General features: G+C 45.8%; 2 protein-coding genes and 3 pseudogenes across 3 annotated transcripts; 3 read left to right on the top strand and 2 right to left on the bottom strand.

Moving 5' to 3' along the window:
* The first annotated feature begins 20,982 nt into the window (after positions 1-20,982).
* On the top strand, positions 20,983-23,284 carry LOC147970853 (uncharacterized; annotated as a pseudogene).
* Positions 23,285-23,731: 447 nt separating this feature from the next.
* LOC147970852 (uncharacterized) lies at positions 23,732-27,516 on the top strand. Its single transcript, XM_087523679.1, has 6 exons — positions 23,732-23,743; positions 23,908-24,693; positions 24,779-26,075; positions 26,154-26,564; positions 27,014-27,381; positions 27,484-27,516. Exons 1-6 carry the CDS (start codon positions 23,732-23,734, stop codon positions 27,514-27,516), a joined length of 2,907 nt encoding a protein of 968 aa, XP_087379805.1.
* A 2,492-nt stretch (positions 27,517-30,008) lies between these two features.
* On the bottom strand, positions 30,009-61,008 carry LOC125508232 (protein PGR). Of its 2 annotated transcripts, none has more exons than XM_087525788.1 (4): positions 60,569-61,008; positions 55,844-56,066; positions 44,872-44,979; positions 30,009-30,569 (listed from the first exon to the last, which is right to left on the bottom strand). In XM_087525788.1, exons 1-4 carry the CDS (start codon positions 60,832-60,834, stop codon positions 30,438-30,440), a joined length of 729 nt encoding a protein of 242 aa, XP_087381914.1. In that variant the 5' UTR covers positions 60,835-61,008; the 3' UTR covers positions 30,009-30,437. The 2 variants fall into 2 exon arrangements, with proteins under 2 accessions (XP_087381914.1, XP_048528814.1); XM_048672857.2 differs by having other exon boundaries at positions 44,872-45,120; positions 60,569-61,007.
* Positions 39,540-40,900, top strand: LOC147970851 (uncharacterized; annotated as a pseudogene).
* LOC147970850 (uncharacterized) lies at positions 51,416-55,837 on the bottom strand (annotated as a pseudogene).
* Positions 61,009-72,089: the final 11,081 nt, after the last annotated feature.

Genomic DNA, 72,089 nt, shown 5'->3' with positions numbered 1-72,089 from the left:
CCCAGGAAAGTGTGTCCAGCCAAATGGGATCGAGCGTGTTGGGGAATGTGGTGCACCCCTGCAGGGAAGTTAATCTATTCGAATAGCCGTGATCTTCGGTAACAGGACGATTTGGAGTTGTACCTTGACCTTATGACAACTAGAACCGGATACTTAATAAAACACACCCTTCCAAGTGCCAGATACAACCGATGATCGCTCTCTCACAGGGCGACGAGGGGAGGATCATCGGTTAGGATTATGCTATGCGATGATACTTGGAGGACTTCAGTTTACTCTCTTCTACATGCTGCAAGACGGAGGCTGCCAGAAGCGTAGTCTTCGAAAGGACTAGCTACCCCCCTCTTATTCTGGCTTTCTGCAGTTCAGTCCACCGATATGGCCCTTTACACATTTACCCATGCATATGTAGTGTAGCTCCTTGCTTGCGAGTACTTTGGATGAGTACTCACGGTTGCTTTCTCCCTCTTTTTCCCCTATCCCTTCTACCTGGTTGTCGCAACCAGATGTTGGAGCCCAGGATCCAGACGCCACCGTCGACGACGACTCCTACTACACCGGAGGTGCCTACTACTACGTGCTGCCCGCTGACGACGACCAGGAGTAGTTAGGAGGATCCCAGGCAGGAGGCCTGCGTCTCTTTCGATCTGTATCCCAGTTTGTGCTAGCCTTCTTAAGGCAAACTTCTTTAACTTATGTCTATACTCAGATATTGTTGCTTCCGCTGACTCGTCTATGATCGAGCTCTTGTATTCGAGCCTTCGAGGCCCCTGGCTTGTAATATGATGCTTGTATGACTTATTTTATTTGTAGAGTTGTGTTGTGATATCTTCCCGTGAGTCCCTGATCTTAATCGTACACGTTTGCGTGTATGATTAGTGTACGATTGAATCGGGGGCGTCACAAGTTGGTATCAGAGCCAACTGCCTGTAGGAATTCCCCTTCCACACTCCTTGGCCGAAGTTGAGTCTAGACATTACAAAACTTTTACTAACATGGCTGTGTGCCTTACGGGCCCACGTCGCCATTGGGTGGTATTAGGATCTTTTACTCCTCGATCTTTACTCTGGGACTCTAATCTCTCCCCTATTCGGGTTAAATGATTTTGCAAAAAAAGGACTAACTTTAGGTTCTCGAAAAACTTTCTCCCGGAGAGCCCCTCACTCCAGATGATCGCTTGCTGCACCAGAATATTCGGAAGATACTCTCCGAGGTTTTCCCGAGACCCTTGTGCCCACCGCCCTTGCAAATTCCCTACCACTGTTATATTATTATGGATAACTACATACACTTGTCCTTTCAATCCCATTGATCTTGTTATTACAAGATGCCCCGAAAATTCTCTCTATTGTTTCGAGAATACCTTGTGCCTACTGCCTTGCAGTTCATTACCCACATGGTCACCCCAGCGGATAATTCCTCGCACTTACCGAGTATCCGCCCATCCCCAGTTGTTTATGTGTTTCACTAAGGTCTTCGAAATACTATTCGATCCTCCAAAAAATATAATAATAATCCTTAGTAGCTTATTGCTCTACAATACTTGTCTGCTTGCATTATGGGTGCTTTCCATATGTCTGGCAATATTCGTTAGTATCCTTAGACACCGTCATTTTGATCCTATTGATTCAACATGAGTGCGAATGCACGCAATCATCAGTTGATCCTTTTAAATTGTCTTTCTGGCTTAGACGTCATTTTTGAACATGAGCTTGTTCTCGACCAATCTGTTTGCGTCAATTGTACCCTTAGGTCTATTGAACTTATCCACCCTTGATCAGAGCGTCTGCTTTTGATCCTTCTATTTGGAAATCATAATTCCTTTGATATCTAAGCATCGAATCATTCAGGTGTCCTATAGTCTGATGCCCTTGCATCCTTTCTTCAACTGACTGTGTGCCGATGCTCACTTCAGCTCCACTATGGACCGTCAGATCCTTTATTGGATTATTATTCGACAATGTCCTCCTTATTCAATAACCTTGTGAGCCTTTCCTCGGATACATAATGCTTTTGGTAAATTGTATCCTCTATTTTCTCAACCATGCTCTGTTTTCGAGCTGGTGGTATTTACGATTGAAGCTTGTGGTATATGTTTCCATGATACCCTGACGGGTTGAACTTATGCCTTTCTTAATCTGTGTGAACCCGAAAGTTTTCATGGGTCATACTCCTCTGGTAATTCACCAGGTAGGTTTTGACACTGAAATCATTCTTATCTAGAGCCGTGAATGAAAGGTTATGCATTGAAGAAGTGGGAGTCGACCTTGAACTTTGTGTTCATGCCCATGGACACGATGTAGATCTTATCATTAAAGCTTCTCTTAAATTAAATTATTCCTTTGGTATAAGTTCATCTTATATCCGGGATCTGGCCTTTTGCAATAGTGTTTCCGACCATGTTCTCCTTTAAATACCATTTCTCGGACAAGTTGAAGTAATTATCTTCTATAGATCATTGCACCTGACCAACCTTTACTTTGATCTACCGTCGTGTATTACACTCTGGTATCTCAAGAATATCATAGAACTGCATAACTTATGGGTTCTTCATCAACTATTATTTCTCACCGAATCCAATTTTCCCGGGTTCTGGGTTATCATCAACCGAGGACACCAATAAGTGAATCGATTCCGCACTCTGGTTCAATAACTCTTAAATAATGGTTGTTGCTTACGAGTTAATAATCACTTAAGTCATTCCTAACCTGATTGGCTATATCATCATGGTGCTAAATTTTAACTGTGCTACTTGGCCCTTCTTCACGGAGCACAATTCTTGATGATGAGCTAAGCTTACGTCGATTTTCCTCATCATATCATTTCGCCTTGAACCGCAAGCTTGATTTCAAGTTTGTGTCATAACCATGGTTCCAATAACCTTCCGTTTATCATTCGTTTGACTAGATGTCATCACCGATTGATTACATCTTCATGAAATCTCTCGACAAATGTGTCGTGATCATCATCAGCATTCCGAGCTCTTCCAAGATATCAATTGAGTTCATGATGATAAATACCAATCTTGCCCTCGATGATTTGTGTTACCATCGACCACTTTATTGACTCCCCTCCAGAACAAACTTGTTCGAGTTTTGTGTTATACCTTGAGTTCCTTGCTATCCCGCATTGTTCTTCTTTACCTTGGAGTATTACCATCTTTAATGTCAAGAAAGTCGTGAGGATTTCATCACCTCTTAAGGATTCTTGATACAGGTAATACTTCTCACCATCACCTTTCTTTCTTGGTCCCCGTGTTGGTTCTAACCGGGATTCCAACAAATGAACGGTACTGCGTGGATTTTGTACTTCTAACAACCCTATTGCTTTGAAGTTGATGGTCGATAGTTTGTTCTTAGACTATTGGTTGTTGAACCACCATTTTAACGTTGATCATGCTACCTAAGCCCATCTTTCGGGTGCACCTTTCAATCAATGTTCAATTGTGTATGCTTTCCTCGAGCATACATCATTATATTATATCATTTGATCTGACAAATGTTATCTCCTTGTTCACATAATTGTGGAAATCCATCTTTTGAAAATCTCAATGAATTGTTGTTGCGTTCATCAGCCACTCCTCGTCCTTTTCCTTGGTTAAATGATGAACTCTTGTTTCGAAACTTGCTTCCATAGTTCCATTCCCAGGAATCTTACAATGTCATCTCGACAAATTGTGTTGCACCTTTTCTTCTCTGGCATCCTAAGTCAAAGGTATCCTGACACCAAACGGATCTGAACCTCGGTCAGATATGATGGTTGGGGCATAATTCCAAGAGTTATAACATTGGTCCTTATATGACTCGGTAAGGTGATGTCATGCCTAGCACACCTGACCGGAGGACCTATTGTTATAATTTCCTTTTTGGCAAGGAGAACCCTTCTTCCATGAGGGAATTGGATGATTTGATTTATAAATTTTTCCTGATGGATTCTTTGTGTATCCAAAGTCCGACCATCGCTTGAAGACCTTGTCAATACTATCTCGAAGCATGTCTGTGGTACTCCAATTTTCCACAAAGAACATTTGAAGCCCAATGCTAAATGTTTCTCGCTCAATTATCCAAACACCATTGTATGGGTAATATCATGAAATTTCTCTCCCCTTACCTAAAGAGATTTCTACTTTAAATCCTGTCATGGATATCATGCCCTACTTGTCCGTGGGAAGGATTTACCCCGGGAATATGTGTTTTAACACATTTTCCTTTCCATTGTTTGGTTTAACCTTTCTTGTGATCCATATGATCCAAGAAGAAATATTCTCCTGCTTATGTAAACACCTCAGTGTACAATTCTGTCAGCAAGACCCTGTTACTATTGTTGATGACATTTCGGTAGCCACCGATGGACGAGAACTTTGCCTATTGGCCCGCCTCGTTCAACGAGCAGGAAAATGGTTCTCTTCATCCCTCGCCCTTGGTACCAACGTTGTTGCCAACATAACCGACAGTCTCTTCTCTGACATGCCTGGCTATCATGATGCCTTGCTATCATGACCGTGCAAGATGTTAGTGCCCCCCTACTTTACCCACATGGTGGGCCCATAACCCACAGTTCCACAAGATCGAAACCTGACTCTCCTATACACCCTGTTGTCGAAGTTATTCCTCGCGCTTGGCTTCGTATTTAATTCACGGGCCACCTTCCTAATGCTCTATTCTGGTATCAGACACAATACTTACTCTCGCTGCTCTGAAACCCTTTCTCACTCTGGTTCAGACTTCGAGCAACTATCTATCCACTTGGAACCTCTTATTGTACCTTCGTATCTTACTCTTGATGTATTCGATATGTTCAACTCGAGAGATAATCTTATGCTCATTCATGGGTTAACCCCCAGATTGTTTCCCTCATAAGCATTCTGTCGTAGCCGAGCTGCCCCTTACCTATTCGTAAGTACGTTGGAGTTCCCGAGAAAAGAACGACATCACCATGATGACCTGAAGCAGAGAAGTGAAGACAACAATGTAATGGATCGACCTCCTCGAGAAGAGTAACCAAGACCAACAAGACCTGTTAGAATTTCGCAACCTAATCCCTTCCCCGCACCTCCCCTCTTAAATCTCGGGACGAGATTTCTTGTAGTGGAGGAGAATTGTGACGCCCGGGTAATTAAGCTACAGTGCTCCTCTGCTGATGATGCCACGTCACCTCAATTATAGTTGCGAATCTCGAGTTAGTTCGAAACCGATTCAAATTCAAATTCAAAATCAGGCAAACGATAAAAGTTTTCAAATATAAAACTAAAATGTTCGGAGTGAACCAAATAATGCATAGATAATTATGATGGGAAAACCGCACCTTTATAAAATGTTTAAATACTATGAGATAAATAAAACAGTAGCAAAACGATTAATTAAATACCTTTTATAATTAATAAAATGTCAAACTAAGTTATTTGGGGTCTAGATTTTTTTGTGTGACTATGGACTAAGTTGAAATACTAAGTGTATATTTTACTAAATTAAAATGCAACTAAAATAAATAAAGAAAGAAATAATAAAAGAAAACAGAAAACAAACAAAAGAAAAAAAAGGGAAAGAGAGAAAGGCCCCCCCCCACTGGGCTTCGGCCCAGCAGGCCGGCCCGTTCGGCCACCGGCCCAACCGGCCACACCCCTCACTCCCATAACCCCCATCCCTGGTCAAACCCTAACCCAACCACCAGCACTCCCCCCACGTCGTTCCCACCCCCCTCCCGATCCAGATTGGATCGGGGACGAAACCCCCACTCCCCCCTCGCTCCTCGCCCTCCCTCTTCCCGATCTGGGCCGGGCACGACGCCCCGCCCCTGCCGATGCCGCCGGCGTTCCTCGCCGCCGCCTCATCCCACCTCCACCTCGCCGCTCGCCGAACGCCTCCCGCTGCGCCCCGACGACCACGCCTCGCCGCCTGGCGCTGCTCGACGTCGTCTTCGCCGCACCCGTCGCCGGATCGCCAAGCGCCGTGCCTCCTCATCACCACCTCGCCGGCGCTTCCCCGCCTCGTCGCCAGAAATGGATCTCCGCCCCCCCCCCCCCTCGAGCTTACCGTTGCACATCTACAAGGCCTCGTGAGCCCTCTTCCCCTCCCCCTCTCTCCCATCACCGGACCTGGCCATCGGCCCCGTGCGTCCTCGCCACCGCAGCCTGCCGCTGCCACTTCCCTGCAGCTACTCGCCGCTCCCGCGCGTGCTCCGGGCGCATCTCGCCCAGCACCCACAGCCGCCAGCCTCTCCCTGCCGGACCGGCCCCCGCCGCGCCCTCTACAGCTGCTCGCCGCGGCCTCCTCTCCCGCACGCGCTGCACCGCTCCGGCCGCGCCTCCACGCGCGTGCCCGCGCCCTGCCTGGCCACACCGTGGCCGCACCATGGCCCCCTTTCCTTCCCCGGCGGCTGCGGCCGCCCGTTGCGGTGGCCGGCGACGCCTCGCCGTTCCCCCCTGTTGGCCTGGGCGGGCGCTCATTCGGGTTGGCGCCCGTGCGCCCGCTGCCCGGCACCCGTGCACCCAGCGCCCGCTATGGCCCCAGGGGCCTATGACAGTCGGGCCCCGCCCCCTAAAACGTTTTATATAAAAAAAGAAGAGAAAATAAATAAATAAATAAAATAATAATTAAAATAACTAATTAATTTATTAATTAATTATGTTAATTAATCCTATTTAAATTAATCTAATTAACTAGTTAGTTAATTAAACAGTAATTAGATTAGCTAAGTCCTAATTAACTAAACAGTCAATGACAGCTAGGACCCACACGTCAGTTAACCAGTCAACGCCTCTGTTGACTGCTGACGTCATGCTGACGTCAGCGTGCACTGTTTTGGATAATGTTGGATTAAAATAATTAAATAAATGCTAAAAGTGATTTTAATCTTTTAAAATTAATATAAAATAAACCATAGCTCAGATGAAAAAACTTTGTACATGAAAGTTGCTCAGAAGGACGAGACGAATCCGGATACGCAGCCCGTTCGTCCGCCACGCATCCCTAGCATAGCAAACACGCAACTTTCCCCCTCCGGTTCATCTGTCCGAAAACGCGAAACACCGGGAATACTTTCCCGGATGTTTCCCCCTTCACTGGTACCACCTCGTACCGCGTTAGGACACACCTAGCACCACGCTTTGTCATGCCATGCATCGTCATGCATTTGTTTGCATTACATTTATTGTTTCTCCCCTCTCTTCTCTCGCTAGACACCGAGACCGACGCCGCTGCTACCCAGTACGACTACGGTGTTGACGACCCCTCTCTCTTGCCAGAGCAACCAGGCAAGCCCCCCCCCCCCGTTTGATCACCAGATACCGCCTACTCTCCTCTATACTGCTTGCATTAGAGTAGTGTAGCATGTTACTGTTTTCGTTATTCCTATCCTGATGCATAGCATGTCCTTGATACTATTGTTGATACCTTTACCTGCAATCCTACTTGCTTAGTATAGGATGCTAGTATTTCCATCTGTGGCCCTACATTCTTGTCCGTCTGCTTTGCTTTACTATCGGGCCGTGATCACTCGGGAGGTGATCGCGGGTTTATACTATGTACTTTATACTTGATACATGTGGTGATTAAAGACGGGTCGGCTCGTAGGAGCACCCGCGAGTGGATCTTTGAGGCGGAGCGACAGGGTAGGTTCAGACCACCTAGGAGAGAGGTGGGCCTGGCCCTGGTCGGCGTTCGCGGATACTTAACACGCTTAACGAGATCTGGGTATTTGATCTGAGTCTGGCCATTTGGTCTATACGCACTAACCATCTACGCAGGAGTAGTTATGGGTATCCCGACGTCGTGGTATCAGCCGAAGCCTTCGTGACGTCAGCGACTGAGTGGCGCGCGCCGGATTGGAACGTAAGCCTGCTCTTGTATTAAGGGGGCTAGTTCTGCTTTCGGCCGCGTTCGCAACGTGTAGGTGTGCTAAGGGCGATGGGCCCAGACCCCTGTGCGCTTAGGTTTAGACCGGCGTGCTGACCTCTCTGTTGTGCCTAGGTGGGGCTGCGACGTGTTGATCTTCCGAGGCCGGGCATGACCCAGGAAAGTGTGTCCGGCCAAATGGGATCGAGCGTGTTGGGGAATGTGGTGCACCCCTGCAGGGAAGTTAATCTATTCGAATAGCCGTGATCTTTGGTAACAGGACGATTTGGAGTTGTACCTTGACCTTATGACAACTAGAACCGGATACTTCATAAAACACACCCTTCCAAGTGCCAGATACAACCGATGATCGCTCTCTCACAGGGCGACGAGGGGAGGATCATCGGTTAGGATTATGCTATGCGATGATACTTGGAGGACTTCAGTCTACTCTCTTCTACATGCTGCAAGACGGAGGCTGCCAGAAGCGTAGTCTTCGAAAGGACTAGCTACCCCCCTCTTATTCTGGCTTTCTGCAGTTCAATCCACCGATATGGCCCTTTACACATTTACCCATGCATATGTAGTGTAGCTCCTTGCTTGCGAGTACTTTGGATGAGTACTCACGGTTGCTTTCTCCCTCTTTTTCCCCTATCCCTTCTACCTGGTTGTCGCAACCAGATGTTGGAGCCCAGGATCCAGACGCCACCGTCGACGACGACTCCTACTACACCGGAGGTGCCTACTACTACGTGCTGCCCGCTGACGACGACCAGGAGTAGTTAGGAGGATCCCAGGCAGGAGGCCTGCGTCTCTTTCGATCTGTATCCCAGTTTGTGCTAGCCTTCTTAAGGCAAACTTCTTTAACTTATGTCTGTACTCAGATATTGTTGCTTCCGCTGACTCGTCTATGATCGAGCTCTTGTATTCGAGCCTTCGAGGCCCCTGGCTTGTAATATGATGCTTGTATGACTTATTTTATTTGTAGAGTTGTGTTGTGATATCTTCCCGTGAGTCCCTGATCTTGATCGTACACGTTTGCGTGTATGATTAGTGTACGATTGAATCGGGGGCGTCACAAGTTGGTATCAGAGCCGACTGCCTGTAGGAATTCCCCTTCCACACTCCTTGGCCGAAGTTGAGTCTAGACATTACAAAACTTTTACTAACATGGCTGTGTGCCTTACGGGCCCATGTCGCCATTGGGTGGTATTAGGATCTTTTACTCCTCGATCTTTACTCTGGGACTCTAATCTCTCCCCTATTCTGGTTAAATGATTTTGCAAAAAAAGGACTAACTTTAGGTTCTCGAAAGACTTTCTCCCGGAGAGCCCCTCACTCCAGATGATCGCTTGCTGCACCAGAAGATTCGGAAGATACTCTCTGAGGTTTTCCCGAGACCCTTGTGCCCACCGCCCTTGCAAATTCCTACCACTGTTATATTATTATGGATAACTACATACACTTGTCCTTTCAATCCCATTGATCTTGTTATTACAAGATGCCCCGAAAATTCTCTCTATTGTTTCGAGAATACCTTCTGCCTACTGCCTTGCAGTTCATTACCCACATGGTCACCCCAGCGGATAATTCCTCGCACTTACCGAGTATCCGCCCATCCCCAGTTGTTTATGTGTTTCACTAAGGTCTTCGAAATACTATTCGATCCTCCAAAAAAATCCTTAGTAGCTTATTGCTCTGCAATACTTGTCTGCTTGCATTATGGGTGCTTTCCATATGTCTGGCAATATTCGTTAGTATCCTTAGACACCGTCATTTTGATCCTATTGATTCAACATGAGTGCGAATGCACGCAATCATCAGTTGATCCTTTTAAATTGTCTTTCTGGCTTAGACGTCATTTTTGAACATGAGCTTGTTCTCGACCAATCTGTTTGCGTCAATTGTACCCTTAGGTCTATTGAACTTATCCACCCTTGATCAGAGCGTCTGCTTTTGATCCTTCTATTTGGAAATCATAATTCCTTTGATATCTAAGCATCGAATCATTCAGGTGTCCTATAGTCTGATGCCCTTGCATCCTTTATTCAACTGACTGTGTGCCCATGCTCACTTCAGCTCCACTATGGACCGTCAGATCCTTTATTGGATTATTATTCGACAATGTCCTCCTTATTCAATAACCTTGTGAGCCTTTCCTCGGATACATAATGCTTTTGGTAAACTGTATCCTCTATTTTCTCAACCATGCTCTGTTTTCGAGCTGGTGGTATTTACGATTGAAGCTTGTGGTATATGTTTCCATGATACCCTGACGGGTTGAACTTATGCCTTTCTTAATCTGTGTGAACCCGAAAGTTTTCATGGGTCATACTCCTCTGGTAATTCACCAGGTAGGTTTTGACACTGAAATCATTCTTATCTAGAGCCGTGAATGAAAGGTTATACATTGAAGAAGTGGGAGTCGACCATGAACTTTGTGTTCATGCCCATGGACACGATGTAGATCTTATCATTTAAAGCTTCTCTTAAATTAAATTATTCCTTTGGTATAAGTTCATCTTATATCCAGGATCTGGCCTTTTGCAATAGTGTTTCCGACCATGTTCTCCTTTAAATACCATTTCTCGGACAAGTTGAAGTAATTATCTTCTACAGATCATTGCACCTGACCAACCTTTACTTTGATCTACCGTCGTGTATTACACTCTGGTATCTCAAGAATATCATAGAACTGCATAACTTATGGGTTCTTCATCAACTATTATTTCTCACCGACTCCAATTTTCCCGGGTTCTGGGTTGTCATCAACCGAGGACACCAATAAGTGAATCGATTCCGCACTCTGGTTCAATAACTCTTAAATAATGGTTGTTGCTTACGAGTTAATAATCACTTAAGTCATTCCTAGCCTGATCGGCTATATCATCATGGTGCTAAATTTTAACTGTGCTACTTGGCCCTTCGTCACGGAGCACAATTCTTGACGATGAGCTAAGCTTACATCGATTTTCCTCATCATATCATTTCGCCTTGAACCGCAAGCTTGATTTCGAGTTTGTGTCGTAACCATGGTTCCAATAACCTTCCGTTTATCATTCGTTTGACTAGATGTCATCACCGATTGATTACATCTTCATGAAATCTCTCGACAAATGTGTCGTGATCATCATCAGCATTCCGAGCTCTTCCAAGATATCAATTGAGTTCATGATGATAAATACCATCCTTGCCCTCGATGATTTGTGTTACCATCGACCACTTTATTGACTCCCCTCCAGAACAAACTTGTTCGAGTTTTGTGTTATACCTTGAGTTCCTTGCTATCCCGCATTGTTCTTCTTTACCTTGGAGTATTACCATCTTTAATGTCAAGAAAGTCGTGAGGATTTCATCACCTCTTAAGGATTCTTGATACAGGTAATACTTCTCACCATCACCTTTCTTTCTTGGTCCCCGTGTTGGTTCTAAGCGGGATTCCAACAAGTGAACGGTACTGCGTGGATTTTGTACTTCTAACAACCCTATTGCTTTGAAGTTGATGGTCGATAGTTTGTTCTTAGACTATTGGTTGTTGAACCACCATTTTAACGTTGATCATGCTACCTAAGCCCATCTTTCGGGTGCACCTTTCAATCAATGTTCAATTGTGTATGCTTTCCTCGAGCATACATCATTATATTATATCATTTGATCTGACAAATGTTATCTCCTTGTTCACATAATTGTGGAAATCCATCTTTTGAAAATCTCAATGAATTGTTGCTGCGTTCATCAGCCACTCCTCGTCCTTTTCCTTGGTTAAATGATGAACTCTTGTTTCGAAACTTGTTTCCATAGTTCCATTCCCAGGAATCTTACAATGTCATCTCGACAAATTGTGTTGCACCTTTTCTTCTCTGGCATCCTAAGTCAGAGGTATCCTGACACCAATCGGATCTGAACCTCGGTCAGATATGATGGTTGGGGCATAATTCCAAGAGTTATAACATTGGTCCTTATATGACTCGGTAAGGTGATGTCATGCCTAGCACACCTGACCGGAGGACCTATTGTTATAATTTCCTTTTTGGCAAGGAGAACCCTTCTTCCATGAGGGAATTGGATGATTTGATTTATAAATTTTTCCTGATGGATTCTTTGTGTATCCAAAGTCCGACCATCACTTGAAGACCTTGTCAATACTATCTCGAAGCATGTCTGTGGTACTCCAATTTTCCACAAAGAACATTTGAAGCCCAATGCTAAATGTTTCTCGCTCAATTATCCAAACACCATTGTATGGGTAATATCATGAAATTTCTCTCCCCTTACCTAAAGAGATTTCTACTTTAAATCCTGTCATGGATATCATGCCCTACTTGTCCGTGGGAAGGATTTACCCCGGGAATATGTGTTTTAACACATTTTCCTTTCCATTGTTCTGTCAATGTGGTAATCATATTTTCCTTTCCATTGTTTGGTTTAACCTTTCTTGTGATCTATATGATCCAAGAAGAAATATTCTCCTGCTTATGTAAACACCTCAGTGTACAATTCTGTCAGCAAGACCCTGTTACTATTGTTGATGACATTTCGGTAGCCACCGATGGACGAGAACTTTGCCTATTGGCCCGCCTCGTTCAACGAGCAGGAAAATGGTTCTCTTCGTCCCTCGCCCTTGGTACCAACGTTGTTGCCAACATAACCGACAGTCTCTTCTCTGACATGCCTGGCTATCATGATGCCTTGCTATCATGACCGTGCAAGATGTTAGTGCCCCCCTACTTTACCCACATGGTGGGCCCATAACCCACAGTTCCACAAGATCGAAACCTGACTCTCCTATACACCCTGTTGTCGAAGTTATTCCTCGCGCTTGGCTTCGTATTTAATTCACGGGCCACCTTCCTAATGCTCTATTCTGGTATCAGACGCAATACTTACTCTCGCTGCTCTGAAACCCTTTCTCACTCTGGTTCAGACTTCGAGCAACTATCTATCCACTTGGAACCTCTTATTGTACCTTCGTATCTTACTCTTGATGTATTCGATATGTTCAACTCGAGAGATAATCTTATGCTCATTCATGGGTTAACCCCCAGATTGTTTCCCTCATAAGCATTCTGTCGTAGCCGAGCTGCCCCTTTCCTATTCGTAAGTACGTTGGAGTTCCCGAGAAAAGAACGACATCACCATGATGACCTGAAGCAGAGAAGTGAAGACAACAATGTAATGGATCGACCTCCTCGAGAAGAGTAACCAAGACCAACAAGACCCGTTAGAATTTCGCAACCTAATCCCTTCCCCGCACTTCCCCTCTTAAATCTCGGGACGAGATTTCTTGTAGTGGAGGAGAATTGTGACGCCCGGGTAATTAAGCTACAGTGCTCCTCTGCTGATGATGCCACGTCACCTCAATTATAGTTGCTAATCTCGAGTTAGTTCGAAACCAATTCAAATTCAAATTCAAAATCAGGCAAACGATAAAAGTTTTCAAATATTAAAACTAAAATGTTCGGGGTGAACCAAATAATGCATAGATAATTATGATGGGAAAACCGCACCTTTATAAAATGTTTAAATACTATGAGATAAATAAAACAGTAGCAAAACGATTAATTAAATACCTTTTATAATTAATAAAATGTCAAACTAAGTTATTTGGGGTCTAGATTTTTTTGTGTGACTATGGACTAAGTTGAAATACTAAGTGTATATTTTACTAAATTAAAATGCAACTAAAATAAAGAAAGAAAGAAATAATAAAAGAAAACAGAAAACAAACAAAAGAAAAAAAAGGGAAAGAGAGAAAGGCCCCCCCCACTGGGCTTCGGCCCAGCAGGCCGGCCCGTTCGGCCACCGGCCCAACCGGCCACACCCCTCACTCCCATAACCCCCACCCCTGGTCAAACCCTAACCCAACCACCAGCACTCCCCCCACGTCGTTCCCACCCCCCTCCCGATCCAGATTGGATCGGGGACGAAACCCCCACTCCCCCCTCGCTCCTCGCCCTCCCTCTGCCCAATCTGGGCCGGGCACGACGCCCCGCCCCTGCCGATGCCGCCGGCGTTCCTCGCCGCCACCTCATCCCACCTCCACCTCGCCGCTCGCCGAACGCCTCCCGCTGCGCCCCGACGACCACGCCTCGCCGCCTGGCACTGCTCGACGTCGTCTTCGCCGCACCCGTCGCCGGATCGCCAAGCGCCGTGCCTCCTCATCACCACCTCGCCGGCGCTGCCCTGCCTCGTCGCCGGAAATGGATCTCCGCCCCCCCCCCCCCCCCGAGCTTACCGTTGCACATCTACAGGGCCTCGTGAGCCCTCTTCCCCTCCCCCTCTCTCCCATCACCGGACCTGGCCATCCCCCCGTGCGTCCTCGCCACCGCAGCCTGCCGCTGCCACTTCCCTGCAGCTACTCGCCGCTCCCGCGCGTGCTCCGGGCGCATCCCGCCCAGCACCCATAGCCGCCAGCCTCTCCCTGCCGGACCGGCCCCCGCCGCGCCCTCTGCAGCTGCTCGCCGCGGCCTCCTCCCCCGCACGCGCTGCACCGCTCCGGCCGCGCCTCCACGCGCGTGCCCGCGCCCTGCCTGGCCACACCGTGGCCGCACCATGGCCCCCTTTCCTTCCCCGGTGGCTGCGGCCGCCCATTGCGGTGGCCGGCGATGCCTCGCCGTTCCCCCCTGTTGGCCTGGGCGGGCGCTCATTCGGGTTGGCGCCCGTGCGCCCGCTGCCCGGCACCCGTGCACCCAGCACCCGCTATGGCCCCAGGGGCCTATGACAGTCGGGCCCCGCCCCCTAAAACGTTTTATATAAAAAAAGAAGAGAAAATAAATAAATAAATAAAATAATAATTAAAATAACTAATTAATTTATTAATTAATTATGTTAATTAATCCTGTTTAAATTAATCTAATTAACTAGTTAGTTAATTAAACAGTAATTAGATTAGCTAAGTCCTAATTAACTAAACAGTCAATGACAGCTGGGACCCACACGTCAGTTGACCAGTCAACGCCTCTGTTGACTGCTGACGTCATGCTGACGTCAGCGTGCACTGTTTTGGATAATGTTGGATTAAAATAATTAAATAAATGCTAAAAGTGATTTTAATCTTTTAAAATTAATATAAAATAAACCATAGCTCAGATGAAAAAACTTTGTACATGAAAGTTGCTCAGAACGACGAGACGAATCCGGATACGCAGCCCGTTCGTCCGCCACGCATCCCTAGCATAGCAAACACGCAACTTTCCCCCTCCGGTTCATCTGTCCGAAAACGCGAAACACCGGGAATACTTTCCCGGATGTTTCCCCCCTTCACCGGTACCACCTCGTACCGCGTTAGGACACACCTAGCACCATGCTTTGTCATGTCATGCATCGTCATGCATTTGTTTGCATTACATTTCTTGTTTCTCCCCTCTCTTCTCTCACTAGACACCGAGACCGACGTCGCTGCTACCCAGTACGACTACGGTGTTGACGACCCCTCTCTCTTGCCAGAGCAACCAGGCAAGCCCCCCCCCCCTTTGATCACCAGATACCGCCTACTCTCCTCTATACTGCTTGCATTAGAGTAGTGTAGCATGTTACTGTTTTCGTTATTCCTATCCTGATGCATAGCCTGTCCTTGCTACTACTGTTGATACCTTTACCTGCAATCCTACTTGCTTAGTATAGGATGCTAGTATTTCCATCTGTGGCCCTACATTCTTGTCCGTCTGCTGTGCTATACTATCGGGCCGTGATCACTCGGGAGGTGATCGCGGGTTTATACTATGTACTTTATACTTGATACATGTGGTGATTAAAGACGGGTCGGCTCGTAGGAGCACCCGCGAGTGGATCTTTGAGGCGGAGCGACAGGGTAGGTTCAGACCACCTAGGAGAGAGGTGGGCCTGGCCCTGGTCGGCGTTCGCGGATACTTAACACGCTTAACGAGATCTGGGTATTTGATCTGAGTCTGGCCATTTGGTCTATACACACTAACCATCTACGCGGGAGTAGTTATGGGTATCCCGACGTCATGGTATCAGCCGAAGCCTTCGTGGCGTCAGTGACTGAGTGGCGCGCGCCGGATTGGAACGTAAGCCTGCTCTTGTATTAAGGGGGCTAGTTCTGCTTCCGGCCGCGTTCGCAACGTGCAGGTGTGCTAAGGGCGATGGGCCCAGACCCCTGTGCGCTTAGGTTTAGACCGGCATGCTGACCTCTCTGTTGTGCCTAGGTGGGGCTGCGACATGTTGATCTTCCGAGGCCGGGCATGACCCAGGAAAGTGTGTCCGGCCAAATGGGATCGAGCGTGTTGGGGAATGTGGTGCACCCCTGCAGGGAAGTTAATCTATTCGAATAGCCGTGATCTTCGGTAACAGGACGATTTGGAGTTGTACCTTGACCTTATGACAACTAGAACCGGATACTTAATAAAACACACCCTTCCAAGTGCCAGATACAACCGATGATCGCTCTCTCACAGGGCGACGAGGGGAGGATCATCGGTTAGGATTATGCTATGCGATGATACTTGGAGGACTTCAGTTTACTCTCTTCTACATGCTGCAAGACGGAGGCTGCCAGAAGCGTAGTCTTCGAAAGGACTAGCTACCCCCCTCTTATTCTGGCTTTCTGCAGTTCAGTCCACCGATATGGCCCTTTACACATTTACCCATGCATATGTAGTGTAGCTCCTTGCTTGCGAGTACTTTGGATGAGTACTCACGGTTGCTTTCTCCCTCTTTTTCCCCTATCCCTTCTACCTGGTTGTCGCAACCAGATGTTGGAGCCCAGGATCCAGACGCCACCGTCGACGACGACTCCTACTACACCGGAGGTGCCTACTACTACGTGCTGCCTGCTGACGACGACCAGGAGTAGTTAGGAGGATCCCAGGCAGGAGGCCTGCGTCTCTTTCGATCTGTATCCCAGTTTGTGCTAGCCTTCTTAAGGCAAACTTGTTTAACTTATGTCTGTACTCAGATATTGTTGCTTCCGCTGACTCGTCTATGATCGAGCTCTTGTATTCGAGCCTTCGAGGCCCCTGGCTTGTAATATGATGCTTGTATGACTTATTTTATTTGTAGAGTTGTGTTGTGATATCTTCCCGTGAGTCCCTGATCTTGATCGTACACGTTTGCGTGTATGATTAGTGTACGATTGAATCTGGGGTGTCACAGAAGTGATCCTAGAACAACCTACGATCAAGCATAACTCCAACACCGTGTTCACTTCTCGGACCCCGCCGGAAAGAGACCATCACGCGGTTGATGCATTTTAATTAAGATAAGTGTCAAGTTCTCTACAACCGGACATTAAAAAATTCCCATCTGCCCATAACCGCGGGCACGGCTTTTGAAAGTTCAAAACCCTGCAGGGGTGTCCCAACTTAGCCCATCACAAGCTCTCACGGTCAACGAAGGATATTCCTTCTCCCAGGAAGACCCGATCAGGCTCGGAATCCTGGTTACAAGACATTTCGATAATGGTAAAACAAGATCAGCAAAGCCGACCGAATGTGCCGACAAATCCCGATAGGAGCTGCACATATCTCGTTCTCAGGGCACACCGGATGAGCAGTCCGTACAACTAAAACCAACCCTCAAGTTTCCCCGAGGTGGCGCTGCAAGGGGCTCTAGTTTGGACCAACACTCAGAGGAGCACTGGCCCGGGGGGGTTAAAATAAAGATGACCCTCGGGAGCGCGACTCCCAAGGGAAAAGTAGGTGGTGGTGAGGCAAATGGTAAAACCAAGGTTGGGCCTTGCTGGAGGAGTTTTATTCAAAGAGAACTGTCAAGGGGTTCCCATTATAACCCAACCGCGTAAGGAACGCAAAATCAAGGAACATAACACCGGTATGACGGAAACTAGGGCGGCAAGAGTGGAACAGAACACCAGGCATAAGGCCGAGCCTTCCACCCTTTACCAAGTATATAGATGCATTAATTAAACAATGTATATATAGTGATATCCCAACAATATCCATGTTCCAAACATGGAACAAACTTCAATCTTCACCTGCAACTAGCAACGTTATAAGAGGGGTTGAGCAAAGCGGTAACAAAGCCAAACAACGGTTTGCTAGGACAAGGTGGGTTAGGGGTTTGGCATGGCAATATGGGAGGCATGATAAGCAAGTGGTAGGTATCGCGGCATAGGCATAGCAATAGATCGAGCAACTAGCAAGCAAAGATAGAAGTGATTTCGAGGGTATGGTCATCTTGCCTGAAATCCCGCAAGGAAGAAGAACGAGTCCATGAAGAAGACAAATGGACGTAGCCGACCGGATCCTCACAAACACGACGTTGTCGAAACTAACCCGAAGAGGCAACACCAGAAAGAAGCAAACAACATAGTAAACAACCACCACATAATCATGGCATGATGCAAAACAAGTATGATGCATGTCCGGTTTAATGAGGCATGGCATGGCAAAATGCATAAACAAACCTACAAATTAAGTGCAGCTCAATATGCAACTCCGTTGCGCTCAATGTGCAAAAGTTGCATATTGACGAAACACCAGGTCAAATATTTAGTTCCTCTCGTTCAGGTACCCATCAATATTAAATGTTGTTAAACATGGCAAGAGGTGAAGCATAGTAAAACTACCTATCTAGGCAAGTTTAAATGAGGCCGGAACAACAAGCAACAAGTCCGGAAAATCCTCATGTGCATATTTATGGACTTGGTATTGTTCTGCCCTAAACACAATTTTAGGGTTGTTAAACATGCAAAGAAAGTGAACCATGTTAAACTAGGCATTTTTCTACCCCCATTTACATATCAAGTTCATTAAAAACTGAGCTACGGTTATTTAGTTATGAATTAAATCATTTTAACATGACATAGGAGCAAATTTAACCAAGCCGCATTTTAAACATAGATGAAAGTGGCAAATTATTAATCTACACAAAATTCTAAGCAAGTTCCATATATTAAGTTTTTACATGTGATGCTTAGTTTGTGAGTTAAAATATGCATGAAGTTCAAGGGTGTTTGTGCAAAACCCTGGTTAAAATAGGAAAACGTTCTATGAAAAAAACATGATACGGGCCGGATCTGATAGCCCAGCAGAAAGGAAAAGGAGGCGCTGGGGTTTTTCACCATGGGCTTGGCCCATCTGGAGGGGAAGCAGGTCGGTCGGTGCGCTTGGATCTGGTGGCCATCGAGACGAAGCAGAGAAGGCCCACGCGCGTACGGGCGGTCGATGGGGCGCTGGGGCGAGCGGCGTCGATTGGTCAATGCCTCACGCGAGTGGAATGGGGCACTGGTCCTCGTGCAGAGGAGCAGGACCAGGCGGAAGCGAGGATTTGGCGCGGACGAATCATGGGTCTCCGGTGAGGTCTTGGGCGGCAGCAGGACAGATCCGGGAGGTCTCGAAGACGGGGAGCCGGTTCCCGGTAGTTGGAGCGTGGGGCGGCCTGATGAACAGCACCAGGTGGCGGCGACGAGCTCCTTCAGCGGCCATGGCGTGGGCGGAGCTCCTGCACGTTCCTGGTACAGAGACAGAAAAGTGAGAAAGGGAGAAACCAGGGGAGATGGATGAAAGCGCGAAGGCAAGGAGAGGGATGGCCTGGTGGTGCTATCGGGGAGGCGACATCGCGAGGAGGCGGGGTCCAGCATGTCTGGTGAGGTGAGGTGCGCTCGGGCTCTGCGCTGTTGCTGCGGGCTTGGGGAGAAAACAGAGGAGGAGCTCCTCTCTTGTGGCTGGATCGAGGCAAGGAGGAGGAGCTGGTTGAATCGGAAGGAGGGGATGGATTGGATAGAGATGATTGGTCGATGCTCTGTTCGGTGGTGGCTGAATGCGCGGTGGATCGGGCAGGGGAGATCCCGAGGGGGATTCGGTGGAGTGGCGGCGGCGAAGAGATGGATGGGACAGATCCCTAGGTTTTAGGGTTGCCCACTATTTATATTGCAAAAAGGATTTAGGGTAGAGGCTATCACGTCCCTACGATCGCAATCGAACGGTCACAGATAAAATAGTTAGGGAGTCCAAATAAGAAAACAGTGATGTTTTGTAGACGTTTGGGGATGATCCGGACCCAATGGTGATGACTGCCCGGGTCGGGTTCGGGACAACTTTCGGACGCGCGTGAGGGGTTCGATGCACTGATGCAAGGGGGGGCTCAGGAGGGGTTGGTTGTGACTGTGTAGAAGGGCTTGGACTGAGAGGAGAGAAGAGGAAACGGCCCGGCAACAGTTTTCGGAGACCGAAAACATCCGACGTTTTGACCGGCTATATTGCCGCTATAGTTATCCGTTGGGGCGTCAAACGAACTCCGAATGCGATAAAACTTGGTAGGCTGCCTACCTACAACATAACAACACCGCACGCCAACTTTCAACCCATTCCGAGAATATTTTTCGGCCACTATAAACTAATATTTCGGACGTGCTGTGGGCGCGTGCAAGTGTGTCTGGGCTCAGAACGGACAATGAAGAGAACTGGGAGACCCGGACGAATGCAAGTTTTGAAAACATGATGATGCAATGCACATGATGACATGGCAAAATGCAACACACAATCGAATGACATGGCAATGACGGTGACTAACTGGAAGACACCTGGCGCAACGGTCTCGGGGCGTCACAATTGGAGATGCCCTAAAGTACTGCATGTAAGTTTGACACCACTAGGCATCAGACTACAGACACATTGTATCTATCAGACTAGTGGAAGGCCATCCGATGAGAAGCGTGGAGATCGTCGGATCTGCTAGCCAGGACCCGCCGAGATTTGCTGCCTTGGTTTGTTATTAATTGTCTGCTTCCTTTCGTATAACTGCTCCCTGTTATCTCACGGAAATCCCCGCTAACCTCTCTCATCCGAGCAGACTTGTGTGCTCATGCTTCAACTTGAATGTGCATCTTACCCCCCTTTTTTGTGGGGGCTCTAGACTTTTCTAGACTGGCGCTATGCCGCTCTAGCCTTCTCTCCTCCTCTGCTTTTCCTCCTCCCTCTCTCCACATAATCTTGTTCTTGTTCTCTAATCTCCTACTATTTCTCCCATCTACTTTTCTGATTACTCCGCTTTCCCTCCTGCTATTTTGTTGCCTCTCCCTCGTTTTTCCCTTCGCTAGTTAGATGTGAATATGGACAGATCTTCTACTCGCATGGAAGATCCTGATGCTCTTCCGCAGAAGGCGGATCTGAGAAGAGATGGAGTAAATCAAGTCTCGCAGCTTTCCTCTCGGGTTGTGAGGTCAGATCCCGGGATTGAACTCAACATGCAAGCGTTGTCGATCAATGAGCCGAAGGTAGTTCATATTCAGGCTGAGCAGTACAGGCAAGAAGAGGGTCAGGATGCAGAGTTCAATATTCTAATGAAGCTTGCATCTACAGGAGGTCCTATCAGGGTTCTTTCCCTTCAGGCTGTGCGGCAATCTATGGCTAGAGCATGGAAGGAACTATTATGGTATATCACAATTATCAAGGTACATCTTTGTGGCTCATTTTCGTTCTTTGGATGCTGTTATGTTTGTCATTACTCGTCAGCCTTGGAGCATGGTTTCAGACAATTTCTTGCTTGAATGGATGGATCCAGAGGAGCAAAATAGGAATATTCAGGACTATAAGTTTGACACTGTCTACGTGACTATTCGGATTTATGGTATTCCCATGAGATTTAGAACTCAAGCTCTACTTGCAAACATCTTGCAAAGTGTTGGCCAGATCTCAGAATTTCATCCTATAAATCAGAGTATGATATTTTCTAGGGAGAATTACATTTGGGGTACCATTAAAGTTCAGGTTAGTAAAGCAGTCAGAGATAGAGTTTGGGTTTCTTTTGCCAAGGATTCTGCTGGTTGGGCTTACTTATTCTATGAGAAAATTGGCAGAATCTGCACTTTTTGTGGAGTTATGTTTCATAGTGTTCAGCATTGCAAGATCAAAAATAGTGTTCTCATTTCAAGAAACAGGCTGCAAGTTTCTTTGGAAGAAATCTCACCAAATAGATTTGGGCAGTGGATGACTAATGCAGAGTTGATTCCTACTCTTTCAGGAGGAAATGTTCAGGCAGAAGCAAATTCATTCTCATCTTTCATCAATCCTCAGCTAGCAAGGTTGCAGAAGTAGTTCATAGAGGATCCCAAAGGAAAGGGAAAGATGTCAGAAGAGGATTCTGCTGAAAAAGGAAATTAGAAGGTATTATCTTTAAGAAAAATTAATGAACAAAATAAAAGAATGGAAGGAGAGTTCATTCACAGTCAGCAGCAGAGTGAAAGTGGTGATTTAATGGATACAACGGTGTTACCAGATGCAGGTAATAAAGAGACAGATGTTGGGCAAAGCAATTATGTAGAAGGAGGGCAAGTTGAAGCTCTTCAGCATTCAGTACAGCAAAGTGGTGCTCTTGCTGACCTGGAGCAGATAGGGGGTGCAAAATAGTCGGGCCCATTATCTCAGCAGTTGCCAGGCTCTCGGTGCACGTCTGCTGAAGAGATGCATATTCAAGGACGGAGATATGAGCCAGATTTGGACCAGCAGACTGCCCAAAATAATCCTCTTCGCCTCGCAGATATTCCTAGTCGGTGTGTTGTCCCTTCATCTCACTTTGTGCAGACTTCCCCTACCTCTTCTATTCAAATGCATTTGGAGGACAAAGTTTCCGGTGCAAATGTCGCTATTTGTCCTTCCCCTTCCCCGGGCGCAGCGCTTTTCCCTTCTCCTACCCGCCATCCCATTCCCTCGCCTACTCGATCCAGTCCCAAACGTACATCCGCCTCACTTTTTGGTATCCCCTCTCCTCCGGCGAAGAAGGCTGCCAATCAATCAAGCTTACTCGGTGCTCCGCGAGACACGCAAGTTTTCATTGGACAATCTTATCCAGCTGGTGGTGTGGGAGCCGCCCCTGTTCTTAGTGACGGTGTTGCCAGCACTGTGGTAAAGAGTTCAGTCAGAGGATTTTTTTTGGGGGGCGTTGAGTTTCCTGGATCCACAACATCTCAACGGAGCTACCGTCGATCTAGGAATAGCAGATGGGACATTCCTCCGAACGGCGAATCTGGAAGTGTGCGTCCTAATTTCCATGGGTTTCTTCGCAATTGTGCTCGTTCTTCCACTTGGAAGCGCGACAGCGGATCGGCTCAACTGGACAGTAGCAATAATGTGTGCACAAGCCGATGCAAAAATTTGGGGAGCATGTCTTTTGAAGCTAGCACTGAACATTTATCAGTTATGGCATTTCGTCAGCACGAAGGAGGAAGCTATGATCCCTCGACCCTGAGCACACCTTCGCCGTCTGTCAGTGAGGGTACAGTTGGATCCCGTCAGGGGGCTTTCTCTCCTCCTGGCATTGATCGCCTCCATCACAAGGGTCTGCATGTTCATGGTAGCATTTGTAGCCCTACAGCTCAAGTCACAATGGAAAATCAAGATGACTCTAGTACACTGGATATCAACAAGAATCAGTCTGGACATAACATGGAGTTGGATGATGATGCAGATAGGAACTTAGCGCAATCCTTTTCTCGGGCAGCGGCGCATGGCCCTAACGCGCCTCGGGCGCCATGAAAGCCATAGCTTGGAATTGCCGAGGTATGGGCCGGGGCCTCGGTAGCGATCGAATGTTGTTCCTAACAAATCTGATCCGTTCTACGAAAGCTCAGGTAATATTTGTTTCAGAAATCAAATCTTCGAAGGTTCATTCGGTTGATCTTGTTAATAGGTTTGATGTGGCTAACAGTTTTGTTGTTCCTTCTAGAGGTGCTTCAGGAGGGCTCTGGCTTATGTGGAATGATGATCTTAAAATCTCTGTTCATAGTTCCTCCTTTCACTTTATCCTAGCCAATGTAGTTCATCTAGCCTCGGGGGTTCACTTTTGTTTGATATGTATATATGGTGATCCTTATCATAGGCAGACTAGTGCCATTTGGAATCAGGTTTCCACTTTTGTGTATGATAACCTCGGAAAACCCATGATCTGTATGGGAGACCTTAATGATATTTTGTATGATACAGATGGCTGTAATGGTAGTGTAAATTATTTTCGTATGTCTGCTTTTCGTTCTATTGTCAAAAACTGTGGTTTCTTTGACATCGGTTTTAGTGGTCCTGCTTACACTTGGCGCAATAGGCAGCACACTGTTAATCCTATTTACAAACGTTTGGATCGTTGTCTTGTTAATGCTGATTAGTGTGCTCATTACCCCAATACTAAGGTGCTTAATTTACCTATCATCGTTAGTGACCATGCTCCCATACTTATTTCTACTGATGGTAGTTTTGTTAAACCTAAGCAGACTTTCAAATTTGAAAATTGGTGGTTAATGGAGAAGGATTTCAGTAGTTTTGCTAAGTCTGCTTGGAACAATGCTAGAGCAGGCTCTTTTGTTGCAAAAACCTCTTCTTTGGCAGGGGCTTTGAAAACTTGGTGTAGGAAGAAGAAACCTTTTCAGCAAGAGCTTCAGGAACTAGAATCTAGTATCAAGCAGATTCAGGAGCTTCCAATCAATCAGCAAGATCATGCTTTAGAAAATTCGCTTATTCTCAGGTATGAGCAAACTCTCTCTAAACTGAATAGTTTTTATAAGCAAAGAAGTAAGAAGGGATGGGCTACTGATGGTGATCGTAATACGAAATTTTTTCATCAAGCTGTGCTTAAGAGAAGGAAAAGGAATACTATCTGCTCGGTTAAGGATGAAAATAATATTGTGCATTTTAAGCCTAGTCTCATTGCTAATACCTTTGTTAATTATTTCAGATATATCTTCTCTTCCACTCATATCAACTGTGGTAGACCTTTTCTTGTTTCTCAATTACCGGAGGGCTCTTTGGACCCTACTTATTTAATTCCGGATAAAAATGAGGTCTTGCAGATTTTGAAGGACATGAAGTTGAATGCTTCTCCAGGGCCAGATGGTTTTAATGTCGAGTTTTATTTGGCTACTTGGAATTGGATAGGAGACGATGTCACTCAATTGGTAGTCAATTTTTATAAAACAGGTATATTCCCTCTCACGTGAGTGATACAAACATTGCTCTCATTCCAAAAAACGTGTTCCTTAGGTTCCTATGGATTATCGTCCCATTAGTCTTTGCAATGTTATTTATAAAATCATTGCCAAATCTTTAGCTAATCGTCTTAAGCCTCATCTTCCAGATTATATTGACCCTGCTCAACAAGCTTTCATTGAAGGTAGAAGAATTAGTGACAATATCATTATTGCTCAAGAGATTTCTCACTCTTTTGCTCTTCGTTCTTGGAATCACCTTGCTTTCATGCTTAAAATTGATTTTGCTAAGGCTTTCGATCGTTTAGAATGGAGCTTCATTGTTTCAGCTCTTGCACGTAAAGGATTGCATGCTCATTTCATAAATTTGATTTATGAGTGCATTTCTTCTCCTACTTTTTCTGTGGTCATTAATGGTAGTCCTTCTCATAAATTCAAAAGTTCTAGGGGTATTCGTCAAGGTTGTCCTATGTCCCCTTATTTGTTTGTTATTGCCATTAATGAATTATCTCTTGCTCTTAACGAAGCTTTAGCTGCTCATAGTCTTCAGGGTATTTTGCTTGGACCAAATTGCCCCCCGATTCACTCTCTTTTGTTTGCAGATGATTTGTTGGTATGTGTTCAAGCTACTGTTCAGGAAGCTAATGCTATGGCCAACATTATCAATCATTTTTGTTCCATGTCAGGTCAAACTCCAAATTGGGCCAAGTCTGCTATTATGTTTAGTGCTCATGTTAGTCAGGCTGTTATTCAAGATATTAAGCAGATTTTTCCTGTTTCTAACATGGATGCTAATTTTTCTCATCTTGGCCATCCTCTTATTCTTCCTGCTAATAATAGATCTGCGGCCTACAATTTTGTTTTGGATAAATTCATGAATAAGCTTCCTGCTTATAAGGCCAACTTGCTCTCTCATGCAGCTAGGCTTGAATTGATTAGATCAGTTTTTTCTGGTATTCCTGTTTACTATATGGCTAATATTTTATTTCCTAAGAAGTTCATAGCCAAACTCACTGCTATTACTAGGAACTTTTGGTGGACAAGTATTAGAGAGCATAATTCGAGCAAAAGCTTGTGTCTTAGGGCTTGGAAGGATATTTGTTATTCTAAAAAAGAGGGTGGCCTTGGTATTAGGAACTTACAAGCCATTAATGAAGGCCTGATGCTTGCAGCTGCTTGGCGTATAGCGAAAGATTCTTCTTCCCATCTCCATCTTGTTCTTAAGTCCAAATACTTCCATGATTCTTCCATCTGGACTGCTAGCCCTTCTAATCCAAAATCAGCTTTTTGGTCCTCCATTCTCAAAATACCGCCCAAACTCAAAGCTCATTCTTTTTATCAGATTACTCAAGGTAATATTTCTATATGGAGCACCCCTTGGTGCTCGCGTTGGAATGCTATTTATGATCATCTGATTATTCAACCTTCAGGATATAGTTACCCTTCTCTTGTTAAAGATCTTTGGGTTCCTGATAGGAAAGAATGGAATTCTACCCTTATTTACTCTCTTTTCCAACAACCTCTTGCTTCTACTATTATGCAGACTGATATTATTCAAGAGGACGGTCCAGATATTCTGTGTTGGGACCTTACCCCTAATGGTATTTGTACTTCTAAATCTACTTATAAGCTGTGTTTGCAGGATATTCATGCCAATCCTAGATTTGCACCTTCTCAGGTTTCTTTGCAGGTCAAGAATCTTCTAAATGAGGTCTGGAAACAAAAGATGATGATTCCCAGGGTAAAAACTTTTGCTTGGAGGCTTCTTAGAAAAGCTCTTCCCACAGGTTTGAGAGCTGGCCGCTTCTCCGTGCACATATCTCAACTTTGTAGCAGATGCGGTAAGCCTGAGGATGAGATGCATTTATTTTTTCTTTGTGATTTTGCTAGAGCTGCTTGGTTTCTGAATCCTTGGTGCATTAGAATGGATATTTTAGTTCAAAGTAATCCTAATATTCACAGTATTTTCCTTGCTCTGATTAATATGAATCATCCTCATGCTTCTCTACCCAACATTCTCAACTTTATGTGGTGTCTTTGGAAAGCTAGGAATGATTATTTATTTAGTAGGAAAAAATCTCTTATCATATTAACACTGCTTCTATAGCCCTGTGTAATGAACTCGATGATTCTATACATATTTCTTCTCAGCTCAAATCCAATGAGATGGTCGGTGTTTTACCTCTTACTAATCAGATTCCTATGCAGGGGAAAACGATTAAGTCTGATCTTCAAGTTACAGGACCAAAAATATACTCTGATGCAGCATTTAGATGCAAAAAAATTCCAGGCTTGACTCAAGGATCTGTTGCTACTGGAATTGGAATTTACCTCTCTTTACCACAAGACCAATTGGAGGTCAATGTGCAGATCCAAGCTTCTACTGTTATCACAGATACACCTTTACAAGCTGAAGCTTTGGCGCTTATTTTGACGGCTAGAGTGGCCAAACAGCTATGCATTTCTCAGCCCACTTTCCTCACTGACAATCTGTCTTTGGCGTCATGGGCGGCTAGCAGAAAGATTAAGGAATCTACTACTCCTTGGACTATAAGGAAAATTCTGGCTGACTTCTTCTGCTACTTCTCAGATCTTCAGTCCCAGGTGTTTCACATCTTTAGGGAGATCAATGGTATTGCACACAATGTAGCTCATCAGGTTCTAACATCAGTGGTAGAACCTGATATATGTTGTTTCGCTTCAGCTCATCGGAATATGACTTGCCCTGTAGTTTCTCTTCTCTCTACTTTTCAATTTCAGGGCTTTGTAATTCATGTTGTACGGTGTTTCTGAGCTGAAATAAGAAAGTTTGGCGCCTAGTGCGCCTTTTGTTGTTCAAAAAAAAACCTCTTTTTTAGTGGAACGTGTATCCTCCTTGGTTGTGTGTTTCCTAACAAGACTCTGTACAATTAAGCTTGCTTCCTACTAATTGCTTCCAGTGACTCGGTTATTTAGCTTCCAGCGACTCAATTTTTTGCTTCCAGCGACTCAATAATTTGCTACAACCTCAACCCAATTTATTTGATCTAGTTGAAGTTTGTGTTATATCTAACAGATTATTTTGAACACCATCTAACAGAAATTTGGGTCCATTATAAATGTTTATTTTACGTCCAACCAGCTAAGTAATAACATGTTTCTGTCGACTGGAAAATGTGTTTCCATTGCAACGCGATTTTGCTTCTAATGATAACATATACATTTATTTCCGCTGAAACATGAATTTGATTGTACATTGCTTCCAACCCATGAAAGTTTGCTATGGAAGAGAAAGGAATTTGCTCCCATGCAACAAAAGCTTAATATAGTTACAACAACAAAAATTATTTACATTATAACAAAAATTGTTACATGGTCAACACCGAAGTCTGCTGGGAAGCAAGGGTAATGTCTTGGGTTGCAGTAGCATAATAGGGAACACTTAGGCGAAATATTGCCGAAGGAAAATTGGCATGATGGCAGCAAGCAACGGGGATGTTGTCGCCAGCTATTAACCACAACATGTCGACACACCACAACGACATTGTGGGGAGACGTTAGTGCAAGGCATCTGAGAAACTAAGGATGCATGGTTGTCGTCGTTTGGCGCAAAACATCTATAAAATAGAAGCACAATGAGAAATTAAGAGTATCAAAACATAAATAATACACATTGGAAACACAAGAAATGAAATAAGCATGGATTACACGAAGCAACAAATTAATCTATCAGAATATATATGATAGGTACTGGAAGCACAGAAAACTGGGATGAAAGAAAAGCATTGCTATACAAACATATGTGAAATGTTAAAGTAGGAACCATAGCTTAGATGGACCAGCTGTTTCAACGATCAAAACATATGTGATAGGCAATGGAAGCATATACAATTGAGACGAAGAGAAAAATTCAATACCATTGGAAACAAATGTGGCACAAAAGTATAAAACATGGCTTACATGAAGCAACAAATTGGTCTGTCACATCATACACTGTTTGTATTTTGATCAAAATGGTGTTCAAAAGAAGAACAATAGAACACAAAAAAATAGAAACCTGGCGAAGTATATATTTGGAAGCCCGATCAGTATGAAGCATGAAGAGGTGCTATGCCAATATAACTCATCTTACTTTGAAGCATAAAGAATTGCACATGGAAATTAATTAAAGATTGCCGCCAACATGAGGATGCTTGTTGTGTCACCTACATACAAAATTCACCTAAGAACTGGTTGAATTATGGCAGCAAACTTTGCAGGCCGAAGAAGCATATGTAGAACTCTCTTTGATCCAAAATAAGTGTCATAGCTTTGAACAAAGGTTCTAATAAACAAGCCTTTTAACAACAGTTCTAACAAACAAGCCTTTTAACATCAGTTCTAACAAACAACCCTCGATGCATAAATTTGGCATGGTCATGCTTCCATTTTTTTAGAGGTATGAAGCTGGAAATTTATGCAAATGGTGCATTATTAGTGTTGGGTGGAAGCATGAAATTTTAAAAATGAAACCAAAAAATTTGCGGCCAACTGTGGATGCTTATATTTGGAAGCTCTTTGTATAGGAAGCAATGAAACAATATTTTCTTAGCATCTCTCACCATCATTTGAAGCACTGAATATTGACACTAAGGAATAGACACGATTGTCTACCTACATAGCTATGGGTTATCAAATTGTCTACAAAGCATGACCTACAAAAAGTTTGATGACAAATGACCTAACACAAATCAGAACAATACTAGGCAGCCACTGAACATACAAACTTGATTACTGATGTCCACCAGCGTTGTCGCCCCGGGGGTCGCATCGGTGGATAAGGCGATGTGGTTTGGAGAAGCAGGGGCACAGCTAGCCGGTGGAGTGGCCGTGCTGCTCGGCGGCGAGGAGAGCAGGAGGCAGCTGCTCGCATGGCGGGGAGGAGGAGATCTGGGCGGTGCGTGCGAGGTGGAAGAGCTCAGGCCGGTGGAGCTGCGTTTGCAATCAGGAGAGATTAGTGGAGTTTTTTTAGGGAGAGATTAGGGGAGTGTTACGCACGGGGGTTGCGGCTGATTAGTTCCCTGCCGGTTGATTTTTTTTTTCAATAAGAAGCACAATGTTAGCCGTCAGATTTCAATTGCATCGACGGCGTTGGTCTGGTCTGTAGCTGGGGTTCGAACAGACTATAGATTAGAAGCGTTTCCCTGTAAGTTTTGTCATAAGTCAAGCTTTGACAAAGTTAACAATAAGTGTCAACATTTATAATACCAAATCAACACCGTTAAGACTTACCGTGAACTATATTTTCATATGGTATAGATTTCGTATTGTAAATGCTCATATATTTCTCTATAATATAAAATTGGTCAGAGTTCACAAAATTTGACTTCAGACAAAACTTAACTATAATTTGGCAAGGGGATAATTGTTGGATTGTGGTCTAAAACGGCGAACTAGATACTTTCTTCGACACAGATAGGTTTCAAAAAAACCATAATTGTCAATTCCGCATTACAGCACAGCTTTTTCTTGCTTAAAACAATTTGAAATTTCCCAACTTGCACTATTACCAAACTAGCTGCCTGGAGCAAACGTCATCAGGCTCGTCAATTGCGCCCAGCAAATAGCCAAAGATTTCCAATACTTCATTGTTCATCTTGCTTGAAGTAAACATCAGTCATTCTGTCCTTGGAATATTCACATTACACATCACTGCGCATTGGGGACAGGCGAAAAAGGCAACCAAACCCTTGCTTCTAGAAGAAGAAAATGCAGGCATAAGCTGTAATCACCGATGTTAGCAGCACAGACACTGCATTAACAGCATCATTATCCAGGATAGTCATTCCAGAAATCTTGGTGACAGTAGGTCCCCGTTTACTGACCACCTACATGTACAGGACAAACAAACTGTTCAATATGGTGAAACTGAAAATCCTGGATGATATCTGGTTCAAGATCATGTGAATCACACTTACACACTTATTCATGCTCGCCGAAGCAGCAAAGCAAAGCTTCCAGAATAGAATAACGCTATTATTACATGTGTGTAATTCATATATAAAGTCATCACATCAGAATAGCTAATGTGGATAAGAGAATTTACAGGCACATCCTACAAACCTTGTATACTCCCTCCGTTTCACATTAATTAAAAGTTCTAGCTCTGTCCTAAGTCAAACATGTTTACTTTTGTTCAAGTCCATAGAAAAATATAGAACATCATATTAGTTTCATTAGATAATTTATGAAATATGTTTCATATTATATATATTTGATGTTGTATATCTCAGCATATTTTTCTATAGACTTGGCCAAATTTAAACAAATTTGACTTAGGACAAACCTAAAACTTCAATGATTCGGAAAGAATGGAGTACTGGCTTAAGTACTAGATTGGTCCCTCAAGTTTGACAGAAAGGCCCGGTTTGGTCCCTGCAGTCTCAAAAGGGGCGAATAGCCAAATACCCCCCTGACATTTGTAATTTGGGTCAAGAAAATTCACTGGATGCCATGTGACACATAAGTATGTGGACACATCACATAATCTCGTTCGTATTTCTGTTCTAAGCAGCAATGGAGATGAAAAATTATTCTCGCGAATGTGCAGAGCCCAAGGGAATCACGTTGTTTGTCTCATATTGGGAGCATCTACATCTGGGCGCCCCAAACTCTCCTCAAACGCTCGGGCGGCCCGCCCGGTCACTGACTGATCACGATTTTTCGACCCACACGGACACCTTAAACGGGCTTCAAACACCCGGCCTGACCAGCACCCTTCATATCCAGCCCAAATATGAAGCGGATATGGGGGCGCCCGAGCACGCCCGTCACGTCAGACCCGGACCATGCCGACCCACCCGACCCCACATATATTCGCCCCATCCGCTCGTCGGATCAAACCCTAGCCACTTCACTCCACTCCCCTCCGCCACCCGAGCTCACCTCCGCGGTTTCCGGCCTTCTCTGGCATGGCAGGCAGCGGACCGGACTCCGACCAGTCCGGATCCGTCGACTGGGGTGTCATCCCCTGCGGGTTGGAGGAGGCAATGGCAGTCCACGTTGCACTCCACCACTCCCGGGAGGACAGCGCCCGACCGACAGATCTGTCCGCCGCGACTTCCACCACGCCAACTTAAACCAATTTTGTTTGTGTTGTGAGTTGTGTCTCCTAAGGTGTTTCGGCTACTTAGGGACCGTGCTTCCAACAACAACACCGTGTATAGTCCACCACCTTACCCTCCACTTCCGCATTGCGTCTCAAAACCCATCATTGCATTTCCGCAATCCCATTGAGCTTCCGCAACCACCACCGCTTTCCGCTACCACCATTTTGACATTTGACATTTGAGATTTTAAGTTCGCGGTTTTTCCGTTTCCTAAGGTGTTTCGGCTACTTAGGGATGAGTCTCCATCATCTTGGTATCTCTATCAAGACCAACGTCACTCATCATCGCCACGGACGGTAACCTCCATATCATCTTGGTATCGTGGTATCCCTCCATTGTATATTCCCTTGCCATTGCATTGTTAACCCCTGGCCCATTTTGCGTTACTTGCCTATCGAGACTAGCCATTTGAGTATTGCCGGCAACGTTACTTGTGCACATTAGTGATCAATGATCTACACCTTCCATTACATACATACCATATTATATTGGTATCATCATATCATCTCTTGTGCCTCAAGTTTGTTCCCGCATATACCCAATTGCTATCTTGGTTTGTGCATTGTGCAAAAGTGGCCATACACATAAAAAAAAGAATAAAGCTTTTAAGCAAAAGAGAAAGAGCAAAGAAGCTTGTAAGCAAGTGCCATAGCATCATACCACATTGCATATAAGATTGTCATATCCGATCATCTTGGATCATACCATTGAAACATCATACATATATAGCATACTTGGGATATTAGTCGTTGCATTTTTGTCTCCTATAGGTTATGCACAAGTGTCGTATCCGCCTATTGAGCAATCGTGCTAGCGTCTCTTTTGAGTTGTGCAACACGAGCGTTTTCCGTGGATTCCACATTTTGTGCTCATCCTTGGTTGCACGACCCCATTTATCTATCTGTGTGTGCGTTTCCGTGTGCCATTCATTGCTATTGGTCTACTTGTTTCACTTGCGAATTTATGAATATCTTTCAACATTATTGACTCTTGCTAACATTTTGCATTAAATTTTTGTGCCATTATCCTCACTGAGCTCCACCATAAGCCTTATTTGTGTAGGTGTGAGAAATTGACAACAATTGGTACCAACTGTGCTATTTCCTTGTTACATCATTGAGTGATCATTAATCCATCTTCAACATCGGTTAAGGTACATTTGGTATAGTTCTTCTCCTTTCTCCACTCATATTTGCTCGAGTATTGTGATGGATAGGCAAGGCATTTCATCTCTGGTCTTCCACAACAACGACGGCGTGAACAATTACATCACCAAAGCGTCAATCTTCGATCTACAACGACAAATGCAAGGCACACAATCAAGATTGCGAGAACGCATCGAGAACCTCTCCATCGACATTCGTCACTCCGAAGCAAGGAAAAGGGACTACATCGACAACAAGTTTTCCGCACAAAAGGAGGAGCAAGATGCAAGGATGGAGGAGATTCGGACCTTGTTGATCAACCGTTCTTCCCCTTCGTCATCCTCAAGGCGGCGACGTTCAAGTCACAAGTCTTCGGAGCGCAAAAATGATGCAAGCGCAAGTCGTCCACGTTCACATCTCCATGGCGACCACCATCACGTTCGTGATCCACATCGTCATGAAGGGCAAGTCACCTCCAAGCATCATGTGCACGACGACGACGAACGCCATCAAGCTCAAGCACGACGACGACGAACGCCATCGAGCTCAAGCACGACAACGACACCATCATCATGAAGATGCTTGCCAAGCGCAAATGCACAAGTCCCAACAAGCCCTACTTCACGTCAAGGTCAACCTTCATGAGCATAAGAGAAGGCCGCGAGACGAGCACCACCAAGACGGAGCTACGGCTGCACCAACCACTTCGGCATCTTCGCCAAGTGTTCTCAAGGCATCTTCGCCTTCGGACGTACGGCATCTTTGCCTACTTCCCATGAGTTCGCCTACATCGACATCTTCACAAATGAGGCAACCACCAACGAGCGAGGGCGACACTTCTATCTTCGGAAACCCCTCAAGGAAGATGCCCGAGCACGGGAATTTTCCTTCGGTCATGGAGACGAGCTACGAAGTGCCACATCATATGGGCCTCTAACAACAAGACAGCGACAAGACGGTCGAGCAAGGGCCATCCCCTTCGACCACGGCGACGAGCATGAACCTCTTCAACAACATGAAGACGACGCCCATATTGGACTCATACTCCGAGTCAAGCTACGAGACCGCACATGAGACCTTATCTTTGGTCTTAGAGGAGAGTGATGATGTGCCATCTTTGGCCTTCATCCACGGCTACGACTACAACATGATTGAGCATGGAGACATTTGCACCTATATCTCTCCGATACCCACATATGATGAGATGCCCCAATTCCCATGTGAGGAGCGCCACCACCACATGAGTGAGATGAGTGACTCCACCACATGAGTGAGATGAGTGACTCCACCATATATGACATTGAGTGCATTTCCTATGAGAGGATGAGTGTGACCACCACTAGCCCCACACTTAAGAGCATGCCACACATCTTATGTGAGGTTGAGAGCCATTTAAGTGACTCCACCAACCATATGAATGATAGCATCATACCGGGAGTGAATGAGCCACAACACTTAGTGAGTGAGGTAGTTGACACGGCACGTGAGGCCACTATGATTTCTAATGACTTACCCTCTACTCGAAGTGTATTTTCTTCTTTGGTGCTAGGTCTCCTACCCGATTAAGATAGGACTGCATCAGGGGTCAGCTTTGAGCCCTTATCTTTTTGCATTGGTGATGGATGAGGTCACAAGGGATATACAAGGAGATATCCCATGGTGTATGCTCTTTGCGGATGATGTGGTGCTAGTTGACGATAGTCGGACGGGGGTAAATAGGAAGTTAGAGTTATGGAGACAAACCTTAGAATCGAAAGGGTTTAGGCTTAGTAGAACTAAAACCGAGTACATGATGTGCGGTTTCAATACTACTAGGTGTGAGGAGGAGGTTAGCCTTGATGGCCAGGTGGTACCTTAGAAGGACACCTTTCGGTATTTGGGGTCAATGCTGCAGGAGGATGGGGGTATTGATGAAGATGTGAACCATCGAATCAAAGCCGGATGGATGAAGTGGCGCCAAGCTTCTGGCATTCTCTGTGACAAGAGAGTGCCACAAAAGCTAAAAGGCAAGTTCTACAGGACGGCGGTTCGACCCGCAATGTTGTATGGCGCTGAGTGTTGGCCGACTAAAAGGCGACATGTTCAACAGTTAGGTGTGGCGGAGATGCGTATGTTGAGATGGATGTGTGGCCACACGAGGAAGGATCGAGTCCGGAATGATAATATACGAGATAGAGTTGGGGTAGCACCAATTGAAGAGAAGCTTGTCCAACATCGTCTGAGATGGTTTGGGCATATTCAACGCAGGCCTCCAGAAGCTCCGGTGCATAGTGGACGGCTAAAGCGTGCGGAGAATGTCAAGAGAGGGCGGGGTAGACCGAATTTGACATGGGAGGAGTCCATTAAGAGAGACCTGAAGGATTGGAGTATCACCAAAGAGCTAGCTATGGACAGGGGTGCGTGGAAGCTTGCTATCCATGTGCCAGAGTCATGAGTTGGTTGCAAGATCTTATGGGTTTCACCTCTAGCCTACCCCAACTTGTTTGGGACTAAAGGCTTTGTTGTTGTTGTTTTGTTGTTGTTGTGGTGCTAGGTCTCCTACATGACGACATGCCTATCCTCGACGAGTACATACCCCCAAGGGAGACGACGATGGCCATGGTGGACGATGATGCACCCCCCACATGGTTCCATCAAGATGAAGATGACCACGACTTGGTCTTCGACACCTCACTTACAACACATGAGCGACGCTTCAAAGGTAACATAGGTGATGGTGCTTCTCTTGTCCCACCAGTGGACTATTTTACGAATGATTGCTTGCATGATGTTAACATACCTATTCCCATGCTTCATACTAGTGCAACTTCTTCATGTCATGACTTACCAATTTTTGATGAATATGATGATGAGCATGTTGAATTGCCTAGTTGTGATGCTATGCTCCATAGGATATCATGTGAAAATTCTTTTGGTCACGTCATGTTCGACAACTCTTTAAACTTGTCATATGCTATGAGTGAGATCTCCCATATTGCATCATTTGAACCTCAACATAGTAGCTATGCATGCCCCATTAAAATAAATCTCATTTGCACCCATGGCATAGATGACGAGATGATGGTCATTGGCTTTTGTTTTTCATGTGATGATATTGCCATGCTTCCTTTACATGATTTGCGCAATTCATCTACTATGCCATGTCATGATTACATTGTTCCAAATATGCTTTCTTTTGGATGTTGTCAATATTCTTCATGTGATGTTTATACAAATGCTCATGAGGAGACCTTTATAATTTCCTCATATATATTAAGAGATTTTGATACATCCTATCCTTTGAATGCTTCCATAATTGCTTGCACCATACGCATTCCATAAATAACAATGCTTTACATATTTCTCATGATGTATTACACAATTTGAGTCTCCATTATGCTATACATAACAACAAACCTCTCATGATGGATAACATGTTTCTATATCACGCATCTCATTTATTTGAGCGGATATTTTGTGCTAGCCAACACAAGCACGTGCGCATCATGATGGATGATGTGTACATCTACCACGCACACACAAATTTTCCTTTGTCTTTGTCTTTGTCTTGTGTAGATACTCATGTATACGCGTCAACCTCTCAATCCCAAGAGTTGACGAAACGAGCTCTTGAGAGCAACGATGCTTTGGGATCCCGTGGACTATTCTTACCACCGTCCTCTTCGCGCAACGACTTCGCGCATTCCTTTTACTTGGCTCTTACACGGCTATGGGCTATTTACCATTTGTCACGTTATGCCCATTTTCTCGTGTTCACTTTGCATGCTATGCCTCTTTATATGATTTTGCCATGCAATTGTGACCCTTGCATGCATTTACCCATGATTAACCATTATACTACTTCTATGTGTATTTGCATGCTTGGTGAAGATCCTTATTGCTATTGCCATGTCTATCATGTGCCTCGTGCTATTGATGCTTGTTGTGTTGGGAGAGTCATGATGTCCCATTGCTATTTACATATGGCCTCTCACCAATACATTGATGATATTTTGCTCATATCTTGCTTTCATGCTTGTGCTATGTCATGTGAATTATTCATGCACACTATTTGCACCCATTACATGCTTGCCATGATTCCTTCTAGTATGTTGCATCTTCGCACCACTAGCTTGCTTGACTTGATCACTATGATTACTTACTTTGTCGCATCACCCATGTTCCACTATTACTCGCTTTCTTGGGTTGATGACATATATGTTCGTGCCTCTCACATGATATATCTTGTTCATTGTCGCTTGCCTTCAATTGTTGCATCTATGCTCGTTGATATTGAAGACTTGGACATATACTTGTGATGCATGCTTGTTTACTTGAGCCTATTGTCTTTGGTTGTAGTCGCATCTTATGCTTTCATACCATGCCACATATTGTCCTTTCTCATGATAAGCATGATGAAAACACTTGTTGGGTATCTCACCATTCGAATGATAAGTGTTGTATTTGCACTAACTTCATTTGTTTTTCCGAGTGTTTGTCATGTTCTTTCATTTTGAAGGATTCACAAGGTGGCACCGTCATGAAACACCTTGGTCATGTGAAGGCGTACATGATGCACAACACCAACATTTTCGACATCCTCATAAAGGTGAACTCATTCCCTTTGAGCCATCCTCAAATACGCATATTGGATGGGTCACTCTTTCATTGTTGTCTCCTTCTTGTCTACATGATACATCTCGCGAACGGAGGAGCGACATTGGAGATTGGCTCGATGGACCTTCAAGTTGAGGAGCGCTCGGACTTATTGGATGCACCTTCGAACCTCCACTCATGCCACGACATTGAGCATTGGTACACCAACACCTCCATATTTGTTGATTGTGCTCACACATGTCATGCTCGATGGACATATCATACACATGACAAATTTGCATCTTATGCATGGATTGACTCATATTATGATTACCTTGTTGCATCTTGTCTTTCTATGAAATCCATGATATATGAGCTTGTGCATTTCCTTAGCAAATTTGTTGTGATATACCTTGATGGCATATTTATACATCATGATCTTATTGCCTATCATCAATTGCATGATCACATCACATTGAGCATCCATCACCATATTCATGCTATTGATAAACCGTCTCATTATGACATCATTTTGCACCGTGGTTGCATTGATCATATTCGCAACACATTTGTGTGCATAATGAATGTTTTTGCTCCCATGGATGCTTTGCATACCATTCCATATCTTTTGGATAAGCTTCATGCACCTTTTCATGATCAATCTTGTCGCACGGACTCATTCTTACATGATGGACACTTTGTGTGCGCTAACCATTGTATTTTCGAGTGTCGTTTGTATTTGCTCTTTTTGCATGTGTACCACTCCGGAGACACCTTGGAGTACTTGGATTGCACCATGTCTTCCACTTCGTCCAACTACAAGTCCGTCCAGGACAACCGTTTTCATGGTGATGAGGTTTTCGATCCGAGGTCGGATCTTTCCCAAGGAAGGGGAGATGATGCGAAGCATCCTATAATCATCCCCATGTACACTCAAGCATACGCCTTTGGACCTAAGGTGAACTCGCTCCTTTCCGAATCTTCCCTTTCCGCAGGTAAGACATGGATGCTACTTCAAGCGCGGACCATGTGCATACTCAGGTACACCCGAGGAGACCATGGAGAGCCCAAGGACCAAGGCCAAGCGTGCGCGGAAGCGAAGGAAGGAGAAGGAAGAAGAGCCAGCTGCTACAGCGGCCGAACATCCGGCCCCAGCCCGGACATCCGGCCCTTGCCCCGAAAATCCGGCATCGGCTATCCAGAGAACACCGAAAAGGACCAGCGCAGCCCGGACATCCGGCACCTTGCCCCGGACATCCGGCTCCTCCCGAAGCCCCGAACATCCGGCCCCTTCGCCCGGAAACCTGGCCCCTCCATCACTGAATGCATCGGGAACCGACCCCGCCAGCCGAACATCCGGCCCGTCGCGAAGCCCTGGACATCCGGCCCCAGCCCGGACATCCGGCGCCTGTCTGTGCACAGTGAACGGGCCAAGGGCCCATGTATCCCCCCTCTCACTTACCCCTTCGTGGGCTAACACTATATATAGACCCCCTCCTCCTCCTAGTTAGGGTTAGCATTGGTTTAGCTCATTTAGAGATAGAGCTTTGCTCATCCATACAGATCTACTCCTTGAGAGAGACCGCGGCCCCTCTTCGGAGAAGATCCACGTTGGATTCAAGACCTCCTCACGGAGAAGACCCCCCATCAAGACCTCCTCACGGAGAAGAACCGGTTACCCTTTGTATCGTCCCGTGTTGACTTTGGATCGTGTGACCTCTATGTGTACTCGGATCTAGCATATGTGTGATCGTTCTTATTGGTTTGAGTGATTCTCTCGTGTTTCCCCTCGTGTTTGTTAGAGTTATAATATAAGTCATGTACCCCTTTGTATTTATCTCGTTGTATGAGGGGTTTCCTGCATATGTTCCACACCTGTACATGTATATATATATCGGCCTATGGCCTCATGGTAATACAAGTTGCTTATTCCTAACATGGTATTAGAGCTAGGTCAATTTTTTGCATGCTGCAACTCGTGCTTTTGATCCGTCTGTTCAATCGAAGCAATCCGCTCGATCTCCTCTCCATCTCTCGATCGAAGCAGGGGGCTCGTCCGCAGGAGCCCCCGATTTCCTCTCCAGCCGGCCGCTAGCAGGGAGCTCGTCCCGCCGGCGCCCAGGGAGCTCGGCTGCCGGCCCGTCCCGCTCGGGCGTCACCCAGCTGGGCGTTTTCCAGCCGCCCGTCCCGCCGGCGCCCAGGGACTGGCCCGTCCCGCTCGGGCGTCACCCAGCCGCCCGTCCCGCAGGGCTCGTCCCGCAGGCGCCCAGGGCGTCAGATCGGCCCAGGGGGCTCGTCCTGCCGGCGCCCTTGATCTCCTCTCCAGCCGGCTTCCGCTGCTCCCGTAGCAGCGCCTGATTCCGATCCGGTCGTTCTCGTCGGATCTAAAAAAAAAATGTCTGCTGCATCGGGTTATGTTGCTGTCCCTCGCTGTCCGGTGATCTTTGATGGTACTAACTACACCGAGTTCACTGGCTTCATGCGCATTCACATGCATGGCATCCGTCTTTGGGGTGTTCTTTCTGGCGAGGTCTGCTGTCCGCCACGTCCAGTTCCTCCGGTGGCCCCTACCCCGCCAACTCCATCGGTTCTTCCTACGGATGCTAATCAGGCCGCCAAGGATGCGGCTAAGGTTGCTGATGAGGCTGCTGATCGTGCTTATGATGAGAGGGTTTTGGCTTATGAGGAGGCTCTTCAGTTGTATCATGGTGCTCTGTCTGCTTACACCCAGTGGCTTGATGATGATGCTCGTGCTGCAGCTGTTCTCACTGCTAGTGTTCTGCCTCAGTTTGCTTATGAATTTCTGGGTCTTTCTACTGTCTTTGAGATGTGGACCCGTCTTCGTGAGCGCTATCAGCCCTCTGGTGATGCCTTATACCTCTCTGTGATCCGTCAGGAGCATGCTCTTCAGCAGGGTGACTCTACTGTTGATGACTTCTATGCACAGAGTTCTGCTATCTGGCGTCAGCTTGATTCTCTCCGTAGTGCTGGGTGTCGTACCTGCCCCTGTTGCCAGGCTGTCCAGGCCAATTTGGAGTTTCATCGCGTCTATGAGTTCTTGTCTCGGCTCCGTAAGGAGTTTGAGCGCCGGCGTGCTCAGTTGTTTGCTCGTGGCCGTATTTCTCTCATGGAGGCGCTTTCTGAGATTCGTGCAGAGGAGACTCGCTTACGTGGTGCTGGTTTGCTGGAGGTTCCCTCTGTGCTTGCTACTCGTGCTCCTCCGCCACCTGCTCCATCGACCACTTCTCGCTCGAGTGCTCCGCCGCTCTTGCCCACTCTTTCTGGAGGCTCAGGTCGCCCCCGTCCACACTGCGCCTATTGCAACAATGATGGTCATCTTGAGTCTCAGTGCTACACGAAGAAGAAACATCTGCGCAAGGCTCGATCATCATCTTCAGGGACTTCGTCGTCTACCTCGACAGCTTCAGCCATTGCTTTGACTGAGCAGGATATTCTGAGACTTAAGCGTCTGCTCGCGGCTTCAGGTTCTTCCTCGACGGGTACTGCCGGTTCTATGACTGATGCTTCCCGCACTGAGCAATCACCCTCTACACAGTCAGGTACATCCCCATGGGTTCTGGACTCTGGAGCTTCTTTTCATATGTCTTCTCATTCCTCCACTTTGTCCTCTCTTCGATCACTGGATTCTCCTATTCATGTCTTCACTGCTGATGGTACTCCACTTTCTGTTGCTAGTAGAGGCAATCTTACTACTCCTTATTCTGTTCCTGATGTTGCTCATGTTCCTCGACTTACCATGAATTTGTTTTCTGCTGGTCAACTTACGGATTCTGGTTGTCGCGTCATCCTCGACGTTGACTCTTGTTCTGTCCAGGACTGTCACACGCACACTCTGGTTGGGGCTGGCCCTCGCCGCCGTGATTCTCAGGGTCTTTGGGAGTTGGACTGGCTTCATGTTCCTTCTGCTGCCACCACCATCGCCAGTTCTTCCGCTTCTGTTGCCTCCGTCACTGGTTCCTTCCAGCAGTGGCATCATCGACTTGGTCATCTGTGTGGTTCTCGGTTGTCTTCTTTAGTTCGTCGAGGCCTTCTGGGGTCTGTCTCAGGAGATGTCTCTTTAGAGTGTCAGGGTTGTCGTCTTGGCAAGCAGATTCAGTTACCATATTCACATAGTGAGTCAGTGTCTAAGCGTCCTTTCGATTTAGTCCATTCTGATGTATGGGGTCCGGCCCCTTTCGCTTCGAAAGGTGGTCATAAATACTATATTATTTTCATCGATGATTTCTCTCGTTACACATGGCTTTATTTCATGACTTCTCGTTCTGAGGTGTTGTCTATTTATAAGCGTTTTGCTGCCATGGTTTATACTCAGTTCTCTTCACCCATTCGTGTTTTTCGTGCTGACTCTGCTGGCGAGTATATCTCTAAGATGTTGCGTGGTGTTCTTGCTGAGCACGGGACTCTCTCTCAATTCTCTTGTCCTGGTGCTCATGCTCAGAATGGTGTGGCTGAGCGAAAGCATCGACATCTTCTTGAGACGGCTCGTGCATTGATGATTGCTGCCTCTCTCCCGCCTCATTTTTGGGCTGAGGCCGTCTCCACATCCACCTATCTTATCAATATACAGCCTTCCGCTGCTCTACAGGGTGGTATTCCTTTCGAGCGACTTTTTGATCGTTCTCCCGATTATTCGATGCTTCGCTTGTTTGGTTGTGTTTGCTATGTTCTTCTTGCCCCTCGCGAACGCACCAAACTGACTGCTCAGTCTGTTGAGTGTGTTTTCTTAGGCTACAGTGATGAGCATAAGGGCTATCGTTGTTGGGATCCTATTGGTCGTCGGATGCGTATCTCTCGAGATGTGACTTTTGAAGAGTCTCGTCCCTTCTACCCACGCCCATCTTCCTCGACTTTTTCAGTGCAGGATATCTCTTTCCTCACTTTTCCTGACTCACCTATCACCCCCGCCGACACTATACCTCTCCGTTCCACTTCCTCTCCTTCTCCACATCTCGTTGACTTGCAGCCACCATCCTCCCCGGTCTCCTCGCCTAGCATGTCACCAGGTTCTCCACCTTCATCTCCGGTGACTTCCTCTCCCAGTTTGTCACCGGATTCTACACCTTCATCTCCGGTGACTTCTTCGTCGTCACCCCCTGATTCTACCTTGCCGATTCCTCCTATTATTCCATCTCTTCCTCAACATTACACTCGTCGCCCACGACCAGTCGATGCCTCTGTGGATGGGTCGTCATCTTCCTCTCAGCCTACTTATGGCTTGCGTTCTCGTCCTCGTCCGCCTGTTGATCGCTTTGGATTTCCCACCGCTGGTGCTGCTGTTCTTGAGCCGACTTCTTACCGTCAGGCTGTTGTTCATCTTGAATGGCAGTTTGCGATGGCAGAGGAGATTGCTGCTCTTGAACGCACTGGTACTTGGGATCTTGTTTCTCTTCCTCCCGGAGTCCGTCCGATCACTTGTAAGTGGGTCTACAAGGTTAAGACTCGCTCCGATGGTTCTCTTGAGCGTCACAAAGCTCGTCTTGTGGCTCGTGGTTTTCAGCAGGAGCATGGTCGTGATTATGACGAGACTTTTGCTCCTGTGGCTCATATGACCACTGTTCGTACCCTTCTTGCCGTTGCCTCTGCACGCCACTGGTCTATATCTCAGCTTGATGTTAAGAATGCCTTTCTTAATGGTGAGCTGCGTGAGGAGGTGTACATGCAGCCACCACCTGGGTATTCTGTTCCTGATGGCATGGTATGTCGTCTTCGTCGCTCTCTTTATGGCCTTAAGCAAGCCCCCCGCGCCTGGTTTGAGCGCTTTGCCTCTGTGATCACTGCTGCTGGTTTTTTAGCAAGTGCTCATGATCCCGCATTGTTTATTCACCTTTCTCCTCGTGGTCGGACTCTTCTTCTTCTTTATGTTGATGACATGATCATCATGGGGGATGACCCCGAGTATATTGCCTTTGTAAAGGCCCGTCTTAGTGAGCAGTTTCTTATGTCTGATCTTGGACCTCTTCGCTACTTTCTTGGGATTGAAGTCTCTTCTACTTCTGATGGCTTTTTTATATCCCAGGAAAAGTATATCCAGGATCTTCTTGCTCGTGCTGCTCTTACTGACGAGCGCGTTGTTGAGACTCCTATGGAGCTCAATGTTCACCTCCGTGCTACTGATGGTGATCCTCTCCCTGATCCGACGCGTTATCGTCATCTTGTTGGCAGTCTTGTCTATCTAGCTGTCACTCGTCCGGACATCTCTTATCCGGTTCATATTCTGAGTCAGTTTGTCTCTGCCCCCACCTCGGTTCACTATAGTCATCTCCTTCGTGTTCTTCGATATCTTCGAGGCACGATCTCTCACCGTCTATTCTTTCCTCGCTCCAGTTCTTTACAGCTCCAGGCCTATTCGGATGCTACGTGGGCTAGTGATCCTTTCGATCGCTGTTCACTTTCTGCTTGCTGTGTTTTTCTTGGTGGTTCTCTCATTGCCTGGAAGACGAAGAAACAGCTTGCAGTTTCCCGTTCGAGTGCCGAGGCTGAGTTGCGAGCAATGGCTCTTTTGACGGCAGAGGTGACTTGGTTACGGTGGTTACTTCAGGATTTTGGTGTTTCTGTCACTACACCGACTCGGCATCTATCTGACAGTACAGGTGCTATCAGCATTGCACGCGATCCTGTGAAGCATGAGCTCACCAAGCATATTGGTGTTGATGCTTTCTATGTGCGCGCTGCTGTGCAGGATCAGGTTATTGCTCTTCAGTATGTGCCTTCCGAGTTACCGTTGGCGGATTTCCTGACAAAGGCTCAGACTAGAGCACAACATGGCTTTTATCTCTCCAAACTCAGTGTTGTTCATCCACCATGAGTTTGAGGGGGGGTGTTAGAGTTATAATATAAGTCATGTACCCCTTTGTATTTATCTCGTTGTATGAGGGGTTTCCTGCATATGTTCCACACCTGTACATGTATATATATATCGGCCTATGGCCTCATGGTAATACAAGTTGCTTATTCCTAACAGTGTTCTTCGTGTTCTTCGCGGGATCCGCTCCTTTCGTGAAAGATCGGCCATCTAGAGTTTCACCCTACATCACAGGGATTAGATCTTTACTAGTTTATTCTCATCTGTTTCATAATTCTTATGTAGTACATGGTGTCCCTTTTATAGCGAAGCCTCGACTTGATGCCTAAAAATAGAATCAAACTTTCCTAACAAACCATATCTTGATCTTTCTAACTGTACCGATCACTTCCTAACTAAATAATTATCTCTAATGAGCTAAGGTATGAGATCCCCGCCTCTGACAGATTCCAACCTAAGATGTCATGGAAATATTTACCTTGTTCCGAACACTGCAGTATCCGCTGAACTGAAGTGTGGCACCCAGCAATGAATCAATTAGACTCCCAAGCAAACCAGCAGCAGCAGAGATAGGTATTACTAGGAGCTGTTGAAACAACATATCAAAAGAACATTCAGCTGTCATCAGTCCAACAGCAACAAAAGTCAGACCAATGGTTAGACCACCTGCTGTGGCAGCAAGAAGTCCTTGTAAGGTCACTCCACCATTTGTACCTTTCCTGACAGGCTTATACATGATACAAGGAATTATCAGCTCACACATAAAAGCAGTAAAGCACACAAAAACTATCAACTTTTATAGGAAATATTCAAATGAAACAAAGATGAAACAGTAAATACTTTGGGATCTGCATGTATGAGATGATGCAAAAGATGATTGGTTGACCCACAATATGAACCTTCTAGATATTCGCAAACAACTTGTGCTTGTTTGTTTGTATGCGGGGAGGCCATCGTCTTAATGAATACAGCCCATGCGGGTATTCCATCTACAAGTTGTATTTCATATTGTTGACATACTACTGCACTTGTGGAGCTTCCACTCTTAACTCGTAAGTAAACGACGTCGATTGATTAGGTACATTGGTATCGTTGTTTGACTCTGCGACACCAAAGGCATGTCATACAGAAAATCTTGCGCAGCTGCTGCCTTTAGGTGTAGGCACACCTTGATTGTTGCGAGTGAACTGCCACTTCCATGCGAAGGGACGTTTTTCTTCCCAGTGATAATGCAGGCAGTAACTCCGCCTATGTTTTCTCAACATAGCCGGTCCCAAGCCCGGTAAAGGAGGAAGGTTGTGATAGGCTTGGCGAGCCAACGTAAAAACTCAGCCACTCTTATGGAGATGAAACCCAAAAGATTTTCATTGGGGCGTAACCCTCTCAGCAACGAGCCACACCGGAACCCGGGTGTGGTGTCAAATGGGCAAGGGACGGGCTGTCACCCCCTGGTGGCGTGTTGTATCTTGATCTGGATACGGTGGCAAGTGAGCGAGGATAGGGTCGTCGCTGTTAAGCTTCATTCACTAGCCAACGCAACCAAAAGTCCGAACTGATGGAAAGGGCTAGGCAATCCACATATACACTTCAACACCCCGTCTCACGTGTGACGCGGGAAGTCAACACGTGGATAGACTCAGAGGTATGGCTCAAGAGGCCTATACGCAGACACAAAGGGGGGAACAACAGTTTTTGGATAAATTGCGAAAGCCAGGACTTGAACTCAAGACCATGGGCTCTGATACCATGTTAAGCTTCATGCACAAACCAACGCAATCAGAAGTCCAAACTGATGGAAAGGGCTAGGCAATCCACATATACACTTCAACAGTCGCATCCTTAGTGGCGCGCTACATCGGCGCCCGGATGTAGTGGAAAATAAGCAAGGGTCTTCGCATTTGACTCGACGAGTGCGAAGGGTAAGGAAGCTAGCCGAGCCTAGGAGGATTCGATTAGGTAGCTGGAACGTAGGGTCTCTGACAGGGAAGCTTCAGGAGCTAGTTGATGCAACTGTGAGGAGAGGTGTTGATATCCTTTGCGTCCAAGAAACCAAATGGAGGGTCAGAAGGCGAAGGAGGTGGAGGATACCAGCTTCAAGCTGTGGTACACGGGGACGGCTGCAAACAGAAATGGCGTAGGCATCTTGATCAACAAGAGCCTCAAGTATGGAGTGGTAGACGTCAAGAGACGCGGGGACCGGATTATCCTGGTCAAACTGGTAGTTGGGGACTTAGTTCTCAATGTTATCAGCGTGTATGCCCCGCAAGTAGGCCATAATGAGAACACCAAGAGGGAGTTCTGGGACGGCCTGGAGGACATGGTTAGGAGTGTACCGATTGGCGAGAAACTCTTCATAGGAGGAGACCTCAATGGCCACGTGGGTACATCTAACACAGGTTTTGAAGGGGTGCATGGGGGCTTTGGCTATGGCATCAGGAATCAAGAAGGAGAAGATGCCTTAACCTTTGTTCTAGCCTACAACATGATTGTAGCTAACACCCTCTTTGGAAAGAGAGAATCGCATCTGGTGACTTTTAGTGGTGGCCAACACTCTAGCCAGATTGATTTCATCCTCTCGAGAAGAGAAGATAGGCGTGCGTGCCTGGATTGTATGGTGATACCTGGAGAGAGTGTTGTCCCTTAGCATAAGCTGGTGGTTGCTGACTTCCGCTTTCGGATTCGTGTCCAGTGGGATAAGCATGCCAAAGTCGCTAGAACGAAGTGGTGGAAGCTCAAGGGGGAGGTAGCTCAGGTGTTCAAGGAGAGGGTCATTAAGGAGGGGCCTTGGGAGGAAGGAGGGGTTGCGAACAATGTGTGGATGAAGATGGCGACTTGCATTCGTAAGGTGGCCTTGGAGGAGTTTGGAGTATCCAGGGGAAGGAGAAGCGGAGATAAAGATACCTGGTGGTGGAATGATGATGTCCAGAAGGTGATTAAAGAGAAGAAAGATTGTTTCAGACGCCTATGCCCGGATAGGAGTGCAGACAATATAGAGAAGTACAAGATGGCGAAGAAGACCGCAAAGCGAGCTGTCAGTGAAGGCCGCAAAGATTATTCAGTGCTTCGTTTGTTTGGTTGTGTTCGCTATGTCCTTCTTGCCCCCGGTGAATGCACCGAACCGACCGCTCAGTTTGTTGAGTGTGCCTTCTTAGGACACAGTGATGAGCATAAGGGATATCGTTGTTGGGATCCTATTGGTCATCAAATGCGTATTTATTAGGATGTGACTTTTGATGAGTCTCGCCCCTTTTACCTGCGCCCATCTTCCTCGAACTTTTCGATAGAGGATATCTCTTTCCTCACTTTTCCCAACACGTGTATCGCTCCTATCGAGCCCTGGTCCACTCGTCCACTGCTCCTGCTCCTCCGACGGTTGTAGATCTGACGCCGTCATCTCCTATGTATTTTCTCCGTTCTATAAGGGGTTTTTGGCATATTTTACCGCACATGTGCATATATATACTGGCCTATGACCACCTGAAAATACAAGTTGCATATTTCCTAACAAGTGGCATGTGCTTAAAAAGGCCAAGGAGACATTGGGGCCACTTTACACGAAGAAGAGTGAATTTAGGGCCGAGTTCCACGAGATGGTGAAACCACATGCTTACTATAGATGAGTTTGAGGAAGGTTGGCGGATATTGCTGGATAAGTATGTTACGGATATGCAACTTGTATTATTAGGAGGCCAAAGCCAATATATATATACATACATGAGGATGCCAAAAGGCTACAAGAGGATGCCAATAGACTAGAATGCAAAAGGCCAAAAGACAATATTAATATAACTCTAACACCCCCCCCCCCAAACTCATGGTGGATCCACAACATTGAGTTTGGAGAGGTGAATTGCGCTCTAGTCTGAGCCTTCGTGAAGAAGTCCGCGAGCTGTAACTCAGAAGGCACGTACTGAAGAGCAACAACATGATCCTGCACAGCGGCGCGCACATAAGAAGCATCAACACCAATGTGTTTGGTAAGCTCATGCTTCACAGGGTCCCGTGCAATACTGATAGCACCTGTGTTGTCCGACAGGAGGGTGGTAGGTGTAGTAACAGAAACACCAAAATCCTCCAGTAACCATCGTAACCAAGTCACCTCTGCTGTCAAAAGAGCCATAGCTCGTAACTTGGCCTCTGCACTCGAACAAGAAACTACAGTCTGTTTCTTCGTCTTCCAGGAAATGAGGGAACCACCAAGAAAGACACAGTAGGCAGAAAGTGAACGGCGATCCGTAGGATCACTAGCCCACGTAGCATCCGAATAGGCCTGGAGCTGGAACGAGCTGGAACGGGGGAAAAAGAGACGATGAGAGATCGTGCCATGAAGATATCGTAGAACACGAAGAAGGTGACTATAATGAACTGAAGTGGGAGCAGAACAAACTGACTCAGAATATGGACAGGATAGGAGATATCCGGACGAGTGACAGCAAGATACACAAGACTCCCAACAAGATGACGATAACGTGCCGGATCAGACAAGGGCACACCATCAGAAGCACGAAGGTGAACATTGAGCTCCATAGGAGTCTCGGTAGTGCGCTCATCACTAAGAACCGCACGAGTAAGAAGATCCTGAATATACTTTTCTTGGGAAATAAAAAAGCCATCAGAGGTGGAGGAAACCTCAATCCCAAGAAAGTAACGAAGAGGACCAAGATCAGACATAAGGAACTGATCATTAAGACGCGCCTTGACAAAGGCAATGTACTCAGAATCGTCGCCAGTGATGATCATGTCATCAACATATAGAAGAAGAAGAAGAGTGCGACCACGAGCAGAAAGGTGGACAAACAACGCTGGATCATGATCACTGGGTGAAAACCCAGTAGCGGTGATCACAGAGGCAAAACGCTCAAACCAAGCGCGAGGGGCTTGCTTAAGGCCATATAGAGAGCGACGAAGACGACAAACCATACCATCGGGAACTGAATACCCAGGTGGTGGCGGCATATAAACTTCCTCACGCAACTCACCATTAAGAAGGGCATTTTTAACATCAAGTTGTGACACACACCAGTGACGAACAGAGGCCACGGCGAGAAGTGTGCGGACAGTGGTCATATGGGCCACAGGAGCAAAAGTCTCATCATAATCACGACCATGCTCCTGCTGAAAGCCACGAGCCACAAGACGAGCTTTATAACGCTCAAGAGAACCATCAGAGCGAGTCTTAATCTTATAAACCCACTTACAAGTGATGGGACGAATACGGGAAGGAAGAGAAACCAGATCCCATGTGTTGTTGCGCTCAAGTGCGGCAATCTCCTCTGCCATCGCAAACTGCCATTCAGGATGAACAACAGCATCACGATAAGAGGTAGGCTCAAGTACAACCGAAAGGCCATATTTGCTAGGAGAATAGCGATCAGGAGGAGGGCAAGGTCGAGCCCGAAGACCATAAGTCGGCTGGGACGAGGAAGACAGTGCACCAGAAATAGATGGCACGTCAGTAGATTCATCCATAACACGTCGACGACGAGTATAATGAAAAGGAAAAGTGGGATGAGAAGGAACCACCGGAGGTGATGGAGATGGAGAAGACATCGGTGATGAAGGTGGGGTGTCATGCAATAAGGAGAAGGAACGATAGGAGAAGACGGTGTCGGATCCGCAATAGTGGGACGAGAAGGAGTAGGAATATGAGGCACGGAGGGAGGTGTATCAGGAAACGTGAGAAAAGAGATATCCTCTACTGAAAAGGTCAAAGAGGATGGTCGTGGATAGAATGGATGAGACTCATCAAAAGTCACATCCCTAGAAATACGCATCCGTTGACTGACAGGATCCCAACACCGATAACCCTTATGATCATTACTGTAGCCCAGAAAAACACACTCGACGGACTGAGCAGTTAGTTTGGTGCGTTCTCGAGGGGCAAGGAGAACATAACAAACACAACCAAACAATCGAAGAGCGGAATAATCAGGATGATGATCAAAAAGACGCTCTAGAGGAATACCTCCCTGTAGAGCAGATGAGGGTTGAATGTTTATGAGATATGTGGTAGTGGAGACAGCCTCAGCCCAGAAATGAGGCGGAAGAGAGGCGGCAATCATCATCGCACGAGCTGTCTCAAGAAGGTGGCAATGCTTGCGCTCAGCCACGCCATTCTGAGAGTGAGCACCGGGACAAGAGAACTGCGCAAGAGTACCCTGCTCAGCAAGAAAACCACGCAACATTTTGGAGATATACTCGCCAGTAGAATCAGCACGAAACACACGAATAGGTGTAGAGAACTGAGTGTGGACCGTGGCGGCAAAACGCTTATAAATAAAGAGAACCTCGCTACGAGAAGACATGAAGTAAAGCCAAGTGTAGCGAGAGAAATCATCTATAAAAATAATATAGTAGCGATGGCCCCCTTTGGAAGAGAAGGGAGCCGGTCCCCACACATCGGAATGAACTAAATCAATAGGGCGTTGAGACACTGACTCACTTGTAGGATAAGGTAACTGAACCTGTTTACCAAGCCTACAACCCTGACACTGCAAAGAGACATCTCCTGAGACAGGCCCCAGAAGACCACGACAAACTAAAGACGATAGCCGAGAACCACAAAGGTGACCAAGGCAATGATGCCACTGCTGGAAGGAGTTGGTAGCAGAAGCGGCAAAGGCAGATGTACTGGCGAGTGTAGTGGCAGCGGAAGGAACATGAAGCCAGTCTAACTCCCAAAGCCCCTGGGAGTCAAGGCGGCCAGGGCCAGCTCCAACCAAAGCCTTCGTGTGACGATCCTGGACAGTGCAAGAATCAACGTCAAGAATGACGCGGCAACCAAAATCAGTAAGCTGACTTGCAGAAAATAAGTTCATGGTAAGGTGAGGAACATAAGAAACATCTGGAACATGAAATGAAGAAGTGGAAAGAATGCCTCGACTAGCAACAGGTAGAGGAGTACCATCAGCAGTAAGAACATTAATAGGAAAATCGAGAGATCTAAGAGAGAACAAGACAGAGGAATCAGAAGACATATGGAATGAAGCTCCAGAATCCAGAACCCATGGGGATGTACCAGACTATGTAGATGGTGGTCGCTCAACACTAGAAGCACCAGTCACAGAGCCTGCAGTACCCGTCGAAGAACCTGAAGCAGCAAGTAGACGCTTAAGCTTCATAATATCATGCTCAGTCAAGGAGACAGTAGACGACGTCGAGGAAGAAGCGCGAGTCCTAGTAGAAGAATTGCGCTCCCTATTACGCATATCACGCTTCTTCTTGAAGCAATCAGATTCGGGGTGACCATCCCTGTTGCAGTACCCACAATGAGTATGAGGACGAGAGCGGCCCTCACGAGTGCGGCTCTCACTACCAGAAGGAGTGGGCAGTAGCGGCGGAGCACTGGAGCGAGAAGGTACTGGTGGAGCAGCAGCTTGAGCAGCAAGCACAGATGGAACTTGAAGCAGACCAGCACCACGGAGGCAAGTCTCCTCAGCACGAAGCTCAGAAAGCACCTCAGAAATAGGAACACGGCCACGAGCAAACAACTGAGCACGTAGAGGCTCAAACTCACCACGGAGCCGCGATAAGAACTCGTAGACGCGCTGAAACTCCAAGTTTGACCTCACAGTCTGGCAACATGGGCAAGTGCCACAAACAGCAGTGCGAAGAGAGTCAAGTTGTCGCCAGATAACAGAACTCTGAGTGTAGAACTCATCAATAGTGGAGTCTCCTTGCTGAAGAGCATGCTTCTGACGGACCACAGGCAAGTAGAGAGCGTCACCGGCTGATACCGCTGGCGAAAATGAGTCCACATCTCAAAGACAGTGCTGAGGCCCATAAACTCGGAAGCAAACTGAGGAAGAACACTGGAAGTGAGGACAGCCGCGGCACGAGCATCATCATCACACCACTGAGTGTAAGCAGCCAGATCATCACGATGGAAAGAGCATCCGAATAATCCAAGACATGCTGGTCATAAGCAGCAGCTGCATCATCAGCGGCAACCCTAGCTGCAGCCCTATCAGCATCAGAAACATCTGTCGCGAGAGCCGGTGGTGCCGGCGGTGGAGTAGGAGCCACGGGAGAGACTGGGCGAGGAGGACAGGGGATCTCACCGGAAAGAACACCCCACAGACTAAGGCCACGCATGTGAATGCGCATAAAGGCAACAAACTCAGCATAGTTAGCTCCATCAAAGATCACCGGGCAGCGAGGGATGGCGACATAGCCGCCCGATGAAGACATGGTGCTCCTTATCTCTTTGTCTCTTTTTTTATCTCTCTCTCTCTCTTTTAAGCAAAGACCACCCGAAGAGCCCACTTCAGGCAAATGAATCAAAACCGATCCAGACCAGGCAGAACCAACAACAGACCACACAGAGGCCACGAACGATGGGCAGCTCGATCCGGAATCACCAGACAGCGCCCGATCTAGAGCAGCGGCCGAAACAGGGCAAGAAAACGGCGAGTGCAGCGGCTAACAGGGCAAGGCAACGGCGAGTGCAGCGGCTGGGAGCGAGTGCAGCGGCTGGCGACCTACGCCAGGAGCCGGCGGCGGCGTCCTGCGACAGGAGCCGGCGGCGGATGAGCGCCGCGGACCCCCCGACCCTGCGTTCCGAGCCGGCGGCGGCGCCCCGCGTCAGAAGCCGGCGGGGGACGTTCCCCGCGACCCCGCGGCCCCGCGTCGCAGCCCAACGGCGGGCGTCCCGCGTCGCAGCCCGGCAGCAGGCGTTCCGCGTCCTCGATCCAGAGGACCAGATGGCGCGGCGCTATCCAGAGAGAAGGTGCGGCTGAGGCGAACTCGATCCAGAAGAGAGCAGCCGGACCAGCAAAGGGCCGGATGGATTGGGGCAGCGGCAGACAGCAGCCGGAGTAGAGAAGGAAATCACGGCGGCGGAGTAGCGGATCAAGCACGAGTTGCGCGTGCTAAAAAAACCTAGGCTCTAATACCATGTTACAGATATGCAACTTGTATCATTAGGAGGCCAAAGCCAACATATATACACATACATGAGGATGCCAAAAGGCTACAAGAGGATGCCAATAGACTAGAATGCAAAAGGCCAAAAGACAATATTAATATAACTCTAACAAAGTACAGGCTCCACGCGCACCCATACATGACACAGTTGTTCAAGATCAGGCACAAGTGGATACTACTGGATAAGTACAAGGCGAAGGATTGAGTAAGAGGACCATGCTCTACCTTCTGCCATCGCGGAAGGGCGCAAGAGAACTACTTGTCCGGATAGAGGTGATGTACTCAATCACCCTCACAAGCCTCAAGGTGTAAGAATTGTGCTGTCGAGGGGCACTGAAGGTAACATTGCACTAAGCCGATGGAACTGAAGTTAGCAGATGGGGTGTAGAGACTAATCCACAATCCCCAGTAGGGGTAGTCAAGAGAATTTGTTCCGTATGGAACTAGATCGCGCTGTTGAGAGCTAGATCAGTACTTGTGTGTTCAGAATTGACTACTTTGTTGCAAACCTTTTGTATTCTAATCTCATTCGACTTTTTTTGCAGGTGCAATTTCATTTGACTTATGTGATCTGTTACTGATGTGTTTTCTTTTAGAGCAGGCTCACATAATTATAAATTAAAACTCACTGTGGAGCATTATGCAGTTGGAGAGGTACAGGCAGTACTGGGTACAGGGTAGTGAAAATTAGTAATCTGTGAGATGATAACCTGATGATGAGGCGTGTGCATGAACTCTGATTGTGTTGGTAACTTCTTTTTGTGGAACGCTCAGGATTTTTTTAATTCAGCTGCCAACATATTACAATCGTTTTGGATGCCTTTCCACTGATGGGAGGCGGGGAGGCTCAAGTAAATGAGAGAACAGCATGTTTCATCAAACAGGTGGACAAATAGACTGAGCTGCATTCAAGTTTGGTTGTTTGCCATGTGTCTTACGGAGTCATGAAAGGTTCAAGCTGGTTTGAGTTTTTGAAATTCAAAATGCAAGAGCTGGAATGGGCTAGGCTTGTGTACATAAGCACAGAGATGTGGGGCTGTGTATTTCTAGACTACCAGTACTAGTGGTGATCTTCTCGGAGCTAAGGACGGGCATAAGCGGTTGTGGTGGTCGCTAGATGGAGCTCGTTGACACTGTAGGCAATGGCTGTGGGGTGACAGGCCTGAGAGTCAACACCGCTATTGTAAGTAGCATAAGTGAGATTAGTAGATTCATGATGGTTTCTGCTTCCATGTTGGTTGCACTTTGCATAACTTGTGCCAGTTTGTGTGCTAAACATCTTGAAAATTTGGGCGATGCAGGGCATGGCGTCTTCAGTAGCAGAGGTTGGCCTGGAGGATAGGGTTGCTGCTGCATCTGTTCTGTCTTCAGGATCACTTCAGGTCTGGGATAAATCAATTATCTCTTTGAGCTGTACTTTAGTGGAGATGAAATCATACACGATTCATGCTGTGTATGTTTCTTTGGCTGCAGGTCTCCTCTGAACGATTGTGCTGGGATAAAGCTGCAAATGGTGGGGACTTGTTTTAACCGGTGAGGAAGGAGATGAATCTTGAAGGGGAAGGCTGGTCGGTGCGGCTATGGCATGCAATAAATGGGCCGGGGTAACGATCACCGCTGGTACAGAATCGAGAGGGTGCTGGCCCATAACGTTAGAAGATATCAGAGCCGGTCGAGCTGTGCCTGACGACGTCACATTGATTACTGGACCGATGTGGGCCATGGTACCAAAAAATTGATAAAATACTAATCATTATACAGCGTCCTATACGTTGGCAAATGCGAATCTAGGAGCAACTGGGCGAGCGAGAAAAGTATCTGAGCTCGGGCTCATATTAGCACTTTCAGCCAGCTTGTACCTATTAGGGAGAGGTGGGAGCGCCACTTGGGAGCATTTTCCTCACACACTAATCGTTTGATTCTATATCTAGAGCAGGCTCACATAATTATAAATTAAAACTCAATCTACATTCACACATTGCACATAGTTTGCATATCAGTCTACGAGCATCTCTATGGTCATTCACAATGTTAAGCATATTTCAAGCTTGCTCAAACAGAATTCATCGTGGGATCCAATAGTTGCATGAATAATGCAAAAACAACCCTACACCACATGTAGTTTGGTCAAATCATTTTTTTTCCTGTTTCTTGGCTTGATGCCCAAAACAATTTGGTCATGAACAAGGCATTACCAAGAAGTACAACTTCAGTTTCATGGAAACCCAAAGGTGTTGTGTTTCTACAGTCAAATTTTATGTCAACAAATGGATGGCAGGTTTGACAAAGAAGAATTAAGACGGGCTGCAACAGGTAGCCTGGTCTATTAGGCTAACCAAATGTACCTGTAACAAATGGGCAGAGACCAGAGAGATGGAAAGAACTGTTCTGCTTCCTAGATTTCAATCTCTAGGTACTTTATCCCAGTAAACTCCATGCGAGGGGAACAAACCCCCACCACCCTAGTGATTGTATTAAGATGGAAGAAACTATAATAATATCTCAACCATGAAAGGGGCACATACCTTCAGGGTAGTGACAAGCCTTGGTTGTTCATCACTAAGCACACCGATTTCAGATGACCAAGTGTCTCCATTGCAGCAGCAATAATGGCCAATAATAGCACCTATTATACCAGTTATAACCTTTGAACCATTTGAGTCCAAGCATTGATCTTGACCCCCAGTCATTATCGCCAATAGGATAACCAAAACAGTTGCTATTGCACTATTTGCAAGAACTTGGATCCTTCAAGAATTAAGAAATAAACGAATAATAAGATGCGGGAAGAATATAAAGTATTGTGATGCTGTCGGCAAAGCAATGTGACCTATTTACAAAAGAGAAAAGCTGATTGCCAAAGAGAAATTCCACAAAATTCGTTAACTTCTACCAAATATAATATGACAAATTGATATGTATAATAAGTTAGGGTTTTTTCATCAAGCACATCTGATTCTCACAAAGAACATTGCCAAAACAAATTAACTAACTCATAATGTATTTTCACCGAAGCAATGGAAAGTCTAACAGTTTTGGGAACCATCCTCTAGTTTAAATTAGTGTATTTTCGTGGAATTGGGATTGTGCTTCTACTGCCATAGTGCATGCATGCTGACAAAAGTATATAATTGTGACTCTGAGCATAAACATTTAAACGATGGCCTCTTAGCCCCGCATTGGTACTTGGAAATTTTCAGTTTAATTAGGCCATTGACGTCTCAACTGTATCCAATGAAATTCATGTGTTCCAAACAGACCCTTATGAATTCGTTTACTAAATGACTTCTGAATCTTTGAAACTGGCTTCCAAACAGCCATAGACTTGGGCTAGCTATTGCCATTTCGTGCAAGTTTGACTACATTGCGTCAGTACTGTGTTCTGTACTTGTGTTATAACTGAAAGTGCAACCTTTTCTATATGACCTAGTTATATAGCTAACGAAGAATTCAATCTACATTTCTCGATCGATTCCTCTCTGCCTTGGTTACATCCAACAAATCACTTATTTCCCCCTTTAACTTATGAGAATTTTCAGGGATTGCCATGCCAACTCCCCCCTTGAATCGCTGAATTAATCCTGTAACCATTCCTCCTCAACAGCATTAACTGGACGCATATAACAAAACAGAGTGGGAGAGAAAATCATGGGGTAGTAACACCTTAATCGCATGTGCCCCTAAAATTGTACTCTTTGTGGCGAACTATCCATATTTAGCTTCCATTTTTATGCATCTTAGCCATTGAAATGAACTAGTGACGGAATGATAGTTGAATCTGTACCAACTTGACCCCGTTTTAAACATGACAGCATTGTAGGTGAAGAAAAGTGTAACACAATAAAATTTAAATTCTATTGATTTATTATTTTGGAGTGTTTCCCGTTTGTTTGTGAACTTGGTTTGGTGTTAATGCCTTGGTGACTACTGTTTCAACTCTTGAACTCATTCTCCTTTCCTTCCAAGGATTAAATCTTTCGATCTTTCCCTCGGGTTATCCACCTTTGGATGCAATCACCCTTGACTTTTCCGCAGAAGAACTTGTTATTCCAAAACCCTAGATCTACCATCCCAAAACAACCAATATCCATAATGTTTGAAAAATTCAACAAAATTCCCAAGAGACCCCTCTCCACCATACACCCCCATTCCACAAAAAATACGTCTTGCCCTAGTGCAATTATATGGAATGGAAATTATTGTTATAAAAATAACTTTTGACTAGGGGGCATCCTTAGTATGATTGTAAGTAAAGTTAGCGAGGGTTCATTCATACGATAACTTTATGGCGAAGGTCGTTGTACACGAACAAAAACAACACAACGGTGTTTTTTGAATAGGTTCAGTTGCCTTGACGGAGCGTGGCCTAGTCCTATGTTAGGAAAGCCTCTGGTGGTGTTGGACGGTTGCGGTCTTTGAGTCGTAACACGAGTACACGACTCCTCGAAACCCCCTCCCAAATTCCTGACCAAGGTCGGTTCAAGTCATAACACGACTCTCTTGGACTCGACTCTAAAGCGGCTTGGGACTATTGAAAGGTCTAAGAACAATAGTGCCCTCCCCTTGAGTAAAGTGAGCGTGAATGAGTACATGCCCATGGGGGGGCCTTATAATGGTAAGGGTGCTTTGACAAATGGCCAAGGTGGTGGTAGGTAGGAGGGGTAGGATGGTAAGTCTAGGTCCATGAGTCCAGGAAAACTAGTCAAAAGTGGGGGTGTCCATAGTCCATGATGCACAACTCCACTTTATCCAAGCATGAATGGGCCTTTGGCTAATTGGGCCTCATTTAGGCTTAGGATCCTTTGCTTGTTGCCTTCACTGTTGACTTTGGCCTTTTATTCTGCTTTCTCCTTTGACGTGTTGACCATGGCATTTTGCTTGGACTTTTGTTGACTAGCTTCGGCCTTGGTTGACTGAGTTGGACTTTTTTAAACCACCTTGGACCTTGTTGACTGTCTTGGACTTTTGTTGACTAGCCATGCAGGACTAGTGGGACCCTCGTGTAGGATTAATTATTGTCCATCTACAGAAACTAATTCCATCTCTATTCCATTTGGCCATTAACTTTAAACCCAATTTATTGGACTCTGAAAATGTGATGATCCGCGCTCTGGACTGAGAGGAAAACATTTTTTCCAATGCAGTCCAAGTTTCTGCCGCAGTGGGGATTGACGCCACTTGCGTGAGAATTTCCTTTGTGAGGGGAGTTGAGGAGGAATCCAAGGATCTGATGGGCTTGGGCACGGCATCGGGCATATTCAGGATTTATCATCTGGACCGTTCCTTGATCGGTCGACGAGATCGTCCTTGCCGGTGCCGGGAGGGAACCATCCCATCGGTCAGGGCGCCACGGATTGGGGGAAGCACTTGTGCTTTCCATAGCACGTAATTGTCGCTAGTAAGTTTTTCCGAGACTAAGGTTGAGGATGGGGAGGGTGGTGGAGGAGGAAGCAGCAGCCATGAAAGGAGCTTGATGTGCTATGGAAGGAAAGCTTTGATACCATGTGAAATACTCGAGGGAGCTGAATAGCGATAGTCTTTTGGCATAAAACGTATGTGATGCGGAGCATCCTATGGACATCACCATGTCAAGAGTTCGTTCGGCAAGTGACACGTGCGACATCTACTTCACATACATAAAGGTGAAGCATCTCCTTTACACGTGCTCACTTGACCCTTTCGAGGATGGTATACTTGACACTCCTCTCGTGTGCATACATAGGTATTGTCGAAACTTCGCTGATGACAAGGAGGAGTGCAGGCACCAAGGAACAACTACACCATCCGCTAGGGAAGCTTGGAAGCGGAGACGGAAGAAGACGGAGCTGCGAAGCTACAGCCACCAGATGTCCAACGCAACCACACTCAGCCACCAGGAAGCCAACAGCTGACGGACGCTACAGCGGCCGGACAACCGACGGCACGCCGAACGCCCGACAAGTTCCAGCGACCAGACATCCGGTCTCCACCAGAAATCCGGTACCACATGTCCAGAGGCAAATTGACGGAAGACCGACGCGCTCCAGACGTCCGGGCCCTCCTGAGCCACCGGACGTCTGACAACTACCGGAAATCCGGCGCCGCTACACCCGAGAAGGATCAGCGGACATCCGACGCGTGTCGGGCGTCCGAACCGTCCCGAGCCACCGGTCATCCGGCACCTCCCTGTGTGCAGCCGGAGGCCTTGGCCTTGTATCTCTCTCCCACTTAACCCTTCATGGCTTAGACTATAAATAGACCTTCCCCTCCTCATTTCTAGGGGTAGCTAAGAATAGAACTACACATTAGAGCTTAGCTCATGTATCTCCCCTTGTCGGATTCCTCCTAGGAGAAGATCCATGTGGATTCAAGACCTCTTCGGAGAAGATCCCTCAACTGGATATCAAGACCCCATCTAGGGAAGGATCTATCTAGATCATCAAGACCTCATCTCCTTTGGATTTGGGATGAACCCTACCTTGTATCTTGTCTCCCTTTGATTGTTCATGTACCTTGTGGATCTTGTGTGTTCGTTGTCTAGTGGATGTGTGATTGGATTTGTTCTTGAGTGTTCCTCTTGTGATCTCTCCCCGTTTTCCCCTCGTGCTCTTCGTGTTCCCCCTTGAACCCACCTCCAATTTGTGAACATCGGGACAAATCGGGGCAGTTTGGCCCGTGCCCTACAACAGTATGCCTTCCTGGTAGGGACATATTCGTGTTTACAGCAATAGATTGGAATACAAAATGGATGGATTACATTGATGAGGGGAAGAGATACTCCTAGAGGATTCTAAACTGTTCCAGTACAAACCCTTATAGATATTGGGTCGGTTACAGGTGAACACCAAAGGCCTGTGACATGCAAACCATGGCTTAGCCCCACTATAGCTTCAAATAGCTGCTAGCCGAGCCACCACTAAATGGCATAGCCCGCTATTTAAAACATTGGGAACAACTAACCACTTATTCAAGTAGGAGGAAGAGAACTTGAGAACTCAGATGCAAAGGTTGTGTCAACAGTTCAGGCAAATCCTAAGTCATTTCGTACTGTTAGGACACGATGTGTTAAGCTACTACGTTTATACAGAGAGAAAATACTGAATGCCTAACTCTATCAAGAACACTGAATACCTGTCTTGCTACATTGTTCACTATTGGTTTAGTTTGTGTAGCAATTTTTCAGCACAAAAAGTGCACCCGTGTAACATGTGAAAGCTAAAATGAGAATAACTCAGCTCAGAAACGTAACCAAACACGGAGATGCCCATTACCAGTTGCGCTGGCCACCCTCCTTGAAATCCTCCTCAACGCGCCGCTTGCGGTCCTCGCCGATCTTGGTCACCTTGGACGAGGTGAAGAAGAAAGCCAGCAGCAGCGCACCGTACCTATAGCCGCAGGCAAGGTGGAGCGCCATCACGGCGAACCCAGCAGCTCCGCCGGAGGCGTCCAGCGAACGCCGCCGGACGGCACGCGCCGCGATCAAGGCGGCCAGGGCGACACCGAAGGCCGAGCGGACGGCGAGCGAGGCGGTGGCCATGTCGGCCAGGCTCAGCAGCGGTCTGGGATGTGAGAGGCGCGCGGATTTGGGGGCTGTTTGGATGGCAGCAAGCAGGCGCCCCACCAAAAATATTGGCGTTGACCGGCGGGGTTGGAGTGCATTTGGAACTTTGGATGGCAGCCAATTTGTTTGGTTCCGTGGTCCGAGCCAACTTTTTGGTAGCCCCTTCGGCCTCTTTTAACAGGAAGGGATTGCGGAGGCTCCGGGAGGAGGGGATTTTAGGGATTTGATAAATTCTTCTCTTTCATCCAAAACCTCTCCAGCTACACATCTCTTCAAATAAAACGTTGTTTGACATGAAGGGATTGCCATATTGAATTAAAAGAAAATGATGTAGAACAGTCAAAAAAATATCTTGCAACAATTCTTCACATCAACAACATAATTTACTTGACTTGGAATCAATATATCATCACAGGATTGTGTAGTCACATCACAAAAAAATAATTATGCTTAAGTATACTGGATAACAAAATACATAAGCATACTGAGGTATTTGTGCAACAGAAAAACATCACTTCTATTCTGCAACGATTGCTGGAAGAGGATACATGACAAGAGCACAAATTCGAACCACAAGACAGCAGTAGGGCTGACACAAAAGCAACTTATGAGACTCTCAAACGGATGATTTAGAGGGGCTCTGCAAATGTCCCATTCTCCCTCTGCTCGTTCCACTTCTTAACCTGATTCAGTGAGACTAAAAAAAAGATGATGATACTGAAGAAAACAAAGTGATATAAAACTAGAAGTTCCATGAATTTGCAAAGGAGTTGCTTTTGAACTTTAGAGAGGTGATAGATATGGTCCGGCACGCAAACATCATTGAAATATTGAGGCATAGATGAACTGCTCGGCGTGAAGTGTAAATTCTTGCTACCCATACTAAAAAGAGATCATGGTGTTAGAGTTGTATTAGTGATGTCTTTTGACCTTTTGCATTCAGTCTCTTGACATTCTCTTGTAGCTTTTTGGCATTCTTACGTATATGTATATATGTTTGCTTTGACCTCATAATAATACAAGTTGTTGTTCCTAACATGGTATTAGAGCATTAGGGTTTTTTTTCGCACGTGTAACTCGTGCGTGATCCGATCCATCTCACATCTGACGGTACTCCCGGCCGTCGTTGTCTTCTTCCCTGCGGGCAGCCACTGCTCCTTCCCCATTGCTGTCCGTTGTTGCTTCACCGCACCCGCCCGTTGGACCTCCGTTGTCCACGCACCTCCAGTAGACGATACGCCCGCCCGCTGGATCTCCTATGCCGCCTGCCAAGGAGGCGCTCGAGCTGTCGTTGCTCTCCTCCTGTAGATCGAGTCCGCCTTGGTCGCACGTCTACTGGCCGCCGCCTCCTCCCGGCTCGCGGCCTCTGACTTCTCCGCCGGCCGCCGCCTCCTCCCGGCCGCGGCCCCGCGACTTCTCCGCCGCCCGCCGCCATGGATACCTTTCTCTGGTTGGAGTGAAGACCGGGGGAACTAGACCCGATCCGAAGTCCAGATCGGGATGCCCGTTGAAGGAAATATGCCCTAAAGGCAATAATAAAGTTATTATTTATTTCCTTATATCATGATAAATGTTTATTATTAATGCTAGAATTGTATTAACCGGAAACATGATACATGTGTGAATACATAGACAAACAGAGGGTCACTAGTATGCCTCTACTTGACTAGCTCGTTGATCAAAGATGGTTATGTTTCCTAGCCATAGACAAAGAGTTGTCATTTGATTAACGGGATCACATCATTAGGAGAATGATGTGATTGACTTGACCCATTCCGTTAGCTTAGCACTTGATCGTTTAGTATGTTGCTATTGCTTTCTTCATGACTTATACATGTTCCTATGACTATGAGATTATGCAACTCCCGTTTACCGGAGGAACACTTTGTGTGCTACCAAACGTCACAACATAACTGGATGATTATAAAGGTGCTCTACAGGTGTCTCCGAAGGCACTTGTTGGGTTGGCGTATTTTGAGATTAGGATTTGTCACTCCGATTTTCGGAGAGGTATCTCTAGGCCCACTCGGTAATACACATCACTTAAGCCTTGCAAGCATTGTAACTAATGAGTTACTTGCGGGATGATGTATTACGGAACAAGTAAAGAGACTTGCCGGTAACGATATTGAACTAGGTATTGAGATACCGACGATCGAATCTCGGGCAAGTAACATACCGATGACAAAGAGAACAACGTATGTTGCTATGCGGTTTGACCGATAAAGATCTTCGTAGAATATGTGGGAGCCAATATGAGCATCCAGGTTCCACTATTGGTTATTGACCGGAGACGTGTCTCGGTCATGTCTACATAGTTCTCGAACCCGTAGGGTTCGCACGCTTAAAGTTAGATGACGGTTATATTATGAGTTTATATGTTTTGATGTACCGAAGGTAGTTCGGAGTCCCGGATGTGATCACGGACATAACGAGGAGTCTCGAAATGGTCGAGACGTAAATATCGATATATTGGATGACTATGTTCGGACACCGGAATGGTTTCGGGGAGTTTCGGGCATATACCGGAGTACCGAGTGGTTACCGGAACCCCCGATGGAGACTAATGGGCCTATTGGGCCCTAGTGGAGAAGAGGAGGGGCGGCCAAGGGCAGTCGCGCGCCCCCTCCCCCCCCCCCCCCCAGTCCGAATTGGACAAGGAGGGGGCGGCGCCCCCCTTTCCTTTCCCCCTCTCTCTCCTTCCCTCTCCTCTCCTACTCCCACATGGAAGGGGGGAGTCCTACTCCCGGTGGGAGTAGGACTCCTCATGGGGCGCGCCTAGGGTGGCCGGCCCCCTCCCCCTCCTCCACTCCTTTATATACGGGGAGGGAGGCACACCTTGGAGACACAACAATTGATCTCTTGGATCTCTTAGCCGTGTGCGGTGCCCCCCTCCACCATAATCCACCTTGATAATATCGTAGTGGTGCTTAGGCGAAGCCCTGCGTCGGTAGAACATCATCATCGTCACCACGCCGTTGTACTGACGGAACTCTCCCTCAAAGCTCGGCTGGATCGGAGTTCGAGGGACGTCATCAAGTTGAACGTGTGCAGAACTCGGAGGTGTCGTGCGTTCGGTACTTGATCGGTCGAATCGTGAAGACGTACGACTACATCAACCGTGTTGTGCTAACGCTTCCGCTTTCGGTCTACGAGGGTACGTGGACACACTCTCCCCTCTCGTTGCTATGCATCACCATGATCTTGCGTGTGCGTAGGGAATTTTTTGAAATTACTACGTTCCCCAACAGTGGCATCCGAGCCTGGTTTTATGCGTTGATGTTATATGCACGAGTAGAACACAAGTGAGTTGTGGGCGGTACAAGTCATACTGCTTACCAGCATGTCATACTTTGGTTCGGCGGTATTGTTGGATGAAGCGACCCGGACCGACATTACGCGTACGCTTACGCGAGACTGGTTCTACCGGCGTGCTTTGCACACAGGTGGCTGGCGGGTGTCAGTTTCTCCAATTTTAGTTGAACCGAGTGTGGCTACGCCCGGTCCTTGATAATGTTAAAACAACACTAACTTGACGAACTATCATTGTGGTTTTGATGCGTAGGTAAGAACGGTTCTTGCTCAGCCCATAGCAGCCACGTAAAACTTGCAACAATAAAGTAGAGGACGTCTAACTTGTTTTGCAGGGCATGTTGTGATGTGATATGGACAAGACATGATGCTATATTTTATTGTATGAGATGATCATGTTTTGTAACCGAGTAATCGGCAACTGGCAGGAGCCATATGGTTGTCGCTTTATTGTATGCAATGCAATCGCCCTGTAATTGCTTTACTTTATCACTAAGCGGTAGCGATGGTCGTAGAAGCAATAGTTGGCGAGACAACAACGATGCTACGATGGAGATCAAGGTGTCGCGCCGGTGATGATGGTGATCATGACGGTGCTTCGGAGATGGAGATCACAAGCACAAGATGATGATGGCCATATCATATCACTTATATTGATTGCATGTGATGTTTATCTTTTATGCATCTTATTTTGCTTTGATTGACGGTAGCATTATAAGATGATCTCTCACTAAATTTCAAGATAAAAGTGTTCTCCCTGAGTATGCACTGTTGCCAAAGTTCGTCGTGCCCAGACACCACGTGATGATCGGGTGTGATAAGCTCTACATCCATCTACAATGGGTGCAAGCCAGTTTTGCACACGCAGAATACTCAGGTTAAACTTGACGAGCCTAGCATATGCAGATATGGCCTCGGAACACTGAGACCGAAAGGTCGAGCGTGAATCATATAGTAGATATGATCAACATAGTGATGTTCACCATTGAAAACTACTCCATTTCACGTGATGATCGGTTATGGTTTAGTTGATTTGGATCACGTGATCACTTAGATGATTAGAGGGATGTCTATCTAAGTGGGAGTTCTTAAGTAATATGATTAATTGAACTTAAATTTATCATGAACTTAGTACCTGATAGTATTCTGCATGTCTATGTTGTTGTAGATAGATGGCTCGTGTTGTTGTTCCGTTGAATTTTAATGCGTTCCTTGAGAAAGCAAAGTTGAAAGATGATGATAGCAATTACATGGACTGGGTCCGTAACTTGAGGATTATCCTCATTGCTGCACAAAAGAATTGCGTCCTGGAAGCACCGCTAGGTGCCAAACCTGCTGCAGGAGCAACACCAGATGTTATGAACGTCTGGCAGAGCAAAGCTGATGAGTACTCGATAGTTCAGTGCGCCATGCTTTACGGCTTAGAACCAGGACTTCAACGACGTTTTGAACGTCATGGAGCATATGAGATGTTCCAGGAGTTGAAGTTAATATTTCAAGCAAATGCCCGGATTGAGAGATATGAAGTCTCCAATAAGTTCTACAGCTGCAAGATGGAGGAGAATAGTTCTATCAGTGAGCATATACTCAGAATGTCTGGGTATAACAATCACTTGATTCAACTGGGAGTTAATCTTCCGGATGATAGCATCATTGACATAATTCTTCAATCACTGCCACCAAGCTACAAGAGCTTCATGATAAACTATAACATGCAAGGGATGGATAAGACAATTCCCGAGCTCTTCGCAATGCTAAAGGCTGCGGAGGTAGAAATCAAGAAGGAGCATCAAGTGTCGATGGTCAATAAGACCACCAGTTTCAAGAAAAAGGGCAAAGGGAAGAAGAAGGGGAATGTTAAGAAGAACAACAAACAAGTTGCTGCTCAAGAGAAGAAATCCAAGTCTGGACCTAAGCCTGAGACTGAGTGCTTCTACTACAAGCAGACTGATCACTGGAAGCGGAACTGCCCCAAGTATTTGGCGGATAATAAGGATGGCAAGGTGAACAAAGGTATATGTGATATACATGTTATTGATGTGTACATTACCAGAGCTCGCAGTAGCACCTGGGTATTTGATACTGGTTCTGTTGCTAATATTTGCAACTCAAAACAGGGACTACGGATTAAGCGAACACTGGCTAAGGACGAGGTGACGATGCGTGTGGGAAATGGTTCCAAAGTCGATGTGATCGCCGTTGGCACGCTACCTCTACATCTACCTTCGGGATTAGTTTTAGACCTAAATAATTGTTATTTGGTGCCAGCGTTGAGCATGAACATTATATCTAGATCTTGTTTGATGCGAGACGGTTATTCATTTAAATCTGAGAATAATGGTTGTTCTATTTATATGAGTAATATATTTTATGGTCATGCACCCTTGAAGAGTGGTCTATTTTTGATGAATCTCGATAGTAGTGATACACATATTCATAATGTTGAAGCCAAAAGATGCAGAGTTGATAATGATAGCGCAACTTATTTGTGGCACTGCCATTTGGGTCATATTGGTGTAAAACGCATGAAGAAACTCCATACTGATGGAATTTTGGAATCACTTGATTATGAATCACTTGGTACTTGCGAACCATGCCTTATGGGCAAGATGACTAAAACGTCATTCTCCGGAACTATGGAGCGAGCAACTGATTTGTTGGAGATCATACATACTGATGTATGTGGTCCAATGAATGTTGAGGCTCGCGGCGGGTATCATTATTTTCTCACCTTCACAGATGATTTAAGCAGATATGGGTATATCTACTTAATGAAACATAAGTCTGAAACATTTGAAAAGTTCAAAGAATTTGAGAGTGAAGTTGAAAATCATCGTAACAAGAAAATAAAGTTTCTACGATCTGATCGTGGAGGAGAATATTTGAGTTACGAGTTTGATCTACATTTGAAACAATGCGGAATAGTTTCGCAACTCACGCCACCAGGAACACCACAGCGTAATGGTGTGTCCGAATGTCGTAATCGTACTTTACTAGATATGGTGCGATCTATGATGTCTCTTACTGATTTACCACTATCATTTTGGGGTTATGCTTTAGAGACGGCCGCATTCACGTTAAATAGGGCACCATCAAAATCCGTTGAGACGACACCTTATGAACTATGGTTTGGCAAGAAACCAAAGTTGTCGTTTATTAAAGTTTGGGGCTGCGATACTTATGTGAAAAAGCTTCAACCTGATAAGCTCGAACCCAAATCGGAGAAATGTGTCTTCATAGGATATCCAAAGGAAACTGTTGGGTACACCTTCTATCATAGATCTGAAGGTAAGACATTCATTGCTAATAATGGATCCTTTCTAGAGAAGGAGTTTCTCTCAAAAGAAGTGAGTGGGAGGAAATTAGAACTTGATGAGGTAACAGTAATCTAGGAGTGGATCACTGGACATCAGTCAAGAACATCCTGAAATACCTGAAAAGGACGAAGGATATGTTTCTCGTTTATGGAGGTGACAAAGAGCTCGTCGTAAATGGTTATGTCGATGCAAGCTTTGACACTGATCCGGACGATTCTAAATCGCAAACTGGATATGTGTTTTTATTAAATGGTGGAGCTGTCAATTGGTGCAGTTCTAAACAAAGCGTCGTAGCGGGATCTACATGTGAAGCAGAGTACATAGCTGCTTCGGAAGCAACAAATGAAGGAGTCTGAATGAAGGAGTTCATATCCGGTCTAGGTGTCATACCTAGTGCATCGGGTCCAATGAAAATCTTTTGTGACAATACTGGTGCAATTGCTTTGGCAAAGGAATCCAGATTTCACAAGAGAACCAAGCACATCAAGAGACGCTTCAACTCCATTCGGGATCAAGTCCAGGTGGGAGATATAGAGATTTGCAAGATACATACGGATCTGAATGTTGCAGACCCATTGACTAAGCCTCTTCCACGAGCAAAACATGATCAACACCAAGGCTCCATGGGTGTTAGAATCATTACTGTGTAATCTAGATTATTGACTCTAGCGCAAGTGGGAGACTGGAGGAAATATGCCCTAGAGGCAATAATAAAGTTATTATTTATTTCCTTATATCATGATAAATGTTTATTATTCATGCTAGAATTGTATTAACCGGAAACATGATACATGTGTGAATACATAGACAAACAGAGGATCACTAGTATGCCTCTACTTGACTAGATCGTTGATCAAAGATGGTTATGTTTCCTAGCCATAGACAAAGAGTTGTCATTTGATTAACGGGATCACATCATTAGGAGAATGATGTGATTGACTTGACCCATTCCGTTAGCTTAGCACTTGATCGTTTAGTATGTTGCTATTGCTTTCTTGATGACTTATACATGATCCTATGACTATGAGATTATGCAACTCCCGTTTACCGGAGGAACACTTTGTGTGCTGCCAAACATCACAACGTAACTGGGTGATTATTGATGTCTACTACACAACCTTCTTCTTGTAGACGTTGTTGGGCCTCCAAGTGCAGAGGTTTGTAGGACAGTAGCAAATTTCCCTCAAGTGGATGACCTAAGGTTTATCAATCCGTAGGAGGCGTAGGATGAAGATGGTCTCTCTCAAGCAACCCTGCAACCAAATAACAAAGAGTCTCTTGTGTCCCCAACACACCCAATACAATGATAAATTGTATAGGTGCACTAGTTCGGCGAAGAGATGGTGATACAAGTGGTATATGGATAGTAGATGTAGGTTTTTGTAATCTGAAAATATAAAAGCAGCAAGGTAACTAATGATAAAAGTGAGCGTAAACGGTATTGCAATGCGTTGAAACAAGGCCTAGGGTTCATACTTTCACTAATGCAAGTTCTCTCAACAATAATAACATAATTGGATCATATAACTATCCCTCAACATGCAACAAAGAGTCACTCCAAAGTCACTAATAGCGGAGAACAAACGAAGAGATTATGGTAGGGTACGAAACCACCTCAAAGTTATTCTTTCCAATCAATCTGTTGGGCTATTCCTATAAGTGTCACAAACAGCCCTAGAGTTCGTACTAGAATAACACCTTAAGACACAAATCAACCAAAACCCTCATGTCACCTAGATACTCCAATGTCACCTCAAGTATCCGTGGGTATGATTATATGATATGCATCACACAATCTCAGATTCATCTATTCAACCAACACAAAGAACTTCAAAGAGTGCCCCAAAGTTCCTACCGGAGAGTCAAGACGAAAACGTGTGCCAACCCCTATGCATAGGTTCATGGGCGGAACCCGCAAGTTGATCACCAAAACATACATCAAGTGGATCAATAGAATACCCCATTGTCACCACGGGTATCCCACGCAAGACATACATCAAGTGTTCTCAAATCCTTAAAGACTCAATTCGATAAGGTAACTTCGAAGGGAAAACTCAATCCATTACAAGAGAGTAGAGGGGGAGAAGCATCATAGGATCCAAATATAATAGCAAAGCTCGCGATACATCAAGATCGTATCACCTCAAGAACACGAGAGAGAGAGAGATCAAACACATAGCTACTGGTACATACCCTCAGCCCCGAGGGAGAACTACTCTCTCCTCGTCATGGAGAGCACCAGGATGATGAAGATGGCCACCGGTGAGGGGTTCCCCCTCCGGCAGGGTACCGAAACGGATCTAGATTGGCTTTTGGTGGCTACGGAGGCTTCTGGCGGCGGAACTCCCGATCTATTGTCCTCCCCGAATTTTTTACGGTATATGGGTATATATGGGAGGAAGAAGTACGTCGGTGGACCTCCGGGCTGTCCACGAGGCAGGGGGGCGCGCCCCCACCCTCGTGGGCAGCCCGGGACTCTCCTAGTCCAATTCCGATACTCCATGGGCTTCTTCTGGTCCAAAAATAAGTTGTGTGAAGTTTCAGGTCAATTGGACTCCATTTGATTTTCCTTTTCTACGATACTCTAAAACAAGGAAAAAACAGAAACTGGCACTGGGCTCTAGGTTAATAGGTTAGTCCCAAAAATCATATAAAATAGCATATAAATGCATATAAAACATCCAAGGTTGATAATATAATAGCATGGAACAATCAAAAATTATAGATACGTTGGAGACGTATCAACATCCCCAAGCTTAATTCCTGCTCGTCCTCGAGTAGGTAAATGATAAAAAATAGAATTTTTGATGTGGAATGCTACCTAACATATTTATCCATGTAGTTCTGTTTATTGTGGCAAGAATATTCAAATCCATAAGATTCAAGACAAAAGTTTAATATTGACATAAAAATAATAATACTTCAAGCATACTAACAAAGTAATGATGTCTTCTCAAAATAACATGGCCAAAGAAAGCTATCCCTACAAAATCATATAGTCTGGCTATGCTCCATCTTCACCACACAAAATATTTAAATCATGCACAACCCCGATGACAAGCCAAGCAATTGTTTCATACTTTTGATGTTCTCAAACTTTTTCAATCTTCACGCAATACATGAGCGTGAGCCATGGACATAGCACTATAGGTGGAATAGAATGGTGGTTGTGAAGAAGACAAAAAGGAGAAGATAGTCTCACATCAACTAGGCGTATCAACGGGCTATGGAGATGCCCATCAATAGATATCAATGTGAGTGAGTAGGGATTGCCATGCAACGGATGCACTAGAGCTATACATGTATGAAAGCTCAACAAAAGAAACTAGTGGGTGTGCATCCAACTAGCTTGCTCACGAAGACCTAGGGCATTTTGAGGAAGCCCATCATTGGAATATACAAGCCAAGTTCTATAATGAAAATTTCCCACTAGTATATGAAAGTGACAAAACAAGAGACTCTCTATCATGAAGATCATGGTGCTACTTTGAACCACAAGTGTGGTAAAAGGATAGTAGCATTGTCCCTTCTCTCTTTTTCTCTCATTTTTATATTTTTTTTATTTGGGTCTTTCTCCTTTTTTATGGCCTCTTTTTTCTCTTTTTTTATTTGGGCTTCTTTGGCCTCTTTTATTTATTTTTATTTTTTTCGTCCGGAGTCTCATCCCGACTTGTGGGGGAATCATGGTCTCCATCATCCTTTCCTCACTAGGACAATGCTCTAATAATGATGATCATCACACTTCTTTTTACTTACAACTCAATACTTAGAACAAAATATGACTCTATGTGAATGCCTCCGGCGGTGTACCAGGATGTGCAATGACTCATGAGTGACATGTATGAAAGAATTATGAACGGTGTCTTTGCCACAAATACAATGTGAACTACATGATCATGCATAGCAATATGACAATGATGAAGCGTGTCATAATAACGGAACGGTGGAAAGTTGCATGGCAATATATCTCGGAATGGCTATGGAAATGCCATAATAGGTAGGTATGTTGGCTGTTTTGAGGAAGGTAAATGGTGGGTTTATGGTACCGGCGAACGTTGCGCGGTACTAGAGCGGCTAGCAATGGTGGAAGGGTGAGAGTGCGTATAATCCATGGACTCAACATTAGTCATAAAGAACTCACATACTTATTGCAAAAATCTATTAGTTATCGAAACAAAGTACTACACGCATGCTCCTAGGGGGATAGATTGATAGGAAAAGACCATCGCTCATCCCCGACCGCCACTCATAAGGAAGACAATCAATAAATAAATCATGCTCCGACTTCGTCACATAACGGTTCACCATAGTGCATGCTACGGGAATCACAAACTTCAACACAAGTATTTCTTAAATTCACAACTACTCAACTAGCATGACTCTAATATCACCATCTCCATATATCAAAACAATTATCAAGTATCAAACTTCTAATAGTATTCAATGCACTTTATATGAAAGTTTTTATTATATCCCTCTTGGATTCCCATCATGTTAGGACTAAATTCATAACCAAAGAAAATTACCATGTTGTTTAGGACTCTCAAAGTAATATAAGTGAAGCATGATAGTTCATCTATTTCTACAAAATAAAACCACCAC

This window comes from Triticum urartu, chromosome 5A (genome assembly GCF_056163025.1).
Source record: "Triticum urartu cultivar PI428250 chromosome 5A, HENAU_Tu73, whole genome shotgun sequence".
In the NCBI taxonomy this organism is placed as follows: domain Eukaryota; kingdom Viridiplantae; phylum Streptophyta; class Magnoliopsida; order Poales; family Poaceae; genus Triticum; species Triticum urartu.
Note: the sequence above shows the minus strand (reverse complement) of the source record. Positions and strands in the feature narration are given on the sequence as shown.

Excerpts from the sequence above, each read along its gene's own strand:
- LOC125508232 (XM_048672857.2), bottom strand. The coding sequence starts at position 60,834 with ATGGCCACCGCCTCGCTCGCCGTCCGCTCGGCCTTCGGTGTCGCCCTG. Across the intron at positions 56,067-60,568 it reads GAGGGTGGCCAGCGCAACTG|GATCCAAGTTCTTGCAAATA; the intron begins GTAATGGGCATC and ends TAATTCTTGAAG. Across the intron at positions 45,121-55,843 it reads GGCTTGTCACTACCCTGAAG|CCTGTCAGGAAAGGTACAAA; the intron begins GTATGTGCCCCT and ends ATCATGTATAAG.
- LOC147970852 (XM_087523679.1), top strand. Across the intron at positions 24,694-24,778 it reads GAGACGATGTCACTCAATTG|GTTCCTATGGATTATCGTCC; the intron begins GTAGTCAATTTT and ends CGTGTTCCTTAG. Across the intron at positions 26,076-26,153 it reads TTTTTATCAGATTACTCAAG|GATATAGTTACCCTTCTCTT; the intron begins GTAATATTTCTA and ends TTCAACCTTCAG.